The 72,089-nt window shown below is 40.7% G+C and overlaps 3 protein-coding genes and 2 long non-coding RNA genes across 7 annotated transcripts; 4 read left to right on the top strand and 1 right to left on the bottom strand.

Moving 5' to 3' along the window:
* The first annotated feature begins 18,251 nt into the window (after positions 1-18,251).
* Positions 18,252-19,509, top strand: LOC146260391 (uncharacterized). Its single transcript, XR_014729594.1, has 3 exons — positions 18,252-18,751; positions 18,840-19,141; positions 19,234-19,509. It is a non-coding gene; the product is annotated as an uncharacterized LOC146260391 (long non-coding RNA).
* A 6,537-nt stretch (positions 19,510-26,046) lies between these two features.
* On the top strand, positions 26,047-29,398 carry LOC146260390 (uncharacterized). Of its 2 annotated transcripts, XR_014729571.1 has the most exons (4): positions 26,047-28,468; positions 28,725-28,914; positions 29,008-29,110; positions 29,302-29,398. It is a non-coding gene; the product is annotated as an uncharacterized LOC146260390 (long non-coding RNA). The 2 variants fall into 2 exon arrangements; XR_014729570.1 differs by having other exon boundaries at positions 26,049-28,468; positions 29,008-29,398.
* Positions 29,399-30,794: 1,396 nt separating this feature from the next.
* LOC146260389 (leucine-rich repeat, immunoglobulin-like domain and transmembrane domain-containing protein 1) lies at positions 30,795-33,639 on the top strand. Its single transcript, XM_084670597.1, has 4 exons — positions 30,795-30,916; positions 31,295-31,752; positions 32,144-32,449; positions 32,579-33,639. The coding sequence occupies exons 1-4, from the start codon at positions 30,795-30,797 to the stop codon at positions 33,637-33,639; spliced, it is 1,947 nt and encodes a 648-aa protein (XP_084526723.1).
* Positions 33,640-35,540: 1,901 nt separating this feature from the next.
* On the top strand, positions 35,541-37,764 carry LOC146260388 (leucine-rich repeat, immunoglobulin-like domain and transmembrane domain-containing protein 2). Its single transcript, XM_084670534.1, has 3 exons — positions 35,541-35,650; positions 35,833-36,614; positions 36,974-37,764. The coding sequence occupies exons 1-3, from the start codon at positions 35,541-35,543 to the stop codon at positions 37,762-37,764; spliced, it is 1,683 nt and encodes a 560-aa protein (XP_084526660.1).
* Positions 37,765-38,738: 974 nt separating this feature from the next.
* LOC146260387 (cadherin-related family member 1a-like) lies at positions 38,739-61,011 on the bottom strand. 2 transcript variants are annotated; one of them, XM_084670262.1, is made up of 18 exons: positions 60,852-61,011; positions 60,599-60,616; positions 60,397-60,492; positions 58,646-58,791; positions 58,497-58,547; positions 58,319-58,408; positions 58,125-58,211; positions 57,313-57,429; positions 52,724-52,867; positions 52,528-52,606; positions 49,137-49,237; positions 48,528-48,731; positions 46,407-46,559; positions 43,683-43,847; positions 42,945-43,012; positions 42,037-42,265; positions 41,664-41,918; positions 38,739-40,398 (listed from the first exon to the last, which is right to left on the bottom strand). In XM_084670262.1, exons 1-18 carry the CDS (start codon positions 60,907-60,909, stop codon positions 39,862-39,864), a joined length of 2,598 nt encoding a protein of 865 aa, XP_084526388.1. In that variant the 5' UTR covers positions 60,910-61,011; the 3' UTR covers positions 38,739-39,861. The 2 variants fall into 2 exon arrangements, with proteins under 2 accessions (XP_084526388.1, XP_084526387.1); XM_084670261.1 differs by lacking the exon at positions 60,599-60,616.
* Positions 61,012-72,089: the final 11,078 nt, after the last annotated feature.

The following is a 72,089-nucleotide window of genomic DNA, read 5'->3' as shown; positions in this document are numbered from 1 at the left end:
TGAAGTCTCCACACGTGATCAGAGCTCTACTCAGGAATGGCACATGCTACGACAGCAAAGAATAACCTCATCAAGGTTTAGGGAGGTGTGTCATGTGCGTGGCCACAGTACCTCAGAATCTCTTGCCGAGAGAATGATTCGTGGCACCAGGCGGACTGCAGACATGAAGAGGGGATCGGACATGGAATTTGAGGCAGCTAAACAGTATGCAAACTGCACAAATGTCAATTACTCACCTTGTGGACTAGTCATCCATCCACAGGTTCCATGGCTAGGTACTTCACCAGATGTGCTTGTTTACGATCCCACTGGGACCCCATCATTTGTTTTAGTGGAATTTAAATGCCCAACTGTAAAAAGTTACGAGGAGTGTAAATATTTGTAAGTGTAAGTACTTTTGGCAAGTGCAAGGACAGCTTCTTTTAACAGGACTTGCATGTTGTGATTTTTTTGTTTGGGCTGAAGATGATATCTTTGTACAGCGATTACATGTAGACGAAGAAGTTCAAGAGGTAATCAGATGAGAATCAAAGTGTGATACTTTGGTGTTTATATGCAAAAGTACCTCTCAATGAGACGTAATGTGTAAGATAGATGTTTAATTTACAATATGAAATCAACAAGCCATCAATTAACGACTTAACACTTATATTTACAAAAGGCTCTGTGTGATCCCCTCCTTGAGTCACCACCTTACCGCGGTGGAGGGGTTTGGGTGTCCTAGTGATCCTGGAATCTATGTTTTCTGGGGCTTTATGCCCCTGGTAGGGTCACCCAAGGCACACAGGTTCCAGGTGAAAGACCAGACAAAGCGTGGCTCCAAAAAAAAAACAACCATGAAGAAAAACATTAGTGGTTCTCAGTTGCCCCTGCCCGGAAGCGGGTCACCGGGGCCCCCCCCCCTGGAGCCAGGCCCGGGGGTGGGGCTTGATGGCAAGCGCCTGGTGGCCGGGCCTTTTCCCATGGGGCCCAGTCGGGCACAGCCCAAAGAGACAACGTGGGACCCTCTTCCAGTGGTCTCACCATCCGCAGGAGGGGTCATGGGGGTCGGGTGCAGTGTAAGACGGGCGGCAGCCGAAGGCGGGGGCCTTGGCGGTCCGATCCTCGGCTGCAGAAGCTAGCTTTAGGGACGTGGAATGTCACCTCGCTGGCGGGAAAGGAGCCTGAGCTGGTGCACGAGGTAGAGAGTTTCCGGCTAGATATAGTCGGCCTCGCCTCGACGCACAGCATAGGCTCCGGAACCAGTCTCCTTGAGAGGGGCTGGACTCTCTTCCACTCTGGAGTTGCCCTTGGTGAGAGGCGTCGAGCTGGGGTGGGAATACTTGTTTCCCCTCGGTTCGGCGCCTGTACATTGGGGTTCACCCCGGTGGACGAGAGGGTAGCCTCCCTCCGCCTTCGGGTGGGGGGACGGGTCCTCACTGTCGTTTGTGCTTCTGCACCAAACGGCAACTCAGAGTACCCACCCTTTTTGGAGTCTCTGGGGAAAGCGCTCCTCCCGGGGATTCCCTCGTCCTCCTAGGGGACTTCAATGCTCATGTGGGCAATGACAGTGAGACCTGGAGGGGCGTGATTGGGAGGAACAGCCCCCCCGATCTGAACCCGAGTGGTGTTTTGTTGTTGGACTTCTGTGCTAGACACGGCTTGTCCATAACGAACACCATGTTCAAGCATAAGGGTGTTCATATGTGCACCTGGCACCAGGACACCCGAGGTCTCAGTTCGATGATCGACTTTGTAGTCGTGTCGTCGGACTTGGGGCCGCGTGTCTTGGACACTCGGGTGAAGAGAGGGGCGGAGATGTCAACTGAACACCACCTGGTGGTGAGTTGGCTTCGATGGTGGGGGAAGACGCCGGTCAGGCCTAGCAGGCCCAAACGTAATGTGAGGGTCTGCTGGGAACGGCTGGCGGAACCCTCTGTCAGAAGGAGCTTCAACTCCCACCTCCGGGAGAGCTTCGATCATGTCTCGGGGGGAGCCGGAGACATTGAGTCCGAATGGGCCATGTTCCGGGCCTCCATTGTTGAAGCGGCTGACCGGAGCTGCGGCCGCAAGGCGGTCGGTGCATGTCGCGGCGGTAACCCTCGGACCCGGTGGTGGACTCCGGAGGTGAGGGATGCCGTCAAGCTGAAGAAGGAGGCCTATCAGACTTTATTGGCTGGTAGGACTCCTGAGGCAGCTGATGTGTACCGGCAGGCCAAGCGGTATGCGGCTTTGGCGGTCGCGGAGGCAAAAACCCGAGTTTGGCGAGGCCATGGAGAATGACTTCCGAACGGCTTCAAAAAGGTTCTGGACCACCATCCGGCGGCTCAGGAGGGGGAAGCAGTGCTCTGTAAACACTGTATACGGTGGGGATGGTGCGCTGCTGACCTCGAGGGGGGACGTCCTGGATCGGTGGACGGAATACTTTGAAGACCTCCTTAATTCCACCAACACGCTTTCCGATGTGGAGGCAGAGTCTGGGGACATCGGGGGGGGGGGCCCTTCTATCTCTGGGTCTGAGGTCACCGAGGTGGTTAAAAAGCTCCGCGGTGGCAGGGCCCCTGGGGTGGATGAGGTCCGCCCGGAGTTCCTTAAAGCTCTGGAGGGCTGTCTTGGTTGACGCGACTCTGCAACATCGCGTGGACATCGGGGACAGTGCCTCTGGACTGGCAGACCGGGGTGGTGGTTCCCCTCTTTAAAAAGGGGGACCGGAGGGTGTGCTCCAACTTTAGGGGGATCACACTCCTCAGCCTCCCTGGGAAAGTCTATTCAGGGGTCCCGAACATTTATCACATTAGACACATGGCTCAATTGGGTATGAGTCACATTTTATCATCTGAACAGTTGCCTCTCAGCAACTACATGACCATACTGTTTCTCAGTCTTTGCACCTTTGCTGAAAGCTTTCCGGAGTTCACTTTCAAAAGCATCTTTTGAAATACCTCAAAAATGTATTTAAGAGTTTTGGGGTATTTCAGATCCAAAGCATAGGTCAGTCCTAGCAGGTAGCAACAGGCTCTGCTGAGATCCCCAAGATGGCTGAGTACAGTGGAACCTTCAATGACGATCCCAACATCATCGACCTGTCCACTTTCATTCCGGACCAGGTACACAGCATCACCTGTGCTGCCAGCTCTTCTTCCACATCGACAGCTGCATCAACATTCTGCAGACATTGTAAAAGAAAAATACACTGATGCATTAGTGGAAGCATCAATTTCGACATTACACATTTATTGTAGGGAGACTCCTGAAATCCATATATTGGACTCACCTCAAAAGTCTTGATTAAGGCACTCACATCTTCACCAAGGTGATCGATGAGACATCGGAGGACAACTTCTCCGATTTTCTGAATGGAAATTCCGCTCTGTTTAGGAGAAAATATATTCTTAAATGACAAGAAGATACACTATTCGCCCTGTGCACATTATGGCCTGCCAAAAAGAGACTAGTTTGCAGGTATGCTAGCTGCTAATATGGCACGCCCTCATAATCTGCTACTGACTGGTGTTTTTTTATAAACTCTTTAAGACATAATGCCAACTCCAAAGGAATTATTCCTTCAAATAGATCATGGAGCACGTCTGGAGGGTACCCTGTTACAAAATGGAAATGCTTCACATTTTCTGTTAAGGTACAAGCTTTCCTGACACCATAACAATGTACCAGAGCAGGGTTTTCCTTTACAGACTAAAGATGTCAAACATAGTCCTCCTTTGTCCTTGGTGGAAAAACCCCTGAATGCACCTCCTTTTGCTGATAGTCTGAATGGTCCCCAATACAAAATCTACATATGTAATGCCCATTAAAGTTCTCTACAAGGCCACTTAAAGAATGAGCACCAAGATTGTCCGCTGTAACACAAAAAACAGTTAATCTGATATTTGTACCAATGGTAGGAAAGAAAATGCCTTCTTCCTCTAGAGTGATGAGATCTTTTAACAGCAGCTCAAAAACGGTTTTGTAGCCATTTTTTTTTACATCATTAGCTTTACAATGGAGTGCCAAATTAATTGATGTTCATTGTGATCTCAATTCTGATGGCACATCTGCAAGTACCCAATACACATGTTTTTTACGCGAGGTTCCAAGCAGATTACAGACTTCAAAATCATCCACGTAAAGTATAAGTGAAATCCTTAGCTCTCCATCAGCAAGAAACTCATTTGACTTGAAATATTTGCCATCGTGAAAGGATGAAAACTTTGATGGAGTGCCTGAATGTCTTGTCAGTATCCTAATTGCTATGTCTTTGTTATTTATTAATAGCTGTAAGTTTTGTAGAATAGGTACATACTGAAAGGTCCAATCTATATTCAACCGGCTCATTAACTTGAAAGTTGTCTTTAAAAACTTCTGCCTCTTATATTTTGAAAAAAAAGGACCATCAGAACCAAGAGATGTACTTACAGGATTGCAGAGACACAATTTTTCAACTAAATCCTTGACAACCTTTTCATCAACAGTGTAGTTATTTTTTGTCAAAACGTCTCTCATTATATTTGGAATATACTGAGACGATGATGTGCAGATAAACTGAAGCTGTTCCACCAAGTCATCTATACATTTACCAGAGAAATCATAAATGCTTTCTAACTTAAGCAAGAGAGAACCGATAACTTTCACAAATGCGCTTTCAGTTTCACAATCCAAATCTACAGTAGGAACCAACTCCACATCATCAACGGATTCCAGTAATGCAAACTGTCTGTCATGCGGTTGAACTGACAGAAATCGGAAGTTTTACAATAATAACATCAGCTTTTAAGTCCTTACACAAGTAGGATGGGTGCTTTCGGCTTTTATGTGTAGCATAACTCCCATATATGTTAGGTTTGACCTCACAACCATCAAACACACACACTATTGTTTCTAGTCTTTTAGATGAGAGTTAATGTGTTGAAAATAATCCTTGGTATTCGGAAAACATGAGTCACAAATTTTACATTTAAAAGCTTTGACCTCTTGATGATTTTCAGTTTCCACTGATTTGTGACCTCTACACAAGTGTGTACGTAAGCTGCCCCAAATTTTAAAAGAACATGGACAGTTCAAATGAATACAAGGAAGAAAATGTCCATGACCTAAATGTCTGTGTTTCAGTCGGTAGTGTTTAATAAGTCCCCCCTTTGATGGTGCGACAAATGTACAGAGCTTACATTGCCACCCCATGAGCTGTTACCTTAAATATTAATACAAATCGGGGAGCCTCGGTGGCTAGTGGAGAGTGTCCTGTGAGGCTCAGACCTTTCCATTGTGACCTGAGTTGAATATGGCCTACTGTCCTTTGTTGGTGCCCTCCCCTCTTTCACACACATTCCTGTCCCGTCTCTTAAGTTAAGCATATGTTGAAACAAAAGAGATACAAACCTTTTATTGCTATAAAAGTTGATAGACTAAAGACAATTCCCCCCCCCCAAAAAAATATATAAAAATAAAATAAAAATAAATAGAGCTGCAAGCAGCGATGCGGGTTCCTCCTCAAAATGGCAAAATATATAAAAATGTACAATGTAGAAGCAAAACAATTTCATGTTTGGCCAACAACAATAGGCTGAATGGGGATTTGAACTCATGAGCGTAAGGTTACAAGTCAGTCTCTCTATCCTCTCTGCTTCATACCAACTGTTGGGAACCATGAGTGATGTCTGTGAAGTCTTGTGCAGTTGTCCCACGTTGGCAACAAATCAAACTAAACCTACTATATTCAACCGTGTTGGTTAAACAGAACTAACTAGTTCATTCACTGTGTTAATGAAATGCACTCCCAGCTACAAGCTAGCTAACGCTATACACGAGTCATTAACTTAATCATGCAAGCCCAGGTAACGAAACAATTGAGACCCATTCCCTTTTGACTACGATACCTCTGCTGTTAAGACCGTTTAAGAAATGTTGCAACAGGCTACAGTCTGAATCACGGATATAGCTCTATGACATAAGTTACAATCAGGGGGTAAATTGGGGTTTGATATATCGGGGGGCTCTGTGGTTTCTGGGTTTCGATGGCACATGTGTATGCAAAGCCTACTAAACAGGTATCCTACTCAGTTTAATGACTAACGCAGACTACCTAACTTACTACCCTTCGAATACATTTGTATAGTACTACTATGTGGCTCTTTCAATTATATCTTTAACATATGAAACGTTGAGATTGTATCATCTTGCGGAAAAAACATGAAAAACTGAACCTAACAACAGCTAGGCTAGGCTAGCTCATAACGTTCAGTTCTCGTTCTCGCCAAACAACAGTTAGGGTCTACTGAAATTATTACCAAACTTAACTTTACGCTAGTAGCCTAACAAACTCATTCACTGTTGACTATATATATATAATATATTTAAGTTGTATGCATAATTTGTGATGACTTACTTTGATCTAGTAGTTGCTTCTCTTAGAGGCTTGTTTGCCTTCATACCTCGTGGCAGAAAATAACCGGAAATGACCAGGCTTCACACCTGTTTTTAGGTCACTTAATGATTTAATCATAGACATTCATTATTATGTCTATGGATTTAATGGCCAGACATGGTAAAACAACAAACTTTATTAGTCATCAAATGCATATATTACATTTTTCTTTGGCATGTAAGAAAAAAGGCAGTAAACACATAACTGACAGCACACAAGCCTATAATACCAACAGAAGACTACATAGTAAATGGCAAACCAAAAGGGTAGACAAGCAACAAGTGAAACCAACGATCAATTGTGTTGACTTTCTATAGAGCAAGCAAATCATGACTTTTATAGTTGTTAATTACGAAAGGCAATTCACCTTTATATTAACTATAAAATAAACAATTAAACTAAACATTTAAGTAAATTGCATACCTTTGAAAAGACTGACTTATTGTCTGTTCTAAACAAGAAATGTTAATCTTTACATCAATCAAGCTGTTGTAGTGAATATATATAATTTAGTGACTTTCTAGAAAGTTTCTGAGAAAACTGTAGCCTTGTGTTTTGATACTTTGTGCTAATAATATGAACAAGACACTGATGTGTGCAGGTGTCTACAACTGTATCTCCATGTATAAAAAACCCTGTCTCTGGAGAATGTTTCATCAGATGCCGACAGACTACCCAATGTACACTGTGTGTGTCAGGTCCTTTCTGCAAAAAGCTATATTCAATAAATACTTACTACATTCTAGCAGCTTTGGGTGTATTCATTCTCAAATGTCCACCGCAATTGTCAATACCCCTGAGCCATAGCAACTACCATGTTAAGGAAAACTTGCCAGTTAAATGAAAAAAGAGCCAGATTTAGCTATTGTGTAGGAATCCCCTCAGAATGAAACATTACCGTTACTATTTTGACTATACAGCTAGTCATACTGTGGTGTACCTGGACACATGTTTAACTAAATAAATAATCAGTATCACAAAGATTTGAGGCAATGTGGACATTTACATAAATACACCCCTTTCAGCCATTTTGTATTGTACTGTCTGTCTCTGGAGGGCGGGCAGGCAGTGACAAGCAGAGCCGGCAGGCAGGCAGAGCAGGCTAGCTGGATGAAGCCATCCTGGGGTCAGGGCTGAAGGGAAGCTGTCCAGCTAGAGAGGGGTAGTCCAGCAAGGGGTCTGTGTTGCTCACAGCATCCTCCGTTGCATCCTGATAGATAGATGTTTTTGTCATTGTCACAGGTACAACCAAATTAAAGTGCTTCCAGTCAGTGCAACATTCATTGGCCTAAAAATCAATAAAAGGATCAAATTACTACAGTACTAAAGTTAATAAAATAAACAATAACTAATAAATCAGAATAAATATACCTGAGACAGTACCATAAACAACACACCCATGTCATACATCCACAGTCATCACATAAAACATAACATGAAATTGTGCACATTATTTTTTGGCAGCATTGACAGTGGTTATTGCAGTTGGATAAAAACTGTGTTTGAGTCTTTTTGTCGTTGCCTTGATTGATCTGTACCGTCTGCCTGACGGCAACATTTCAAACAGGGAGTGCCCAGGATGTGAAGTGTCTTTTATGATGTTCTGGGCTCTTTTGAGACAACGGGATCTGTGTAGGTCTCCCAGTGCGGGGAGAGGGCAGCCAACATCTTTTGAGCGGTGTTGATGACCCTCTGGAGCATGCTCCAATTCGACAGCCGCTCCACTTCTTCTCTGTAGGCGGGCTCATCCCCCCCAGAGATAAACCCCGCCACTGTGGTGTCATCTGCAAACTTTAGAATGGTGTTACTGTGATGGACAGGGGTGCAGTCGTGTGTGTAGAGGAAGTAGAGCAGGGGACTGAGCACACAGCCCCTGGGGGAGCCAGTGCTGAGGCTAAGGGCTGTGGATGTGTGATGGCCCACTCTGACTGTCGGCCAGAGAGGAAGCCGCTGATCCACCTGCATGTGGTATAAGGGAGCCCGAGGTCCCCCAGCTTAATCACTAGCTTGTGTGGGAGGATGGTGTTGAATGCAGAGCTGTAATCCACAAAGAACTTTCGCACATAGCTCTCCTGCTGCTCCAAGTGTGACAGAGCGGCACGGAGTGCTGCCGCCACTGCGTCTCCTGTGGATCTGTTCGCTCTGTAGGCAAACTGGTGGGGGTGAAGGCTGCGGGGCATCTCTCTTACCCTTCGTATTTTTTGTTGAGCAGGCCTCTGCATGACCCTCCAGACCTGTAAAAGTGAAGAACAGATCCATGTCAGTTGAGAAAAATTAAGCTTTTTACATCTACACTTGACATAAACTACAGTTTTGACTGTGAAATGCAATGGCATTACTTGAACTTAAATCCAAATGTGTTGAACTGATGGAGACCCGGTGTTACGTCCCAACTGGTTCCCAATTTAACTGGTTCCCCAGCTGTGCGTGCACCTATCAGTCTGCCTCTGTCACCAGATTCGTCACAAATTCACAAACATATTACTGGCGATTTTCAAGTCGGATCTCATATTTGCTGCGGCAAATATGAAAGTAGGCCTATAGGCTACGTGCGCACTACATTAGGCTACCATTCGCGACAAAATAAATGGAGACAAAATAAAACATTTGCAGACTCGCATGAAGTGGGATTCGATCGCACTAGAGTAAAAACTTAAACGCACCAAAGTCCGTTGACTAACACCATGAGCTATATCAGCTCACAAAATGTGAGAGAATCGTTAGGTATTTCTTAACTACATTGGCCTTCAGGTAACATTTTGAATTGGCGTCTTCTGATTCAACTGGTTCCCATAGACACTACCCGAATGTAGGCTTACTATGCACGTATTTGGGGTTGTTTCGAGGCAATAGCCGTATTTTCCACGACATCACAGCTCCCTCTGACACCACATATTACAAATTCATACTAAGAACGTCGCTGCTAACCCAGACAATACGATAAAAATACGCGTAACACAACATGGAAACATTCGTTTCCTATGCGATTTCGTGTAGCCTATTGCTGAGTGTTTCTTCGCTATATCTTTTGAAATCAATTCATTTCATAATTGTATATTCTGAACAAATGGTGGTTGTGGTTAATATGGCTATTGCCTTGAGACAACTCCAAATACGTGATGAGTAGCCTACATTCTGGTAGTGTCTACGGTAACTAGTTGATTCAGAAGAACCTAAACAACTTGTTGCCTGAAGGCCAACGTAGTTAATCAAGTTGTGACTGAGTTCCTGAATTACTCACGTGCTCCAGTAGCTTACGGTGTAATGCACAGGATTGTCACTTTGTATGTGTTTTTGCTCGTGGGATCGAAGACCACTCGAATCTTTTATTTTCTTAGTTTCCATTTATTATGGCGTGAATGGCTGTAATGTAGTGCTCAGTACATTTGTTCAGAATATACAATTATGAAATGAATTGATTTCAAAAGATATAGCGAAGAAACACTCAGCAATAGGCTACACGAAATCGCATAGGAAACGAATGTTTCCATGTTGTGTTACGCGTATTTTTATCGTATCGTCTGGGTTAGCAGCGACGTTCTTAGTATGAATTTGTAATATGTGGTGTCAGAAGCAGCTGGGATGTCGTGGAAAATACGGCTATTGCCTCGAAACAACCCCAAATACGTGCATACTAAGCCTACATTCGGGTAGTGTCTATGGGAACCAGTTGAATCAGAAGAAGCCAATTCAAAATGTTACCTGAAGGCCAATGTATTTAAGAAATACCTAACGATTCAATCATATTTAGTGAGCTGGTATAGCTCGTGGTGTTAGTCAACAGACTGTGGTACGTTTATGGTTTTACTCTAGTGCGATCGAATCCCACTTCATGCGAGTCTGCAAATGTTTTATTTTGTCTCCATTTATTTTGTCGCGAATGGTAGCCTAATGTAGTGCGCACGTAGCCTATAGGCCTACTTTCATATTTGCCGCAGCAAATATGAGATCCGACTTGAAAATCGCCAGTAATATGTTTGTGAATTTGTGACGAATCTGGTGACAGAGGCAGACTGATAGGTGCACGCACAGCTGGGGAACCAGTTAAATTGGGAACCAGTTGGGACGTAACACCGGCCATGCAAAGTCACTCCAAACATTTGGCTCGATTCCAGGCTCTGGCAAGAGTATTTAGCTCTAAACTGGTCAATATACACATCTGACCAAAGACCAACAACTCGCCCTTTGCCTGTTAACAGTGATTCTGATTGTCAGATACCTTTAAATACGCTGACCAAGTGAAACTAGCCTGGCTAACGTAGGTCGCTTTCTCAGGAAAATGACAAATGAAATAGGCTTGTTTTGAAAGATCCTATATACTGGCTATTTTCAGCATCTATTTTCAGCTTGTCTACAAAAAGCAGCCCTTCCTGACGTTTTAGGACTAGAATTTAGTGAATTACGATTTTGTTTACACTGCCAGTGAGTGAGTGAGCGAGCCGAGTCTGTCACTGAGGCTAAGTCAAAACAATGTACCCCCGGGACGCAGTCTCACTCCACTTGCAAGTTTTCCACAAATCACAAAAATAATCGGAGCATCTGGCTAAAAGCACAATTCCCACATCTCCTATAGGCTGCCCTCCTCGACATTTTTGATGTCGACCGAACTGTGAAATGGTGAACTTATGAACATGACACGACCAAAACATGGCTGCCGCCTAAGCCTATGCGGTCTCCCTGGCGCATAGGCTTAATACAAAGACTTTCACGAGCCAAATCAAAATTCTGAGCCGACAGGTCTGTGGGGAATCGCTGCCCTACTCTAGCTTTTTGATGAATTTGCTGAGATGCTAACCTACATGATTCAGTACTGTAATTACACAGAGGGAAAAAGCTAGCTACTTTTCGAGTTCGGTTTTCCGTCACTTCAAACTCACGATCTAAAGGTCTCAAAGTGCTCAAACCTTCACAATAATTTAAGAGTAGTGTACTTTCACGAACCCAATCATTGATTCTAGCTTAAAATGTGTAAAAATAGGACTTACCGAACGTGGCTGCCTCAGACACGGCTTTCAGGTGATTCCAGTTGAAAACAACAATGGCCACCAAAAATAATTTATATTCGTAACGGCGAGCTGCGATTGGAAGCAAAATGAGGGTGAGGGTGGGGCTTGGTCAGCACACCATTTCCATAAAGGATGTGTGTGCGTCTGGCCAAGCTTGCGCGTGTCAAGTAAGTTGACCACCTGTTCCTCTTTGCGCTGTATAGCACAGCATTTCAATATGCGACGTGCGGAACAAGGGGTGAAAATGCTGTGCGACACAATGCAAAGCGGGACGGGTGGTTTCCCTAGTGTCAAGGGGCAGGATGAGTCTGTGAGAATTTGGAGCGCACTACTGTGGAGCAATTCAATTGAATTCAATCATATATTGACATACCAAGGTGAAATTGTTTATGGTACTAGAGATTGATGTCGTCTTGAACCCTATTAGGTTTGAAAAGTCAAAATCAGTCAGAATCAGTCCAAATTATATTTGATTTATTAACAATATAAATATTGAGGCAATTTGGACATTTACATAAATACACTTCTGTCAGCCATTTTGTATTGTATTTCTCATTCCATGGCACCCTATGTAAAGACATGTATTGTACGCATCTGTAACAAATTTCAAGTCGATTGGATCTATGGTTCATTAGGAGAAGGGTTTTGAAGGTTCTACCAAATTTGGACAGTACAGCAAAATTTATCATGGCAGACCTTATGGGTTCTTGAGGCTTTTCTGTTCCCCATGAGAAATAAGGCATGTATACCAATTTTCAGGCATTTTGGAATAACGGGGCGCTGGGGAAATCACGTAGACTTTGGGCGTGTTTTATAGTGCCACCTATGGGCGTACATGGGCCATTAGCCATCTGGGAGTAATGAGTGACCTGTTGAATCATTGGGCCAAATTGGAAAAAATCGGGTCCAGGACTTTTTGAGCTATTGGGCCATTTAGCGGAGAAATATAATAATAATAATAATAAGAAGAAGAAGAATACTAACAAAAACAATAGGTTTCCTCCTACCGGAGGAACCCTAATAAGAATACTAACAAAAACAATAGGTTTCCTCCTACCGGAGAAACCCTAATAATTAAGAAAACAAATGGTATCTTACCTCACATTTTCTTGATCAGCCGTTTTCCATCTGAAATTTGTTTCAAATATTTAGCAAGGATTATAACAACTCTTGAACTTAGAATTAACTTTAAGAACAACCTTCCACACAAGTCATGAATTGCAATTAATGAATACTGCTCCTTTATGCCAGAGCAATGCATGATTTCCTCCTGAGTGAGATTTAAAGATCAACATGGCATGGTAATTAGGGCAGAGCCCAGCTTGAACTTCGGAAAGACCTTTGTGGTATTACCCGGTCTCTGATTTTGAAAAACAGGAAAAGAAAAATAAACATTAGCCTTGCATATACCTGAATATTTTTCGACAATTTGTTAAGGCCTAACATATTATAACGTTAACTGAATTGACTTCAGCAGTAAAACTTTTTTTTTTTTTCAGACCTGTCTCCAACTTAACGTAGGCCGACAAGGTGCAAAAGTGTTATACAAGTTAGAGTCTTATGTAACATAACTGGCTAATGTAAGCTTAGTTGTAGCCTTCTGAAGAAAACGCACAGCACGTGCAGACTCATCTAGCTAGCTAGCTAGCTAAAGTGTGCTAACAAGTCAAATTAGCTTTGCTAAGAATGACTTTGACGTTACAGTAATGTTGGTTGACTGATTTTTCATGCTCAGTTGTTGCTTCTGTAACTGAGATGTATGTAAAACGATTATTGTGTTAAATGTGTTAAACTTGTGGTCTTGTCACGGTGGAGTCCAGTCAGACCTTCAAGTAGCTGTGCCCGCCAAGCAAGGTCTCCGTGTCGTATGTCTGAGCCAGAACTGTTAGAAATGACGTCACTTCATACCCGTTTACTCATTCTTTTAAGTTGTTAAGTAGTTTCCAAATATATTGAGTTGAGTTGTCAAATAATTATAGTTTTTAAAAATAATTGCTATTCATAGTGTATTCCTAAATTTTTTTTTGAATCACAGTAATTATTTCAAATATCCAAACGTTGTAATCTGTCAGTCAAATCATCATTTCTTTTTATTAAATAAACTTACTTACTACATGTACATTTTACACAAAGATTGCTGTTTGAGATTCACTCATGAATTTTAATACAGTTAACCCAAATACTCATCATAATGAAGGTCAGTATTTTTTTTAAGCAAGAATACCTTTATTTAACATTTACAAGTCCCTTGAATTATTTGTTAGAGTGGTCGCTCTGGATAAGAGCGTCTGCTAAATGAATAGTTTGTAAATATAAAATGTATAATAATAATAATAATAATTGTAGTTTGTTAATCATATTAAACCAATTGTCATACGTGATTGAATATTCTTGAGAATGGCAGGATTCATGTTTAGTCATTTTAAATGTTTCCTAGGCTAATAATTGGTTTAATAAGGTTAACAAGCTATATTTCACTTTTATGTGGTGGACAGCTCCCAGACAACATTGCTTAATGTGATTGGCTAAAATTCGAAGAGACTTTGAGGCTGTAGGTCCCTCACAATCATCTCTCCTATGCTTCATGTAAGTTATGATGCTCACTGGGAGTCATCTAAAATATAATACATAAAGCTGTGTTACAGGTATAAAGAATATATGTTAGTAAATTTTCAATTCAATTAATCCAGTGGTTCTCAACCCTGTCCTCAGGTACCCCCTGTCCTGCTTGTTTTAGATGTTTCCCTGCTCCAACACAGCTGATTCAAATGCATTTTTGTTACCAGGCTTGTACCGAGCGAGATAACAACCCTTTTATTTGAATCAAGTGTGTTGGAGCAGGGATACATCTAAAACATGCAAGACAGGGGAGGGGGTCCCTGAGGACAGGGTTGAGAACCACTGAATTAATCTAATCATCACTTGGTACCTGTAAAATGTCTGCTTTTCTGTAACAATTCTGCTGAAGAACTCTGCCTCGAGTCAAACAATGGTTATTGTGTCTGTGTTACCACCTCTGCTCGCCTCAGCCAGGCCAAGGTTTATAAAGGTTGTGATTGCAAAAAACGGGGCTGAAAATGTGTGTACACCACTTCCCACGCAAAGGTTGTGATTTATAAAAAACTAATTTGACGGGAGAATGTGCAGCCCTCCACGCAAACTCTAACCCATCCGTTGGCCTACGCACATTTTGGAGACAGTGGGAATTGGCAACGCAGATGACCGTACTGTAGTCGGACTTCAGAAAGTAAATGTGGCAAGAACAATTACTCGTAATATTTATATATTTTGTTTTCCTCACACACATATTTCACTCAATTTCATCATTGTCATGTAGATTAAATCCAGCAGTGTTATTTGTGCTTGCCCTGAGTGATAATTGTTACATTAACACCTTGTACAATCCAACTCAAATTTTTAATCTAAATTCAGTGCTGTCTCACCATCAGATTGTCCACTCTGGGAGTGCAGGAGGGGAAGATGACCCAACTGCATGGAATACAGAATAACATCACATATCCTACCTTTAGATAACTGCAGAACACAGTGTATAACTAAATATATGTATTTAATACTGTGCATAGCGCAATTGCTACACTCTACGTCCTCGTTATCAGTCCAGACTTTAATAGGCTACTGTTCATGACAAAACACTTTTCAAATTGTATCTCGACTCGGGTATCACTCGCACAGTTTATTTTATTGGTGATCCACCGGCTACCAAATAATGTTGTTTTCGGGCCTCCACCAATAGGCTAACAGTGTCTGAGAAGTTGTACTTTTTTTTTTTTTCATCAACTTAAAATTGGCCAACGACCGGCCCATAAAGCAGGGGCAGTGGCCCATTGGTTCATTTTCCATACTGACACTGGGCTGGCCCAATCACATCTCTTAACAGGCTCCACCTCTCCTCTTCTGTTTCTTGTGCCTTTTGCAGTGGCTCAGAGCCAAAAATTTGTGGATTAGGATGGAGAAACAAAAGTGCAAGGGCAAGGGGGGTGCAGAGAAGTTGCAGGCTAAAAAAAGTTAAAGTTTAGAGGTTGATGACTCAACATGTGCAAAAATAACCGACATGTTTAGTGCTGTAGCTTCAGTTTTTAAGCCTACAGTACCTGCCATTTTGCAAAAACAGGTGAACATATGTAGCAAGTGGGAAAGTAGTAGTAGTTTGGTGCCTACTCCCTGCCCCTCTCCAGCTGCACAGTTACAGTGCGTTCACACTGCAGCGACGCGATGCGAGCGACATGTTTTCCATTCACTTTCTATGGAGCCAGGCGAATCGCTTGCGTGGTGCATTGTGGGTAGCGAGGCGACGCGACAGAGTTGAGATTTTCTCAACGCAATTTTTCTCAATGCAAATGAGGAGCGGATTTTGCTAGCGATGGCCAATCAGAGTGTTTTCTTGTTTCTCGTAACGTAGCAACCATGCAAACATTTCTAGCTTTCTATGTTTCAAGGTGAGAAACTACTCGTTTCTGTGGCTGCTTACCCAGTCCTGTAGATACATGGCTGCATTCATACAGAGTTGTTAATTAAAAAAAAAAACAAAGCATGGCGCAAGGTTGCTGAAGTTGTTGGTGCTTGAACTTTCTAATTCAGTTTAGTGACATTACGTAACTTTGTTCTGTAGTAACTAGCTAGCTAGCTAGCCCGGCTGGAACTCCCTATCGTATCGACAGATTAGCAGAGACTGAGTAATATAATAAAACTTTTTTACACGTCAACTTGTATGTCTATTAAACAGTTTGGTATTTTGATCGATGTTGCGAGTACGTAAACCCAAGTCTGCACACTTGGCCATGACAACTACAACAGTGACTTAAGAGAACTACATTCTACATGAATCTGTTTGAAATGCCCCCGAGCGTGGTGCACTGTGGGAAGGCGAGCGATGGCAGGCGATTTGCGTCGCTGTGAACGCACCGTTAGTTCTCTCTGTCTCTACAGCAGTGCATCACTAATTGGGAAAGGGGATGCGATTAATTAAGCTACCTGACGTATTACCCACAAGCTTATAAATAGACACCCGGGGTCCTAAAGCCGGTAGCTCATTGTCAACACCACTGGTTCTGGGGCTGTTTAGCCGTGTAGAGTCACGGGTGCTGCATGAAATCGACAGGTATGTCACTGATGAGCTTGCTAAGTGGCTACCTGTTACCTATTGTATAGGGGGGCGGAGCCGCCATATGTCAATGTGCGTGTGGGGGAGTGAAGCTGTGTTGTTGTTGTGCGTAACAAGGTTTGTTATTAAACGTAGCCGCGGTCTTGTACTATTCTGATTGTAGTATAATATGGGCAAATCATGATGTAGTGTTTATGTATCTTTTACCAGTGTTTGTATTATATGTTTGCAGTGTCAGACCCTCACAGCTACACAGGAGTGCTAGTTGCTGTTCTCTTTCTTTCTTTTTTTGTAAATGTGTGTTTGATGCATTGGTGCCTCTCATAGATTCTTTACTTTATTGTGTCGGTTTGAGTTCCTCTAGCCTATCGGCCTGTGTCGTATATGTATAGGTGTAAATGTGAGCCGCAGGTTAGAGTGGAATTATTTATGTATTTTTCTTTTTACTTTATTTCCAGTCCATGTGTGTCCCTTTCCCCCTTCATTGCTAATAGCTTCAGTCCTGATAAGACCACTAGTAACTTACCCATAGCCGGTCTCTGTAGTTTTTCTCACCCTAGTAGCCTACAGAGAGTGCAGTGTGTTTGTAGTGGAACTATTAATTGCTTGGTCACGTATCACGAGTGTCTTGAATATTGTAGTGCATTTTCCCTGAATTCAAACACGTTATTGAGTGTGCACAAGACTACGTGTGTTTTAGAGACCTGGTCTGACATCAGTTCTTCTAGTGGCCCATTGCCGAGGTTCCCCAGCCCCCATACTGTCCATGTATGTTATTATTATTTTCTTTATCTGGTGACCAACCAACTCCACTGTTGTGCAAAATTTATTAATACTGATTATTTTTATACTTTCTCAAAAATAAACTGTGCAATAGCATTATTGAATTCCCTTTGCTCAGATATAAATTAGCCCACTTCAAGGGGTGGCGTAGTCAACTGGCCTGAGAGGGCGCTACACATAGAACATGGAGGAGAGGTGACTGGCCATGGCACCCATGTCCGACTGATTATGGTGAGCCGGTCTGAGAAAAAAAGCCAGGGCCATTTTTTTGTCCGAGTCCAGCCCTTGCCTCAGCTGTACTTCGTTGTGCTTTTTAGAGTGTTTCTCTTTGGTCATGTTTGTTTTTTGACATGTCACATGAAGCTTCATGGTTGTTAACTGGAGAGAAATAACTCCAGATTATGCTTCTTTTTCTTTGTCATAACAGCAGCAATGCACTTCAATCTGCGCTGAGTGTGCTTTCATTGAGTGAGAGTGTTACCAGCGTAGTGAAGTTGGGTGTAAAGTGATAGGCTATAGCCAATGGCGGCTGGTCAATAGAGGCCCTTGGGGTGCCACTCTTCCTGGGGCCTGTACTACGAATCAAGATCAACATGCTCTGGATTACTTTCAGTTACCCGGCTACGCGAAGCCTAACAATTGCAGTCACGATAAGCGGTACTACGACGGCGGTTATCAATTCTCTAACTCAACCCAGATCTTTCCAATCTAGAGACGTGCGCGTTCACATAAAGGGGCGGTGTTTGAACCGTATGTCCAATCGCAAACATGGACTAAACAAGAGCCGCATATTTCACGGAGGAGGAGCAGACAATCTTACAAACTTTGTCTACTCCTCCTGCGTGAAATATTGTAATACAAGCATATCAGGAATACAGACATAATACCGGCAAATTTCAACAAAGTCGCTGCTGCTAAGCTGGAAAAAAATAGCATACGCTGTAAATGCGTAAGCTACATAACTTATTGAAGATGTGACCATAATTACATGGGTGCATTCCACAACGTTAAACTTTTGTTGCTGTATTATTTTAGTTGCAACCCTGCAGTGGCAAACGATCGTGGGAGCAAATGCTAAATAAATATAAAACCATAATTCAAAACGGTAAGTAGCAGTAGGCAATACTTGCACATATTTTAAGGCCAACAAGTACAAGGCTGAATTGCCTGAATTAGTCCCTTTTGTAGGATATTGTATAGCTACAAAAGGCCTATAGAACAATGAAATTGCCTGCAGCCAACAGGAAGAAAAATTACGCAACTGGTGGCAGCAGGTTGGAAGCCCAGGCATATGTATGTTTCAAGTAATCTATGTGACCATGTTCATTCAACAATTATTTATGAATATTGTAGGAGTGAAATGTATAACTGTTCTCTGCAGTGACAGGAAATACAGTGGTGTTGCTGCCACCACCCACTGTCGTCCCACTGTGCCATACAGAGGTAACAGTGAAACTAATAGTCATACGCCAGTATGTATGCCATATGTGGTTGCTGAATATGGATGAAATATACCATTTACTTTCTCAAGTGGAGGTCCTAGATGATCAGGAAACTGTGTCTGCCTGCTCATTTTGGGGGTACACCTTTGAGTTTTATTTACCACTTGCAACACAGATGGTGAGAGTGCGTGAACGTGTGACTGTGATTGAAGTGTCTGTAATGACTTACTAATTGTGGTGGTCTCAACATAAGACACAAGTCCTTAAAGTGCTCATTTCAAATATGACTCAATTGATTACATTTCTATGGTGTTGAACTCAGCAGGAAGAGGAACTTCTTCCTCCCCCTGAGCCTAGGGCCTCCACTTCAAGGCCAAGACAAAGACACAAGGTATAAGCAAAAAAACCACAGTAGTCAAATGGACACCTTCAACTTTCTCCAAGTGTGCCTTGCAAAGGGACAATGTTCTTCATTTGTTTCAGGTTGGAGCAGACAGTGTGAGGGCCCTGTATAAAATAACCCTGGAGCTCGATTATAAGGTTTTTAATTAAAAGAACAAGGCTGGAGACAGAAAAACTGGAATATGAGAAGAGATCGTACATGACTGAACGACACTAAACTTAGTTACACTGACATCTTTTTCCTGTTCCTAGGGGAGGGAGAACACATAAGGATGTATTTGTTAAACTTTTGTCTACGTTTTTATATTTTTATACCTTTTTGTGGCTTTTTTGTTGTGCCTTTTGAATGTTTTGTCCTATTTAATCCTATTTATTATTTTTGAAAAATACTATAAAAGTGAATGAAACATCAAAAATCAATGAAAGTAGTGAAATGATCATTTATGTATCACTTGTGAAGAGCTTTGTACAGATACCCATTGTTCTTTTTGGTTTGAAAGGTTTTGAAAGAAACCCCAATTTCTGATATGGAAATGATTAGAAAATGGGTCAAAGCAACCCAAGGACAAAGGGGTTAAGGGGAGACACAGTGAATAGGGATAACATATCAACATGAAACCTCCCAAGTTGATAACTAATAGTAGGTCAAATAATGTTTTCATTACTAGTTTCCTGTAAATGTAGGCCTATGTTTAAATGAGCAAATGATGACGTTGTAAAATATGATATTATTTGCATACATTTCCAGAACAGAAATCAGAACATTGAGTGAAAAACCTCCTTTCATTTGTCAACATATTAGGAGTCCAAAGTTTTTACAAAGGGCACTTTGGATATATATTTTTCATCATAAAATCTGTTCAAAATTGCGCGGCAGACCGTGTTCTTGCTCAGGTTCTCCGCATCACCCACACTATAAAACTAGCTACCCATAGCGAAATAACGAAACGCTATGCATTCAGTCTGTGGGACTGAGTGTACAGCTTCAATGCGTCGCATTGGCAACATACGGCTCAAGAAGCTGGCAATATACGTAATTCCCTCTGCTAAGAATCTATATCTTTCAGAAAGATACTCATGAGGGAATGCAAAAGGGTTTTGTCGGTCTCTAAATGTTCTGGCTCTTCTGAACGCACCTCACTACAGTATCAGCGCACCAAGCTGCACAGGATCTACTATGAACGGTGACGACATTATCGTCAAGAATTAGTTAATGGGCGGCGTTTTCATACAGGTTGATCTCTGATCTCCAACTTATCCTGCTCCCGACCAGGTTAGCCGTTCAGCATATGTTACCATGGCGATCTACCCCGGTAACAAGTAATCCACCTTCGTAGTACAGAAAACCCTGGGTTGAACCTGAAGTTACCTCGCTAACGCCAAATCTTGATTCGTAGTACAGGCCCCTGGTGAAAAGTGTTTTAGATTTGTTTTTCCATGTGATATATTTTCTAACCAATAACTACTCATTTTAAGCATGACTGTTAAAAATATACAATAATGTCGCGGGTCATAAGGTGTGAAGGTAATAATTGGTTAAGGGAGTGTTGGGTTGGATAATTGTCAATGGGTGCTGACTCCAGAGGGGGGCGTGGTCGCTCGTCGCACAAGCCCAAGAAAGAGGGACGCCGCATGAAGAGAGGAGGCCGGGAGACGAAGCACGCCACCACGCCTGTTGCAACAAGAACCGCCGGACGAAGGGACGTTTCCATCGCTTAAAGCTGGTATAAAGCATATTAGCTAAACGGCCTGAATTAACCAAACGATTATTTTATTTTACTAGTTCCTGAGAGAGACGCGCAGCAGACCGAACCTTGTCAGAGGTTCCAGCTTTGTCTTGGACTATAGTGGACTGATCTACAAACAGGTGTGGGAGTGCCGACCGGGTGCGGGACTACACAGACGCATTATTGGCGACCGACTGCCGGTGCTGGGACAAGGACGCTGGGTCTGAACTCTGAGGTTGGAGGTTGCAAATCGAACTATCAGCGCCATTGACTACCGAGTGGGGGGGGGGAGGGGGTGACTTTCATGGAAAGCGGACTTTAATTCCATTTATATTTAGATAAATATTAACTGTAATTTCTTGCTTGTGTGGGATTGGGAAGGTTGCCTACCCTGTGCGGAGAGTGTGAAGTGCAGACCTTGGTTTTAATGTGCCCGCATGACAGCGGTGCAGTGAAATATTCTAGTCTTCAATTGAGTGCAGTGAGCTCTGAAGTGGGCAGAATCTCTCTCTCTGTCCAAAGGCGTTAGATGATCTAAAAAGAAGTATTTCTTAGTCAAAGTCGGTTTTAACAAAGGTTTTCTTTATTTTGTGCCAGGATTTCGGTATACATTTGTTGGCTTCTCAGCTAGAGAACCCAACTCTAAAATGGTACAGAGGATATTTATACAAGTCATGCATGTCACACAAATACTTTTGTCCGTTTATTGGTATTTGGCCTAGAACTCTGATAAACAGATGGAAGCAATACCACAAGCCAAATCAAAGGGCATTTCCCCTCCCCCCTCAGCTGTTGACTTGTGTCAACCTGACCTTAGAGTAGTTTCGGAGAAAAGAGCAGAACATTCTACTGATTGCTTAATTGAGACCAGAGAAGAGGCCCATAGAAGGAAATGCCCTGTGGATGTTGTTCTCTTAGACAACACCCCGCTGACTCCTCCCTCAATTTGCTACGGCGGTGTCTTTAGTTCGTTCCTTCAAAGAAGGTCAGTCTCCTGACTGACCTATCCCAGAGTCATTCCCCAATACAGGGTTTTTGATTCCACAACAGTTCCTTAGTCTAGTCCTTGGTGGGTGTGGCAGTTTGCAGTGCGATATGAGAGTTTAAATGTGGATGCGCACTTTGTGGGTAGCAGGTGGCTACGGGGTGCTCGGGCTTCTTATGGGCTGGTTCCATCTCAAACCCCGGTTCTTATGCCACCCAGGGTGTGTCTTATGCCACATTTGTCTATCCCAGTGTTGGATGCCAGCCTGAAGTTTACTGTACCAATGCCGTGTATTCTGAATTTGTTGTACCCAATAAAGTGTATTAATTTTTGCTACTTCTGTCTGTTCATCTGAATTGTTGTCAGAAAAGGGTATTGTAATTTACATCTTAAAGCCTTACCTCTCTGCGCGACAATAACATGTTGTGTGTGTGTATATATAATTAGTATATATATATATATATATTAGTATATTTTTGAGTATATATATATATATACTCAAAATCTGTTTTGGGATAAATTTACTTCATGCTCGACATCTGGGGCGCTAGAAAAATCAGCGCCAACCAACCTGCTGGTGATGGGTGAATTGCTAACAAGATATACCAGAGCAACACATAGTCAGCCAATCAGCGTCCTCAAAAATGATGCCTATAGGGCGCTGAAATAATCGCCCCAAGTAGTCTACATTGATTTTGCAACTGTAAGGCCTACTTTACGTTAGTAAAATTGGATGACTCAATACACTGGACTTCAGACGTTATCAAATCCTGTCTCATATCTTCTCCAAAATCCTTTTTTTGGGGGGGGGGGGGGGCTGGTTGTGTATTGCATGCCGCACTATCTGATTAAAATGACAGTTCTCTCTACAGTCAGTGCTCGCGTAAAGGAGATACCCTTTCCAAAACTTGTAAGGGCGTAATAATTTGTGAAAGACCCAGAGAAACACAAATATCCGAGGCAAAATCCCGGACAGCCGGACGCATTTTTTAGGTCTCGAAAAGAGGACATGTCCGGGTAAAAGAGGACGTCTATGTCGATGCCTTATTTTGCTTCCTGTGCTTGCTTTTTAAAACATTCAGAACAGACACAGCATGGACGGTTACAGGAGTTAAGCAGCGCTTGAAGTGGAAAAAAAAACTTGCCGGTACTGTCTTGCATTGGCAAATCATCAACATTTGAGATTTCTACAGTGAAAAACAAAGCTTGGAGATATTGCTGGTACAACAACAATTAGTGTTAGCCTATTTATTAACAACATAAATGCATAGCCGCGGGAACATATTTTATCAGGGAGGTGCTGGGGGGTGGCTTAATGTTGCAGGGCGGCAGGACTGGGCATAAAAATAGGCCCTGGACTTTGATCCAGACCGGCCCACCAGAACCAACCCCAGTATACGCCGCCACAGCTGCCCTGCTAATGCATGCATAGTCTGTGTTTGATGGGATACAGGAGTTAGATACTTTTTTGGCCCTTATTTGAGCGCAAAATAGTTTTGAGCTTTGTGTAAAATAAACATTACCATTTTTTTACTGGTAAAACCTCGTCTGGTGAAGGTGATGTCTTTTTTTTCTACATTTTTCAGCCCCACCTTACGTTTCTTAGCCTGGTTTTCCATCGTTATTCTTCTCCCGGTGCTCCCAATGGCCAGTCCGCTACTGCGGGGCTGTTCCGCGGTGGTGGATTTTCAAATCATATCATTTTAAATTCTCGTGCTGACCCCGCAGCCATGCTTAAATGTATGTATTTATTTAGACAAGTTTGAAGCTCATGATTCATAGCCTACCCGATGTTTCTGGCTGGACTTGGACTTCTGTTGACGTGTTTGCCTCTGGCATATACGTTCTTTAAGTGCCTTTCTGAAGCCAGGCTAACATAATGACTTAGAAACGAAACTCTTTTAATTTCTAGGTTTGAAAGCAGCAGTGATAAATCGGTTTTACTCAGGCATCAGCTGATTCTGTCTAGATAACTTTTTCAAATCTAGCGTCCGTGGGTAAGCAAACTTCTGATAGGGTGGGCCGACTGCTTGCCTTTACGTAATTCGTAAAGATCTGAGGTAAGTCACGTGGTGCTAGTGCCCTCTGGGTACCAATCTCTGTGACCCTGACGAAAATCAACCGGAGACATCTGACTTACGTACCCCATGGCCAGACTTAGTACAGAAGCAAAATAAAAATTGAGCTGAAGTACGTAGGAGGGCAGAGCCAGGCTAACTCATGGGTGGACTGGGGGAAAAAAGTGGCCCAGGAGTTATACTGTTAGACCGGCCCAGTCAGTAAAGGATGCGCGGCCCACTCAATGCATCGCAAATATCGACCAGTCACTGGCCTACTTACATTTACACTTATGCATTTAGAAAATGCTTTTATCCAAAGCGACTTCCAAGAAAGAGCTTTACAAAAGGGTCACTGATCATAACAACGAGGTAGTCCCAAACATTGCAAACAGCCAAAACATGAAGCATACATTGTGAAAAACTAAACAAGTTCCAAAGGGAAGACCCATAAGAGCATGCAGTTATACAAGTTACAAATTAAAAAACATGAACCCCAAAAAGTGCGAAACTGTACCTGTAGAAGAACAATCAACAGTAAAATATTTCACAGCGAGTACAAGAGTTCAAGATTTTACTTTGTTATAACTAACCTACAAGAGCAACGTGTCTCTCAATAAGAGTCATTGTGATCCTGGAGGAAAATAACATCAGGTCCAATCAAGCATTCCCAAGTGCCGTTTTGCTCCGGGAACAAGTGCGTCTTGAGCCTTTTCTTGAAGGTGGGGAGACACTCAGTGTCCCTGATGGAGGTGGGGAGCTGGTTCCACCATTGGGGGGCCAGGCAGGAGAAGAGCTTGTGTTGGGACCGGGCAGTCTTGAGCGGTGGGACTACCAAGCGGTTGTCTGAAGAAGACCGTAGGTGGCGGGTGGGGGTGTAAGGCTGCAGGAGAGACTTGATAGTTGTGTAGTTGGGTGCAGTCCCGTTCACTTCTTGGAAGGTCAGTATCAGAGTCTTGAATCTGACATGGGCGTTGATGGGTAGCCAGTGGAGAGAGATGAGGAGCGGGGTAGCATGGGAGCGTCTGGGTAGATTGTAGACCAGGCGGGCAGCTGCATTCTGAATCCTCTGAAGAGGGCACGTTGCACATGCTGGGAGACCAGCGAGCAGCGAGTTGCAGTAGTCCAACTTGGAGAGGACCAGTGCTTGGACTAGCAGCTGGTTGGAGTGCTCAGACAGGTATCTCCTGATGTTCTGGATGTTGTAGAGGGTGAATCTACACGACCGGCAGACTGCAGCAATGTGGGTCGTGAGGGAGAGCTTGTCATCGATGGTAACCCCAAGGTTCCTGGCAGAGAATGAAGGGGTCACCGTCGGACATCCCATGGTGATTGACAGATCGTGGGAGATGGAGGGTTTAGCCCGGATGATAAGTTCTGTTTTTGCGAGGTTCAGCCGGAGGTGGTGCTCGGTCATGCAGGCGGAGATGTCTGTGAGGCAGGCCTCAATCCTAGCTGAGATCCCCGGATCCGTCGGGAGGGGGAACGACAGGTATAGCTTTTGTTGCCGCAATGTTGTACCTTGGTCGGCTGGTTACGTAAATTTTGGTCCCGTGGACAACGTTGCCGTGACGTTGTCCCTTGGTCGGCTGGGTACATTCATTTTGGTACCATGGGTGAAGTTGCCGTTAAGTCGCTCTTTGGTCGCAGGACAACGGATCTCTAGTGCAGTGGTTTATCCGTGGAGAGATCACACTGCTTTCAGTTCTGACACTTTTGTAATGTAGCCATAGTCTACATGAATTTCAATCACACAATATTAAATGTTGCACCCAGCACGTATAAATGTAGACAATGTATGTAATTCATGTGCAGCTCAGCCCCAGTATGGTCATCAATTTTCTCATATGCAGGAACATAGCTTTAATAAATAAAAGACTGAATTTGGAATATAATTCTTATATTCTTAGCCTTAGGCCTATATTAAAATACAAGTATTTCATCCTTTACATGTACAAAAGAAATCAATGTGTAACATGATTAAGCAAACCTTCTTTGTCCAGCACACCAAAGCTGTATGACACACAATACAAATTTGAGCTGCAATAATTTTGTAATACAAAATTGTTAAATGTGACCAAAAGGTAAGCGATTCTTAAGTTTCATTTCCAAAGACAAGTCATCACAGAATATTACAATTCTTCCTAGCTAACCTGCCCCTCAGTCTGCCCCTGAGCAACAACTTTACGCATGCCCATTTGAACGCTTCTCTGAAACTGGGATTTCAGAAAAGAGTTTGCAGGGATTCAGCCGTCTTGAACTCAACTTTCAATTGAGTTCAACTGGAAATTTGCGACTTCAAAGGTGAGTTTCTTTACAGAAATAGTTTTAAATATATAAACATATTTGCTGAAATTGGATGGAGCATATTATTACGTATAGGTTTGAAGTGTAGGCTATTTAGCCTGGTTATCTGTTTCAGATTCAAATTGTTTACGTTAAGATTTTGCTACTAGTAGTAGTGCCAGTATAATGTACTGTAGAGGTAAGGCTAAACCCTCCAGAAAGTTATGTTTAAATACTGAAAATATATACATCAAAGTTTAGAGTCTCACAAATCACCCACAAAAGAATCAGTGAAAATAAACGTTCAGAACTGTTAGAAAAAACCTTGTCCGAAAATAGTTTATTTAGCCCTGGGTTTTCAAAGACTGGAGCAGCGCGTGGCTGATCACGTTTTGATCAGTCGGTCATGGCATGCACAGCAATGGCGTCTATAAAAGTATCATGTCACTAAATCTTCCAATTTGTACATGACATCTGTTTTTGGATAAGTTTATTCGTTTTAACCTTAAGATGTGTGAGTTCTAAATATTTCCGACGCTTCCACAAGTGAGTTTTTTCCAAAACGGCAGCTAGGTAGCTTTAATTAGCTTCCGTTACCTAGCAACCTAACATAATACTTGTAGCAATGCTCCTACCTGCTAGTGTTACTTGTTTGCCTACTAATTGTCAATTTTGAAGCCATACTATAGCGTTTGTCACATAGTTTGTCTATCGGAAAATATTTGGATGGAATGTTCAGAATCACACATGTGCGACGCTACGCTGTGGAGCCTTGCTTTTGAACGATCACACGTGTGCGATACTACTCCTTTTATATCAATATCAAAATGCTAATACTATGTACATAAACTACATTCAACTTTCATTTCTGTACAGATTATCCTACCACCGTCACACGGCCTAGCACTGTGTCCCTGGGAAATTATGGTAAAGTAATGAATAATCATTTATAACAGTGATAATAATTGTATGAACCATGGCAAAGCCAGCTGTTGTGGCCCGGGCATCTGATTAGGATGCCTCCTGGACGCCTCCCTGGTGAGGTGTTCCGGGCACGTCCCACTGGGAAGAGGCCCCGGGGAAGACCCAGGACACGCTGGAGGGACTATGTCACTCGGCTGGCCTGGGAATGCCTCGGGGTCCCCGAGGAAGAGGTGGTGGAAGTGGCCGGGGAGAGGGAAGCCTGGGCCTCCCTGCTTAGGTCGTTGCCCCCGCGACCCGATCCCCGGACAAGCGGCAGATGACAACGACGACGACCATGGCAACCCTAAAGGCTAGCGTCACTGTGTCCAATCCCGACCGCTGTGAACTACTATTGTCCAAACCCGAAAAGGGTTTCCGGTCTTTTTGCCACCATTTTCTTTTGCAATCACTAGCAAAGTGTACGTAGGATTATTTTAGGCATACCAAACAATCTACGTGTCAAATTTCATAAACATATATGGACGTTTACATGTCTAAATAATTTAGGAAAGTTACATTGATGAGAGAAAGCCGAAAGACCACTCGGGCGACGATCTTTACTCTGAAAAGTGTTTTTGTATTGTCATTGTTCTGCTACTATGGGTTAGCATAAAGTTTAATTTTTTTAACGCTAGCTTAACATTACTTTGTATAGCCAATGCCAAAAAACATTATCATGTATGAGGTGATCTGTAGTCGAGGGGAGGAAGGGAGGGGGGCAAGGGACTGACATGAGAAGAGTTCAACAAACATCCAGCAGGTGGTGGTATACAGTCAAATTGAGATTTTATCGCATAGTTTGGAGATGTTGAAGCGTGATATCTTATTGTGGAGGACTTAACTATGTCCCCGGATATATTGACAGCATTGATTAAGTTGAAGTTAATATCCCCGGAAAAACAGCAGCGGCGAGTGTTTACTACGAGGATAAGTGCGGTCGGGTTTGGACAAGGGTAGCGCACGGCTAATTTACCGGCGCCAGCGTCTTTTTACCGGCTCTAGTAAAAGATAAGCTAACTTTTTTTTTTTTTTACAATATTTAGCTCGAAAGGTAAGAAGTTAAAGCTTAACGTGAAATCAGTAAATCAGCTGAAAACGTGATACAATCATTTTATCAATATTTGAAGTGGCATTTTATCAGAATGTTAGCTAAAAAACGGTCGGGATTGGACACAGTGACGTTATGTTTTGAAGCAAAAGAATGACTTAAAGCTTTTGCATCACCAGACCCCTAGGTGTCAACTCTGGTCTGGTGGAGGAGAACCCATAGGGGGTCCAGGAAAACAGCTGGCAGCCAGGCAAGTGCAATTATAAGACACTCAAGGCTTCTCAATAGCATTGCCAACCCATTGTAAGGCATACTTAAGTTGTTCTGATCGTGGCAGGGGGATACATATTTGTCAAAACAACAAATGTTGTCTTACTAATGTTTTGTATACAACCATTCAAGGTAACGTGTTATTTACATCAATGTTACAGGTAATCTAGAAGAACCACAGTGTATGCCAATCATGTTAACTCTTGTAAACTTGTTTTACTTGTCTTTACTGACAGACACATTACAGGTTATGCTTCAGAAGATGGAGACATTGGAGGAGAAGCAGCAAGAGGCCTCTCCTATTCAGGCGACTACAGTGCAGACACGCTGAAGAGGTGCCAGTGATGGACCTACAGGTGTCCCAAACACAGGCTGAACTCCAAGACCTTGAGGAGCGCCTTAAGGTGCTGGAGTTCCGAAAGAGTGGTAGGTGTTTTGAGATTCTGTGAACTATGGCTTACACGCAGCGTTCAACGTTCAAATTGGTGCTAACAATAAGTTCATGATTTCTAATTACAGATGCTATGATGAAGTGGAAGACGGGACTGGGAGAGAAGGCTGTGGAGCTCCTCACAGCGTAGACACTCAAACACGCCCCAGCAGCCCATTCAAAACAAGCCAAGTGAATGAATCCCGATTGCAGCTTCCAAATCCAACCTTTCACATGGCTATGTGACCAAAAACTAGAATCCCATAATATTTTTTTGATGATGTATATTATTCTAGATGTGATTTTTTAATGACATGTATAGCCCCTTTCATACGTGCAATTAAGTTGATAGGACACTAACTTATTTTGTGCTTCATTGTCAGGGCCAACAGACAGGACCTGTAGCGGGCACTGGCAAAAGATGTTCATTCACTGTTTGGCACTTTGTTTGAAATAAAATGACTGAATGTTACATGGAAATGCTGCCTTGTTTATGATTAGCTTGAGTTAGGCTACACACCACACAAACATAGTCCTCCTGAAGTTGGCTATGTAGCCTATTATACAAGAACAAGTACCATTTGGGGCAAATGAGGTCTGCATATGAACCGCCCAAATTTAAGCAATAGAATTGAGAAATATAGGTTAGTAATTAACGTCGCAGTTATGGACTGGCAACGTCGGAAAATAACGTTGCTAGGAGGTCGCGGTTACGGACTGGCAACGTCACAAGATTACATTGCGGCAACCTTCTGGCATCCCACAGATGTAAGGTCCCCTAATGTCGCCAAAGACGTTGCGGCAACGTATGTTTGGTCATCTCGTGACGTTGCGACAACGTAAGGGCAACGTAAATGTGTTAGCTGGGTTGCAGCTAATCGTGCTTCGCAGCCATTGTGTTCCAGGCGTTAATATTTTGTAATTGTAAATGAGCAGCAACAAATGTATGCTTTTAAATCTATGCAGTCTTTGTAAATAATAAGTATGTATTTTTATAGAACATACAGAAATAACAGTTGTAAAATGTCATTAAAAAACTGACCCATCTGCAACTGACGCAAGCACAACTCACAATTTCCCCAGAAATTGTACCCTCTCTAGTTGGTTAGTAGTCCTGTCTGCCACCTAGTGGTTTAGATTAATCAGTTAAAAACGATCAAGCATCCGCATCTTATATTTCTTACAGAATTAGTTGTGTGACATTATATGTCATTATATGTCATATAGGCCTATGACTTATCTGACTTATAGGTCTATACAAACGGGAAATAACTGTACAATAAAGCAGTAGGCTATATTCAAAATAATCACTGATAAGCATTGCTTTTGAAGATACGGCTACGATTGGGAAATATTTAAAATGTGTGATCATAAGGAAATTGTTTTATTACAAGCGTTGGCCGACTATTTTTCAAGACTGAGAAGATTTCACTTAAAATTACAATAGGCCCTATAATCATTGAATGGAGCATTTAATGCCTGTATTCGTTACCCCGACTAAATCAATGGATCAGGTGCACGTTGCTTTTATGGTCAAGATAATATTAAAACTCCGTAGTCTAACCATGCTATGACAAACGTCAATCTGTCGTTCGGAAGTATGCTCCTACTTGCCCTGTATACAAACAGATATAAACTATTCCGCGTATCAGCTTCCCAGAAGCAATAATCGTGTGAATGAAAATAACCAAAGTCCTTTCACTAATCCTTGTATATCCTTTTTATCTGTGGAATCAGAATAGGCAGACCAGTATGGGGCACTGAGCGAACGAGACACTAGGCTACGATGCTCTTACGTTTGGATGAGCGAAGTCGCAGCGCTTCCGTTTTAATTGTAGGATAGTTTAGTTGTATAGGATAGCTTTTAAAGGTTAACATGTTTCGATATTTTTGTCCGGGCATTTGGATGGCATTAGTTTGCCTGCCGCTGGTTTGCAGTGCGTGTCCAGCCCAATGTAACTGTTTCTTTCACAAATTAAGTGACGGATCAAAATCAAGGTAAGAATTACCAAGCGGTTTCAACTGCACGTTTCCATTAATTTATATAAGAGTTTTGATATGTGGACAAATCAGTTTCAGGACAGCTTTTCTCTTTCTTCACTGTATAAGGATTAACTTGCACATGCTCTTTAATCTCCTTTGGTTATTAGTGATGTATAACTTACTCTCCATTACGTAAATACACCAACATAAATCGCTTTATATAAGTTACTAACAACTGATGAAAAAGAAAGGAATTTGGACTCTTCTTTTTTGCAGCTATACATTGTCGCATTCCTTGTGTGTAACACTAAATTAGTATAAATATAACAAATATATGCTTTTTGAGGTTTGCATATTTCATCCGTTGATTATTTTACTATTTTTCCCATTTAGGAGTGTGCTTTGCAATGATCCAGAAATCACTGCAGTCCCCCCCAATTTTCCCGTTGACACCTCTAAATTGAGAATTGAGAAGACGGCAATCACAAGGATTTCCAGTGAAAACTTTCACTACCTCAAAAACCTGGAATTTATGTGGATGTCCTTTAACTCTTTGAGCTCTCTGAATGTTGACAGCTTCCGTGGTCTGTATAGTTTGGATGAACTGAGGCTAGATGGAAACTCCCTTACCTCTTTTCCCTGGGAGTCTTTGACTGACATGCCCAACTTAAGGCTTCTTGATCTGCACAACAACAAGATCACATCCATCCCCACCAAAGCCTCCATGTACATCAAAAATATAACCTATTTGGACTTATCAAGCAACAGCCTGACAACTGTCCCCCCTGAGGTTCTCACCACATGGCTGAGTGTGAAGCCATCCCAGGACGATTCCTCCAAACTGATTCTTGGTGAGGATCAAGATCAGACCATGACACCTAAGGATACTGTGTTTTTAGACTACAAGGCCTGTGTGCTTGCAGGCCTATTATAATACCAACGTAAACTTGGGCCACCTGGCTTCTATCTGAGGGCTGGTTTAAGGATTAGTCTAATAATAGTAATGTCTAACCTTAACAGACTACTTGTGGCAATCATTTACTTAATTTACCTATATCACCATGATCACTTTTCCTTCAATCATTATTATTATACATATTTGGCTGATGGGATAAAGCACAGTGATATACATGTATATGCATGTCTTGCTATATTAAATGGAGCAGAGAGGTGTTGGGGGTGATATTAAAATTTTTAATCATTTAGCAGACCATTTCATTGTGTTTTTTTCCATAATTACAGGTCTCCATGATAATCCCTGGCTGTGTGACTGCCGGTTGTATGACCTTGTCCAGTTCCAGAAGTCGCCCTTCTCGCCTGTAGCCCTCATAGATACCCGATTACGATGCGCTGACCCAGAGAGCCTGTCAGGTGTCCTGTTCAGTGAGGCAGAACTTCAGAGATGCCTAGGGCCTCGTGTTCACACAGCCGTGGCTCGTGTCCGCAGCTCCTTGGGGAATAATGTGCTGCTTCGCTGTGGGACCATTGGGGTCCCAATCCCCGAGCTGTCCTGGACCCGTGCCGACGGCAAGAAAATGAATGGCACTGGTGAGTTTGGCTGAAGTCATTTCAGACAAATCATCCTTGCTAAGATCAGTTCAAGTACATCTATTTCAGTCACCATGCATAATAACAAGATTAAGGATTCTTTGTATTCGTCTTAATCTTTTGTTACAGTACAGGAAGAAGCTTCCAAGGAAGGAATAATTTGGTCCATCCTAAGCGTGCCTGCTGTTTCATACCATGACTCTGGGAGATATGTCTGCAAAGCCACCAACTTCATGGGGACTGCAGATGCCATCATTTCCCTGGTCATCACAGATTCATTTAGATCAGAGGAAACGGGTGGAGGCTCCAGAAGGAACAGAGGGAAGAAAACCGGAGGTATTGGAAAAGCTGCCTACCAGGAGAAGCTCATTGCTAGATATGTCCCACCACCAACAACTATGGCTGCTCAGCCTATTATCGAGCCTCTCAATGGCTTCACTGGTAAGTATGAGATTGAGAGCTACAGTATTTCTGACAGTGTACCAGATGGACAGACCGGTGTCCCCAGCACAGTTGAGCCAATAGAAGTGGAGAAGGCAGTGTTTAGCAATCTGGCAGCCAACGCCTCCTCCCTACAGCAAGCCCCGGAAAGAAGGGTGGTGCGCTCAGTAAAGGTGATAGGGGACACCGACCACACAGTCTCCCTGAACTGGCGAGCCCCAACAGCCACCAACACCACCGAGTTCAGTGTCCTATATGCTGTTTTTGGAGAAAGGGATATGCGTCGGATTAATGTTGGAGCAGGCAAGAACCGAATCACTATCGACGGCCTAGTGCCAAAGACAAAGTACATTGCCTGTGTCTGCGTCAAAGGCCTGATTCCCAAAAAGGAGCAGTGTGTAATCTTCTCAACGGACGAAGCTGCTAGCGCCAGTGGCACCCAGAAGCTCATTAATGTAGTGGTGATAACCGTGGCTTGCGTTATCGCTGTCCCCCTGACATTGATTGTCTGCTGCGGAGCACTGAAGAAACGCTGCCAAAAACTGTTAGGGAAGAAGTCCAAGGAGATGCAAGACTCTTACGTCACCTTTGAGACGCTCTCCCCAGGGACCAAGACAAAGGGTACAGAGGCGGAGTACCTGACCAAGCTCAACCCAGATGAATCCAACAGACTCCTCTCTGCCAGGTCAAGTGTGGACTCTGAGGCCACAGCCAGGACTGAAGGGCCACCAAACGAATACTTCTGCTGATACTAAATGTTTGTCTCAAAATGTAGAAAGTACACTTTGAGTGATCTCTTCAGGCTGGCGATATTCACTGTAACTATCACACCAACAAATGAGAGAGACTGTAGGAAAATGAGAGGGAACCATAAATCTTTCTGCAAAAGGGCATGCAAGGCTATTTGAGTGTAGATGTATGTAAAGTAAATGTTTACTTAACTTTCATTTTACAGGCTTGGACTAAAATAGGCCAACTGGTGAACTTGTACAAAAGGGAAATTATTTCAGTATACACATACAAACGGTCTGATTTGTATTTATGCATTTTGTACTGGTCATGCACTTTCAGTCGGGTCATATGTACCCAAATGTTATTTAGTTTCTTTAACAATATATTGCTATAGAATACATAAAACCCATCTTTTAGTCAGCGTCAGGTTTTCTGAAGGCTGTATGGCCTCGTCATTCCGGCACGTTTTTAATCTGATACTGTCTGTAGATTTGGTGAAGCAGAAATTATGTATGTAGTTTTGTATGTCAGTGTACTGTACTTACCATAAATATTAATGTGCCAGATTTACTGTCTGAATCAAACCAAATATACAATGTATTTTGTATGTATTTATGATATGAGAAATAAATGTACATCTTAATGTATGACAAAATAAATTGTGTTTTATAAAAACAATGTTTTGAGTGTTAGTGTCTACATGACCAACAAATATTTCTGTGGAATCTAATAATTTAACTTAATTAAAATATCACGGACAATGGAGGTTATGTGGAGCTCCATTTGTTGCCTGGAATACGAACTACTTACTAACCGAGAGTGAAGTCATGCCGGGAAATACCAAACTGAGGCAGGAACGTATCGACCGAGCGATAGTGAGGTGGATACGGCAAAGCCGAGGTTTGATATTTCCTGGCATGACCGAACGGTCGAGGTTAGTTAGTAGTTTATTATATGGCATTTTTAGCTTATTTTCATTTTGTAAACGAAAATAAATGGTACCTCTAGGCTAATTGTAGCTAGCTCTCAAGTCTTCTCACGCTGTGTTTCATGTGTTGCCTAGCAACTCATTACTTTTGATAGAAAGCGGACAACATGGTTCTGCTAAAATGGCTTTAATTTCAACACAAAATAACGACACAAGTGATTAAAAGAGTCTCGTCTTCATCCTCACTTTCGATGACAAATCTTTTTAGCATCATCTGGATAGTAAAACTCAGCAGCTGACTCGTCGCTCATTTTGAAGATGACGTCAGAGGGCAATACGGAGCCGTATTGACCGCTGAGGAGGGCAATACGCGTCTGGCATGTCTACCCATTATCCATTCAGAAAGCTCGTACCGTCGTTGCCATATAATAAAATCAGTTAATGTTCTCTTAACTATAGTTAGATGCTCTGTGGAAATTTCGACAACAATCTTATCAAAATGCCATGCTGTGGCCAGATGTAGTCCACTATATAAATACATATTATACTGTCTCATTAATGTCTAAGCACCCTGATATTGGTCAAATCATTAAAAAAAAATGTTTTTGCATTGAAAGTCTTTACTTGATAATGGCTTGGCTAGTTTGTAGACAAAGTAGTATTTCACCCTCTCCGTTATGTATGTCTTTAAACAACTTTTGATTAGCCTTTAGCATTAGTGCTCAGTGTTCAGAATACGTTTTTTACATTTTACAGCTCATATTCATTTCCAAACATTATGAGCCACAAAACCTCAATCTAAGGGGTCTACTGACAGCAAAGTAAAAAAATAATATGGTTCATTGCTAAAAATAAACATTTCTGGCGTGTCTAAGATGTAATTTGGTGTCTTAAGAATTACGTCAAAGAAGATTAAGGTAATAGGCTTTCTTCCCTTTGAGAAAGACTTACCATGCAGAGAGACCTCACAGGCATTTCTTTTAAAGGAATATGGACATCTTGTACATACCATTAACCATAACTTTAGTTTTTAGTCTAGCAACGCCTTGTTTATTGTATTGTTTGCCCGGTTGCTCTTGTACAAATGACAATTTGGGAAGGTGAGTAGCCTAGTCTAGACTTTTCATTCCCTTTCCGGTCGACTTTATTAATCATTCCTGTAGACTTTAATAGTTTTTCCTTACCATGTTAACATGTTTGTGTGTGTAGTTCACCTTGAAAGCATGTAATCTTTCCCTTTTCTATCAAATTATGAATAAACCTTTTTCCCGTGAATTTTTAGGTCATTACTTTGTATGGAAACCGCCATGGGACAAATCCCAGAAGATATCGCTGATGATTTTATAAAGATTCGCATAGAGAATTCACACCTGACCGAATTGCCTCGAGGGGCATTCTCGGGTGTTAGTGCCTTGGAGTTTCTTTGGCTAAATTTCAACGATATCACCCTTATGAATATCAAGTGTCTAGAAGGGCTCAGAAATTTAACAGAGTTGAGGTTACAGGGCAACAAGCTGCGTTCAGTACCATGGACAGCGTTCCAAGCTACGCCAAACCTAAAGATTTTGGACCTTAAACATAATAGACTAGATGTGCTCCAAGAATACGCTTTGAGACATTTGCCAGGTCTGACTTACTTAGACTTATCCTTCAATCAACTTACGGTCATATCAAAAGACGTCTTTCTGAACTGGCCTTTACTCCAAACAACAGGAAAACAGTGGGTCAAAGATGGTGTGGCAGCAAATGTTGTTCTGGCGCTCCACGACAATCCATGGCTATGTGATTGTCGTCTTAAAGGGTTTGTCGAATTCATTAGAACTGTGAGCCCACCACTCATTCTGATGAACTCTTACCTGACCTGCGCAGGCCCTAGCACCCGTGCCGGAAAATTCTTCCATGAGCTCCAGTTGAAAACTTGTATGAAGCCTGTGGCCTCAGCCTTAGACACCAACATTACTTTGCAACTGGGAGCAAATTTAACTCTCACTTGTTTAGTCAAGGCTAGGCCTGACCCCAGCATTCAATGGATGTACAGTCTGAAGATTATAAGAGGATTTGCTGGTAAGGCTTTATTTACTTAAAAAAATATGTTTTTACTTATCACCGTTATTTATAAAAAGCAACAGTTTATTGTTAGACGCTAAGAACTATACCCCTAATACTGCTAAGTGAACACATAAACTACATTAACTGTATAATTTAACAAAACATGTGGGCAAGTTTTGGATAAATACGATTTCTGGTTTTGGCTCTTGCGTTCTTTAATTGCTTCATTGAATAGGGCATTGAAATAATATATACATACGCTTATTACCAGTACATTCAATGAAGTACGTACAGAATATTAATATATGTCCTGATTTTACAAATGTATATCCTGCCAATCAACATGAGTAACATAATTCTTGGTGCCCCGTCAGTCAAACAGATACGTGTGGAAGAAGACACCATCAGCTCGCAGCTAATAATTCCATCTCTTCACCTGGCAGACAGAGGATACTACATTTGCATTGCCAACAACTTCATAGGAAACTCTTCGATTAGCGTTACAGTCAATATCAGGTCCCTCAACTCTTCCGTCACCTTGTCCCCTGCTTTCCCATTAGCATCAGCAGAGGAGAATGTGTATATAGACATCCGCATCTCCAAGCAGACGGTCTATGGTATTACCTTGGAGTGGTATGCCGTCACAGAGAAGCCAGCAGAAACCTGGTTTACCATCCACTTTGGTAAATACGACTTTCCCAAAAAAGAGATGATCTACATTGGCCCTGGCATCAATAGCTACTCAGTTGGTGACCTGATGCCAGTCACAAAGTACGAGGTCTGCGTGACCCTAAAAAATCAAGCTCCTCGTGAAGGCCAGTGCATTGTGTTTGTTACAGGCAGTGACATCAGCGAACTGGAACAGAGGGAGAGACTCATTCACATTATAGTGATTGTATGTGCTATGGTACTGGCAGTGCCTGCTGGCATGTACGCCTGCACCACCGACACCAGGTTAAACTGCTTTGAGCGCTGTACAGAAATGTGCAAGAGACGGAGGCAGCAGGGGAAAGACCTGAAGAGAGCAGAGGAGAGACACGGCACCTTCGATAGCTTGCAGGCCGCCAGTGACGAAGCACTTTGTCGGGACTCTGAAGAGAGGATGATGAGGAGGAGGTCTGATGATAAGAGCGGGAAGGGCATCAGCGGAGCACAGCTGTATTAGCTATAGCTATATTAGCTAACAAGGTACCTATGGTAAGATATCATGTTAAGACATGGTCTTTTGAAAGTTAAGTTTCTGAATGGTTGACAGTTAAGCTTAAATTGTCTTAGTAGGATTTTAATGCCTTTCTTCCATGTTCCTAGGAAGAGTTTGTTGATGTCTTGTGCAAAGATGTTTTACTTTTTGTTTTACATACATTTTATAACATTTTATATAACACTTAGTAAAAGTTGTTGTCCATTTTCCATCTGATCAATTATCATAACCATGCTTTTCTATATATATTTTTTCCTCTATATTATTGGCAGGTTGTTACTTTCTTTTCTGTTTTGGAGGGATGGTTCTTGTGTTGAATGACAGGGTAGAGGTCATGGATGAGTTTAATATGGAGACTGAGGCATACTCTTTGATTTTAGCACAATTACACAGAGGATTTGTTATATAAACTGTGTTTTGCGTGTTTATTCATGCAACCCTAACCTGAACCGTAGTAAGGAGATTAAAGTGCTTTTCTATCTGAATCATGTGTGTCTTGATTACATCTAGAAAGAATAGCATTAAAGGATTGGTCACACTAAATAGTGTAGTATGCCTTTGGTGTTGAATGCTGTGCTTTAGTTAAATGCTCAAATTAGTATAAATAGTCTTTGATGACTATGGCCCAGGAAGGCGCCACATTCCAATGCTATAGTGTATGTTGGATTCTGATGTGTATGTGGTTTGTTCAATACATCACAGTTGTTGGTAGACATGACAATGGTCAGTCATTTTTAACAACAGTAAAATCTATATCACGGACAACATGATTGTGGCATCAATTGATTGACTGAATAGATCTAGCTTTGCCAGTCAGGCAAACAACAAAATACAAGATTTCAAATTGGTTTTTTTTCATCTTTTTACATTTATTTATTACAAATTACACATACAAATACAATACAAAGGTGTCACTCAAAGGGACAGGCAAGTGTTATTCGTAATATGTATAGTTAGACAACAAGAGTAAGACTTATAAATATTAAAAGAAAACTGGACATGTATTTACCTTCAGTAGAAAGTGCTGTGGAATCTGCAATTGATCTTACTCTGTGCCATCCAGTGTCGGTACAAGAACAAGCAAGCAAGTTTCCTTGTATTTTATCTATTGTTGTATTTTCCTGAAAATGTCATGGGAAAAATAATGCCTCTCACATGCAAAAGTAAAATTATTATAGATTTGAAATTCCTTGTCTAATGTGACTCATACTAAAAATGTATAAAGTTTGATCAGTATTGAAGAACCAAAGATATGCCTTTCAATCAACCCCCCCAAATAAATAATTGATCGAAGCAAGCAAAAAGCATTACATTTAAAAGTATTTCAATAGGTGATTTTACAAAGCAAATGGCTTCTATTGTTTTGAAAGCCTACAGTGGCACATGTGATCATAAAGGGAAAAAAAATCCATAGCTTTAAAAGCCAGTATTGATAGTACATTCAGGTGATAACTTCCCTTCCTAAACAGTGGTGTTTATCACCTAAACAATTGTATGTCATGTAGCTGCATTGTAAACATTTTACATAATTCACAGGTGACACTTTGAGCACTTTTCTTCAAAAAGATCTTGCAGGATCCCACTTTTCAGAAAATGTAACATACATTTGGATGGAAAGTAATTACCAGCAACCATATTTACAAACTCAGCTTTGTTACCAAGACATAATCCTCAAAATGGCAGTGTGATGACCTACAAGGTTCAAATTACCTGACTCAGTTAATCTTTTATGCCGGAGAAAAAGTGTAAAGACAAACAATGTAGGGTTACACAAACAAGTTTTGTCCAAACCAAATGTCACACCCTGTCATTCACTTCCTAACCAGCATGAAACCAATGTTGTTGAATCAAATCCTACATGTGACTGCTGCTTATTTTTGGATTACTTGGACTACATTTTGATCTCTTCTGGAGGCTTATTTATAAAACTTACCAACTTTGATCATAGTCTTCATCATGGTCTATTCAGGAATAGTCTTGGAAAGCAAACTAAGGAGCAGAGGTGACAGTGCCTTGTTTTGAAACAATATTGATAAATGGATAGTGTTTATAAGAATACATTTAATAATAGCCTTGGTTGCTTTCAATAATTTTCTGCTCCAGTCTCATCTTGAGCTCTGAGACCAGGGCTGAGCTGACATTGTTCTCCTTGCTGTGGCTTGATTTCTTGGAGCCCTTTGATGAAACAGTTCCAGAAACTGTGGGCACTGCCCTGGGCCTCTCGCTGGGCCTGGTATTGCTGATGGGGGGAGGGGGCAGGCAGGGGGCCCTGGGGGGTGGAGGTTGTGAACATGGATTGTTGATGTTCTGGTTGGAGTTTTTCTCCAGATCGTTGGTAAGGAATTTTTCAGATTGGTTACTGCTGCCAAGGAACGGCATTCTAAAAGTCCATGGCTGGTGGTTTTGTGGTCTCCTTCTGATGATACGCCGTTCAGGCATGATCCTGTTCGACTTTGTGTTGCGCATGAACATAGCCGTGGAGATGAAAACAGTCAGCCCTACCAATATGCTAATGATACCTGTGACCATGCCTAGGGCTTTCATTGGATTGTCCCTACTTTGCATTAAAAAGGCTGCCATAGGCCCCTTGAGTTGAGTCTGTAAAAGAGCACAAAGATAATACTTTAAATACGTCCAATGGACTGAAAGGAAAGATTTAGTCACCATTTGACCAAAGCACATGACAAGCAAAGCACTGACAGATGAGGCCCAGACAACTGCTCAGTAATACTACTTTACAAGCATACATAAAACAACCACACACACTCTTCACAATCTATTGTCTCCAGCCAAATCGATGACAGTTGATTAGAGAAGCTAAGCACTATGCACACTGCTGGTTGTTGGGAATACTTCTGGCAATGCACTGCATTTGGACAGTTCTCCATAATAAAATGGGACTGCGATGACTGTGTCTCAAACAACCCTGAGTTCAAGTCACTTTGTCGTAAGACAGTTAATGTTTTTGTTCTTTCAATATGGACAAACTTATCTATGATTTGAATGAACTCTCATTAAAAATGTAGCTCTGTCTGGTAATACAATTATCAGGAATGCATCCAAACCAACGTGTTTTTAAAAAGATAACATAACAAAAAGGATTTTGATGTATTGAATTGGGTATGATAGATAGTTGACACTTAAAAAATATGTAAAATTAAAAATGTATTAAACTGATTTTCTGCTCTTTCTACAGTGCATAATGTGCTCCAGTACCTTTTTACAGACAAAGTAGTGGAAAAATAGATATCATATTATTGTTAATATGAATACAAATAATTATTTTTTAATGTTTTTTTCTCAAATATTTCAAATGTCTCAGACATTTACAGTATAATAAATAAACTAAATAACTAAAGAGACATACTGCACGGTATCATTGACGGAGTCTCTCATGGTTTGTGCCTGCGAACTACTTTTATGTAACTGCCCTCAGGGTTAATACGAGACTTTTTCACTGCTTTGCAGTACAAGGTAGTAGATACACAGATCGTTAGTAAGATGATGATGCCGACAATGCATGAAAAAATCCCAAAAACTGTTGCAGGACGCTTGCTGAGGCCCAAGAAGTATGCAATAACTCTCTCTTTGATCTGAAAGCACAATACAACACACAGACAACTCACATAGTATCCCAAGTATAACAACAGAATGTAGGATGAATTAATACAATGTCAACATAAAAATGTGGTGGATGGATGTGAAATAGCTATGCAAATATGATGTTTCAGTCAGGCCTTTCAGTGAACATTCTGCATTATCTTCGATGATTGTGTGCGCATTCTTAGAATGTAGAACAACATAGGTGTGTTCCTTACAGGCATGGCAGGTCTAGAGCTGCTAGCAAGACAATGGGTACTTACGGCCTCAGTGATGTCAATGTTCACCACAGTTGTTGTGCTGAAAGACGGAGATCCTCCATCTCTGGCCTGGACCAAGAGAGACCATTTGCAATCCTTCTGTTTGGTGATGTTCTGGACAATCGCCATGGACTTGATATATGGCTTGAGCTTGATCTCGCCTGTTTCTGAGTTTATGTCAAATATATTGTCTGGGTCTGCTTTCATAATGGAGTACTCTATGACATTGTTAGGTGACTCTGCATCATCATCCACAGCCTGTTTGAGACAAAACAAAATATGAAGATGGAAAAAAAAGACATGCATGCAATGGGATTGTAATTGGGGTGTAATTTGGCAAAACAAATATATAATACAAGTGAAACCTCTATTTTACCTCTATTTTGACAGGTGCACCAATGATCATGGTCTTTTCCAGGAAGTTATCATCAAACTCTGGGTAATGGTCATTGAGGTCTAGGACAGTGACAAAGACTTCGGCCAAGCTATATTTCCCCTCAATATCCTCTGCCTTTACATAAAAGTTGTATTTTGACTTGACCTCTGCATCCAAAGCAGCCCAAGCCTGTGTGTATATGATTCCTGATGATGGGTGAATCAGGAACCTATGATTCATATTAGAGAGAAAGTATGAATAAAAACCATTCAAATACAAAAATTAAAAAAAACAATATAAACAAATCTATTTCAAGCATTGATAACATCATTAAACTAGCACTGACAAAATATTCCATAGCAAATGTCTAGACCAAAGACAAGTAACCACATGTGATCCACAACATCACATTTTCAATCAGTTTCCACCCTTTATACCACTTCTTCTTTGTGAAAATTATCAACTTTCTGGAGTCTGTTAATTTTCACACGTTCGTGATCTCACTTCCTGGCTGTGCCGAGGCAAGAATAAATTTTCACCCCCCCCCCCCCCCCCGACTGTCTCCAAGGTACCTCCAGCTGTCACATAATTGGCAAGCCAGATATGGCAGTCTATTTTTTCCCTTCAAATCCAATTAGGAGATTAGCCAGAATCTTCCTACCATTTTACAGTAAGCAGCGACGACATTACTGAATCTTGCCTCTCTTCTTCCCAACAACAAAGACTGAGGTTCTATAATGCTTTTATGTGCCTCTGAGACAACATTGGATATGTGAATCTTGAATTGTGCTGTCTCACGTCTTCAGAAGTATTGTTTATATCTCATGGAATTAATCAGAGGACATTTTAGCATGTTCATTGATTAAGGATCTCACTATAGAATCTGCATTCAGGCATTGTATACTCACAAATCAGATCCTGATCCATGAATTGAGTATTTGACTTCCCCCCAAAGGCCTGAGTCTGGATCTGATGCCTGAAAAGCAAAGCAGATGAGTTAAGAGTCAACACTCTGCTTAAACCCTAACCCACATGCTAACCATGTTCAGCTATTAGTTTTTTATGTATCTTAAACATTGACAAATTATATAACAAATGATTACGTTCATTAGAGAGTATGTGATCGTTGTGGCACAATTGCGGTATTTTTAAAACAACTGTTCTGAGCAAAGGTCATTCAGGGACCATCCATTAAGTTGATTGTTACTTCCTAAGGATAACCTAGAAATATTGCAAGTTCATCCAGTTTACAATGTGAGAAGGATTTTACACCAGCAGGGACTTTCTACTATAAGACTGGCCCTTGGAGCTCTCCCAAATGGGCCAATGGTCAATGTGATTATCTTAGAGGAACGTTTACCTTTACCCACACAGGGTCTAATTACTTAGATAGCTACTACAAAAAAAAGTATTGGACAAATTGAGTGACACCCTACAGTACAATACGTTGAGTACCAGGAGTGCTAAAAAAAAATCGAACAAACAGAAACATGACTAAAACGCTCTGTCTGTCTACTCAGTCTCTTCTTCACTCTGTTTCTAATGAAACCTGCCCATAAACATGCCTTTATTGGAAGATTTTGGGTAATATGTATCAAATACGTATTTGACCAATTTGAAGCTGATTTTAAAGCAGATTCACCCACCGTCACAGACACAACATTGGAGCCCCCAGGGGAGTTTTCAGGGATCCTGGCAATGTAATACTCGGATATGAATTTAGGGATGTTGTCATTTGTGTCTAGAAGGTTGATCACAATGTCAGCTGTTGCACTGAACCTCTCTGGTGTGTCGATCTCAACCGCTAGCAGCTGCAGGGACAGAATGGAACATTCAGGTCAGCTTCTAAGAGCACTCTTTAGGCCTATCTGTCCAACAATGCAAGGAATGTCTGTGTATGGTTTTATAGTTAATGTCAATTTGCAGGTGTCCATTTCAGAACCCAAAGAGTGCAGTTTGACGTTGTTTGGATAAACGCTTCAACATCTCAACAACAAAAAAATATGATAGTTTTGAGATGGACCTCTTTCAGCCATACTGAGTTGGCTGACCGACTGAGCTGCACTAAGCACTGTAGCCACTGATCTCGCAAGCCAAAAGGACATGGCGAGCCAAAAACAGGCATACAACAGGAACAATATTATTTATGTCTATGCAATTTGACTGCAATGCTGTAACGAGAACAGACTCTAAGAGGGAGCACAGAGGTGTTGTTTAATCACGGGCAGTCAAGGTAGGACAAGCAGAGATTGATAACAGGATCTGTAACAGACAAGTGCGACTACACAAAAGATTGCATTGATGAAATACTGGCTGGCTAACTAAGAGAAAGACAATATTTAAAGTGGATACTTTATTTCAGTCTGTTTAGCTGGAAGGTTATTAGCTACAATTGTTGCTATGTAGGGTTTAACAGTCTAGCCTGTACAGTAGTTAGACAACAGGGATTAGATTTTCATTGCGTTAGGCATCATCAAACAAGGACTTACTTGCTGGACAACCTTTCAATTGACAATTCAAAACTAAGTTTTTTGGGTATATTGTGATTTAGAAGCTAATTCACTTTTACAGCGTTGACAGGCCAGGTGAGCAATGCTGGTATAGCGTGGAATCAGCTTCTTTCCAAAAGGGTTTTCTTTTTGGATGAACTGCTGGCCAGCTAACAGAAAGACAATATAAAATGGATATTTGATTCAATATAGATCAGTGAATATTGTTACATGAATTAATGTGTTTACTGATGCAAAAACTTGGGCATGGGCACTGCACTGCATCTGTAATTCCAGGAATCTGTGTGTATGTGTGTGTGTATGTGTGTCACCGAATTAACTTAACAACACGGTTGCATCACGGGCACTGCACAGTAATTATGACAACTCGGTCAACCATTGTGCATGTAATGACTTATGTATTCCACGAATTGTCTAGATCAGGGGTCGGCAACCCAAAATGTTGAAAGAACCATACTGGACCAAAAAAAAACAAAAAATAATTCTGTCTGGAGCCGCAAAAAATTTAAAGCCTTATATAAGCCTTATAATGAAGGCAACACATTCTCAAAGTGTCTATGTTAGCTATATTAGCTGACTATCAAAATAATAAATAGGCTACAAATACATAATGAGCATTCATAAAAAAAGCTAGCTAGCTTCCGTTACCTAGCAACCTAGCATAACACTCGTAGCAATGCGACTTGCAATGCGATTTGAAGCCATATGATAAAGTTTCTATAGTCAATAAGATAGATAGGTACTTTACTAACCCCCAAAGGGAAATTATTGTGTCCAGAGAGATAGCTAGAAAGCTCACGCAGTCCAGAAAATCTTTAATCGATATGTTGGATATTGTAGCTACAGCAGTAGCTAGCGATCTCAGTCACTACGAGTTTGATACACCTTTACAATATTACCGTTATTCGCTAACAATATCAACAGCAACGACATTGGGTCGGGAACATCTCGTTTTTCAGTTCACAAGATCATAATCATGAAACGTGTTATAATCATAATAATCATAAAACGTGTTTGTGGTTAAATGACATGGAAAATCCTGTTGGCTTCAATGGCTTGTTTAGGTTTACTATCACCAGCCAATATCGACGTTATCCACACCGAAGTAAGATATTTGTTGTTTGGACGTCAGGCTGAAATGTCATATAGTTTTTGTCTATTTTTGTCGGAAAATAGCAGGTTGGAATGTTAAGAATTACATGTGTGACGGTACTCTGTGGGGCCCGCTTTCGGATGATCACATATCTGTGACGCTACCCCTTAAGAGGTTAAAACAAAAATATGTTAACATCTTTTTCCATTTTCATATTTTTTTTAAAAGCTCGGGAGCCACTAGGGCGGCGCTAAAGAACCGCATGCGGCTCTAGAGCTGCAGGTTGCCGACCTCTGGTCTAGATGTTTTTGGGGGTAAGACAATTTAAAAGAAAACCAATATAATACATTTGATCAACATGACATAAGCAATATATAATGTATGAGGCTGTAGGCTATATTATTGGTTGCATGAATGTACCAAAGCATTGTCAATTTGTAAAAGAAATGAGATATTGCTTTTATGCTTTTATTTGTGACTAGATGATGTGGAGGTTGACCAGGTACTTTTGCAAATTTTAATTGGGATCTGAGAAATGTAGCATCACAGGCACTGCACTATCGATCTATGATTCCAGAAATCTGTGTCACTGACATCTTACTCACCTACTTCCTACTTCATCTATCTATAGATCTAGGAATCTGTGCGTGTGTGTGTCTTACCAACATCTTAATCACAGACTGCATCACGCGCACTGTGCACTAGTCAAGAGAACCAGGAGGACTCTGCATGAAACAATTTCTCAGAGACCTTGGTAGATAAATTACCTTGAAAGTTAGGATTGAGCCTTTTTCATAGTCGATGGCAGCAGAGTCTTCCACTATGATGGTGACTTGCGCTTCATTTAGCACTGTCTGAGGAACCACTCTCAGTACTCTGCCTGGGCCCACCAGCCTCAGTTTGAACTTCGCATTAGCTCCCTGGGACAGATATTACAACATTCTGTTATTTGATTTTAGGGAAGTTAGGGAATATTATTGTCTAAATGCAATACCGTATTTCACTTCTTTCAGGAATAACATTTGTAAAATGGCAGACATTATGGGGATGTTTTCATTCAATAAATGTAGTTGCCTAAAATGTATATAACAATATAATTCTGGAGCACGGACTGTAATAGTATGTATCACAATATAGGCCTATTCGCTTTTCTTTAAATATCATGATAATGCAATCCGCACCACTGCGGCTCATCTACCACAATCGTATGGATTTGGATGGGGTATTAGTGATTGGAAGTTCGAATCATTTTATGGACTCGGTTTTTTGAATCTTGTTCATAAAAAAAATATATATATTTTTCGAGTCATTTGTTCATTTCAAAGGGGGGGGGGGGGGGGGCGTTTAAATACAAAGCATCATGACACTTGGTATGATTTGAAATGATTAATATCACACTAGCATTCTATTATCACGCCACACAATTTCACTGCCCTAAACTGTAAGTAAAGTTACGAAAATTCCCTAAATAACAAAACCTGTAATCAATCAAATCAAAGATTGATGTAACCTGTAATCAAAGAACAAATATCATTCACATCTTACTGCTACACCTAGCAGTCACGCGAAAGTGAATGACAAAAACAAATCCTTTGTTTTCTTTTCGGAGCGTAGGTATTCAGATCAAGTGAAAAATTATCCAAAGACTCGGATCCAAAGACACAGTTGTGGTTTATCTTGGTTTTGGTTTCCTCTACCAGTACTGAGCCTATGCAGGTCATGTGGAAAATTATCCAAAGACTCGTACCCAAACAAAGATTCCCTTTCGCGTGACTGCTGTGTTTAAAATAGTAAGACGTGAATGGTATTCGTTCAAAAGTCATACTGACTTGTTTTGTTATTTTCACTTTACAACTTACAGTTTAGTCCACTTACTGCAGCCCCCCTCCTATGGACAATGTCATTGAAAGTTCACAGACTTAAATCAAGTGTGTCTTACACAGAATGTTCCATATAATTTTCTAATCTAAGACCATTTTACTTGAATTGCACATTTGTGTAGCAGATCATATTTTTTAAGAAAACTGTACAGTACAACATGACAGTTTGTTTTGTTTTAAATTGGAATTTATTATCACACTGGCATTTAATTATCACTGCAAACAATTACACTGCACTAAACTGTAAGTGTAAATGTAAAGTGAAAATAACAAAACCAGTCAGTATGACTTTTGGACGAATATCATTCACGTCTTACTATACTAAAAACTCAGTTAGTCACACGAAAGGGAATGAGGTATGTTTCCTCTACTAAACCTATGCAGGTCACGTGAAAAAGGATCCGAACATTCGTACCCGAAGACACAGAACAAATTATATCTGTTTCCTCGACTGAGCCGATGCTACAGTCCCGATGCACGGCCATGAGAAAATGAACGAATCACTCTGAGCGGACTCGTTACTCCGGAGTCATTGAATCGTTCATGAACGACACATCACTATGGGGTACGGCAGGTGTGTCGCATGAGTTGCAAAGCTAATATGTAGCTTTCAACAGTAGCCTTCGTTTATGAGATCACAAGAAAACTTTGTTCAATATTTGTAGTGAGCTAGGTTTAACAAAGTATTACAGGGCTGAATACTAGATTCTGTTGGCCTACAGTAACCATTTCGCAATTCTAACCAACCTGGTATCATTCTTCCATGCTGCATTTTTGACGTCATATAAAACCAAACGCTAAAGCCCGAAAACTACTCCGTCCAATACTGATGAGTATGTGGAAGGCTGCTTGCGATGTTTGCGTAAATTGATTGCAATATTTGGGTTAAAGTTCTGGTGGTAAACCTTGCCCGGGGCACCAAATGTGCTAGGACCACTTTTCAGTATTGTGTTTTAGAGATTGTGAGTACACAGACTCATAGGGAATGGTGGCATAGTCCTACTCTACCTGATCCGAGTCATTGACTGTGATCTTCAAGCCCCTTAGGATCTCTCCAGATGGGGGATGTTCATACATGGTGACCTCAAACTTGTTCTGTGCCCCATTCTCCCCGTAGAAGGTCGGAGGGTGGTTGTTAAGGTCCACCACTCGAACTGTCACCACAGTGATGGTGTGGTCCAACAGCTCATTATTTGGTCCCAGCTCCGAGGCCTTTGTTTACAAGAGACACATCCAACAGACAAGACAGACACACACACAAACAGCTACAATTGGTAACAACAACAAAATATCAATATATTAAATTACAAATAGTGCCCCTAATTCGCGTCTGAACATTCTTCCAGCTCAAATTTGATTGACAGTGGTTTCACAAAATAAGACAAGGAAGAGGGCCCGCTTCGCCGAAGGTGAAACAGAAACAGTATTACTGCTACCAAATTGGTTGGAAATATCAGGCCGCTCCTAAAGTTTTAAATTCATATTCCAGTGGCACGTAGCTGTCTGTGGTACATAACTCTAAGAGGGCCTCATTAGCTTACACAACATGTTTATATGTGACAAAACATTGTGATTGTTTAAAAAAAAAATCGTACCTCTTGTACCTTTAAGACATACCTTGATTTTGATTTCATACAGTTCATTTGTCAACTGGACTGGATGAGCAAGAAGAGTTATGCAGCCACTAGTGTCATTCACAGCAAACACACCATCAGTACCTAAAAAAGTAATGTTCATACTGCAGTCACAATAGTTACAAACTGCAAATTAACAAATATCTTCATTCATTTTGTTAACCTGTCAGTTTTGAAAGTTACAATGTAGGTAACCCATCATCTGAGGTTTTAGTAGTCCAAGCCAATCAGATAACATCTAGCTGTAAAGTTCTACACTTTGTAATGACAGGTGAAATTTACCAATGGGACTGTAAATTTGTAACCTGTTGCCAGATGATTTGTTACACATATCTATCTGGGAAGTTGTCATTGGAAACTTGAAAATGGCAGGCCCTTAAAAAAAAAAGAATTGGCTGGTGATAGGATGAACCAACTGTCTATGACCGTCTACCACAGGACTTTAACCACACCTGTTGCTGCCAATAATTCCTCATAGGATGCTGATTGGTACAAACCAGATAAATTGGGAGCTTGGCAAAATTGATTTTTGCATGGTTGTGATCTCAAAAATCCAGCTGTCTCGCTAAGTTAGTGATTTTTGCTACTAACTTGCAAAGTTTTGTTCAGTGCACTGAAAAGCTTCTTGATGAGTCTGACTTATTATACATGTATATAGCCAGGGTCGGACTGGCCATCGGGAGACTCGGGAGATTTCCCGAATGGCCGGTCAAACAAACGGCTACTGCAGCCACGGCACTATTCAAGAAAAAAAAATCCTAATAGTTTACGTTCACTTTGAGGATGGCATTAATACCATTCAGTGGCGGTGCACAGGGGGGGCAGGGGGGGGCGGTCGCCCCTCTGAAAAATATGTTGGGGGGGCGTCGCCCCCTCAATAAAATCCACCGCAAATGTTGAGAGAAATTCACGGCTTAATTCTGCCCCCTAAACTGCAGGAAATAGCGTTTCAGAGGGTCTAGATTTCATTTTCAAAAAAATCTCGCCCCTCCATCACAAAAACCATGCCGCCGCCTTTGCCATCCAACTGTTTAACTGGAGCGATCCAAAATCCAAAGGGTGGGGGTGGGCATTTCCCCCATGTAAACTTGAACGGTGCACTTGTCCGTCCATTTTACAGATTACGATTGGTCAAAAATCTGTCGTATTCCGGGTACAGCCAATTCGTTGGAGCTATTTTAGCTTACATTGTTGTTTCTTTAGCAAAGAAATGGAAAGGAAAAGAAAAGGAGGAAAACAACAGGCACAGCAAGCAAATGCTGCACAATGTAGAAGTATACAATACATGTTTACGCCGTCAAAAGACGAGAAAGTTTGCAGCCCAAAGATGCGGCTGTACCAAAGGCGCCAGGTGCAAGTAGCTGTGAGCTGCTGTAATTTTGACATTTAGAAAATTCAAATATCATTCCAAACCATATTGTTATATTTTTCAACATTATACATTTGGTATTACTGTTAGCCAATATATAGGCTATACATTTTAAATTAAGTAATAGAAATGGCCAAGAGAAAAAGGCACTCATCTAAAAATGCCGGTTAGTGTTTCAAAGACCCAGACCCCCAGTCCAACCCTGTGTATAGCATTAAGATAATATTGCATGGAAGCTTTATGGCAAAGATAAGAAAATAAATGCTAGGCTAGTGATTCAAGATTGAGAGAGAAATTGATGCTACATTAGTAGGGCACATCACTATTTAGCCTTTTTGTAAATATATGCACTTGGGCGGCATTTAGGGCAGTTTTACCAATGTTGGCTTTAATTTGTCATCATGGTATTAGTGTACATACTTTACCCTTCGTTTTGCAAAGTTTAAGGGACAATGTACTAGTATATTTCTGTTTAAGGAGGAGTTTGTTAAAGACTATTTCATGTTTTGTGAAGTGGTAATATATATATATATATGATTTTAATGTTATTTAAAAGCTGGTCAGTTTTTTTTCTTCTTTTTCATCTACGATTTATTGACACAAAGATATTGAGGTAATGTGGACATTACCTACATACATAAATACACCCCTTTCAGCCATTTTGTATTGCATTTTTTATTCCATTTCACCCTATATAAAGACACATATGCCTGCACAATATCCCTATCCATGCTGTTTCCCCCCTCTCCCAGCGCAGGTCACGCGCTGAGGTTTAGAAATAGCCCAAAAACATGCCTCCCAAAATCGACACATTTTAAGCTTACTCAAATCGAACATTCCAAGCATTCCATTCTGTTAATAATGCAATTAATCTAGCTTATTGTTACGTTCACACACTCTTTGTACAAAATATGGGCATAGTCCTATGTTGTAGCCAGATGTAAGAGGTTTAAAAATGCTAATTTTCACATTTTTACTCAATATTTCAGAAATGATATTGTAAGACATTTCACTGAATGGGCGACTATAATTTTAGGTAGAAATTAGAAAAGGGAGAATTGCTGCTTTGAGGGAGGAAGTCATGTACGAGTGGAGACAATAAAGGTTGCCTGGCCGAATCAAGGAGTCACGGAGCCCTGTAGTCTGTCCGTGTCTCTATTATAATAAATTATAAGCCTTCAAGAATGATCGGTTACACTATGTGAATCCAATGATCATAACATCCCCGCCAATGCCGTCATCTCCTTTTATTATTCCCATCTTATTTTATTCATAAATGGATTAGCCTACCATTTCCAGTTATTAATCAATAGTCACTGAATGATTAAGTCATTAATTTGTTTTGCTCATGTGTGATAGCTCTTAATGGTTTACAAACTGCCTAGTTGAGAGCTTTTGTGAACATAGTTTGGTGTGTGCTGCCACTTGCCATTCAGACACACAGTCTCCTGTCACATGCTGCAGCATTTATGAAACCCTAACTTTTTATACGATTATTTAAAAATGTTCTACCTTGACCATTCCCTGTGAAATTTGGCACATCTATTTGAATGGTCCCAATACCAAGAAAATAAGGACCCCATAATGAATTATTGCCTCACTTAAATGTAAATATTTAACATTTTCATTTGATTGCACTGTAAAACGTTTCTGATGCTAATGTTAAACTTGTTTTGTTCAACTAGCTGCGACCACATACATTTTTGTGACCATGTGAAGTCTGGTGATGTGCGTGAGTATAAAATAGCATTTATATATTCAGTTACACTTATATTCAGACTAATATTTGTTTTCTGACTTACATTTATAATCAGAAGTAGTATAGTATACTGTATAGTTCCAGCTATATACCCAGGAACAATATTTCTATATTTAGACTTAAATTTCTATATTCAGGAATTCTATTTATGTATTTCTAGTTTAGCCCCTCAATATGTACACAGTATATATTTAATGTGTTCTGCATTTGCACAAACAGCTCCATAGAAATTATGACATTGCTTACCATTAACAATGGAATAATGAATAGGTCTAGGATTGCCTTGATCTCCATCTTTGGCATTCACAATGAATATCTCAGTGCCCTGCAAGCACACAGCAGACATTTATGAGAACCAAGTATTTAAATTGACATACCACATGGAATTTCATATGATTGTCATGATATATAGCGTAGAAGGATCGAGTTGTCCAGCACTTACAGGAACAGAGACTTCATAGACATATCCAAAGTAAGGTGTGCCAATAAAGGTTGGCGATGTATCTTGGGCATCAATCACGTTGATGGTGATGGTGGCTGTTGAAGTCATCACCTGGTGCTTGTCTTTTAACTTCCCACCCCCATCCTGAGGCAAAAACAAAAGAAGAACATATTTTTATTGGTTGCCATTATGAACTGAAGATCTGTCGGGTAGGTTGTTGACTGATGCTCTGAGGCCCTCATGTACGTATATTTGCAAACGTAGCGTTATCAGCGCCATGGCCAACCTGCAGATACCGCACGCTGTGATACTTAAGTTTACGTCGTATTTACCAAACCTTCAATTCATCGGGTAAGCAGCACCTTTCTCCGCCCAGTATACCGTAAATTGCGAGCATTTAAATGCGCAATTGAATGGGCCTCCTTCTCTCTTTCTACCATGGATCAGCCACCAAAGTCAAAACAGCAAAAACAAAGATTTGCTTGTAAATGAAAATGATTTTCTTGTTCATGAGGTAACACCAAATTTAAATACTATAGGCCGGAATTCTATATTGTCGCGGCGGTAACCCTCGGACCCGGTGGTGGACTCCGGAGGTGAGGGATGCCGTCAAGCTGAAGAAGGAGGCCTATCGGGCTTTATTGGCTGGTAGGACTCCTGAGGCAGCTGATGTGTACCGGCAGGCCAAGCGGAACGCGGCTCTGGCGGTCGCGGAGGCAAAAACCCGGGCATGGGAGGAGTTCGGCGAGGCCATGGAGAATGACTTCCGAACGGCTTCAAAAAGGTTCTGGACCACCATCCGGCGACTCAGGAGGGGGAAGCAGTGCTCTGTCAACACTGTATACGGTGGGGACGGTGCGCTGCTGACTTCGACGGGGGACGTCCTGGATCGGTGGAAGGAATACTTTGAAGACCTCCTTAATTCCACCAACACGCTTTCCGACGTGGAGGCAGAGTCTGGGGACATTGGGGGGGGCCCTTCTATCTCTGGGGCCGAGGTCGCCGAGGTGGTTGAAAAGCTCCGCGGTGGCAGGGCCCCTGGGGTGGACGAGGTCCGCCCGGAGTTCCTTAAGGCTCTGGATGTTGTAGGGCTGTCTTGGTTGACACAGCTCTGCAACATCGCGTGGACATCGGGGACAGTGCCTCTGGACTGGCAGACCGGGGTGGTGGTTCCCCTCTTTAAAAAGGGGGACCGGAGGGTGTGCTCCAACTTTAGGGGGATCACACTCCTCAGCCTCCCTGGGAAAGTCTATTCAGGGGTCCTGGAGAGGAGGGTCCGCCGGATTGTCGAACCTCGGATTCAGGAGGAGCAATGTGGTTTTCGTCCTGGCCGTGGAACAGTGGACCAGCTCTATACCCTCCGCGGAGTCCTGGAGGGTACATGGGAGTTCGCCCAACCAGTCTACACATGTTTTGTGGATTTGGAAAAGGCGTTCGACCGTGTCCCTCGGGGGCTCATGTGGAGGGTGCTCTGAGAGTACGGGGTACCGGATTCCCTGATCGGGGCTGTCCGGTCCCTGTACGACCGGTGCCAGAGTTTGGTCCGCATTGCCAGTAGTAAGTCGAACTTGTTTCCGGTGAGGGTTGGACTCCGCCAGGGCTGCCCTATGTCACCGATTCTGTTCATTACCTATATGGACAGGATTTCTAGGCGCAGCCAGGGTGTTGAGGGGGTCCGGTTTGGTGACCTCAGGATCGGGTCGCTGCTTTTTGCAGATGATGTGGTCCTGTTGGCTTCATCGGGCCGTGACCTTCAGCTCTCACTGGAGCGGTTCGCAACCGAATGTGAAGCGGCTGGGATGCGAATCAGCACCTCCAAATCTGAGGCCATGGTTATCGACCGGAAAAGGGTGGAGTGCCATCTCCGGGTCGGGGAGGAGATCCTGAACCAAGTGGAGGAGTTTAAGTATCTCGGGGTCTTGTTCACGAGTGAGGGAAGAATGGAGCGCGAGGTCGACAGGCGGATCGGTGCGGCGTCCGCAGTGATGCGGGCTCTGCATCGGTCCGTCGTGGTGAAGAAGGAGCTGAGTCGAAAGGCGAAGCTCTCTATTTACCAGTCGATCTACGTTCCTACCCTCACCTATGGTCACGAACTATGGGTAGTGACCGAAAGAACGAGATCGCGAATACAAGCGGCCGAAATGAGCTTTCTCCGCAGGGTGTCCGGGCTCTCCCTTAGAGATAGGGTGAGAAGCTCGGTCATCCGGGAGGGGCTCAGAGTAGAACCGCTGCTCCTCCGCGTCGAGAGGAGCCAGCTGAGGTGGCTCGGGCATCTGATTAGGATGCCTCCTGGACGCCTCCCTGGTGAGGTGTTCCGGGCACGTCCCACTGGAGGCCCCGGGGAAGACCCAGGACACGCTGGAGGGACTATGTCACTCGGCTGGCCTGGGAACGCCTCGGGGTCCCCCAGGAAGAGGTGGTGGAAGTGGCCGGGGAGAGGGAAGCCTGGGCCTCCCTGCTTAGGTCGTTGCCCCCGCGACCCGATCCCCGGACAAGCGGTAGATGACGACGATTCCATATTGACACAAAAAAGGCCGGAATTCCACATCGACACAAAAAAATGCCATCTAGACCGAAATTACAAATTGCAGTCACTGTAATATTGCATGGCTGCTTAATTACAGAATTTTCACCGTAAAATAGAGGTACACTTTAATGGGTGGTTTTAATGGGTGGTTTTTGTACATACCGCGGAATACATAATGTACTATAGAAACTATCAAAAAACTATTCTATGAAATGAATAAGTTATTACTTTCTTTGGTATTTTTGTGATGATTGCTGGGTAAAATGTATGTTGTCCAATGTCATGTCTCTATTTGATCATGTGAAGATACAGTACGCTATCGTTACACCAATTCGAAGGTCACGACAACGTACTTCATTGAGCATAGCACAACTGAACGTGTTGCAATGCCTTTTAAGCATAGGAGTGGAAGCAGGAAAAGGCAAGATAAAAAAGATTAAGATGAGAAGGTGGCAAAGCCGCCAAAATTAGACTATTTTTTACCAGACCATCAACTAGTCGCCAGACCACGAAGTCCGCCATGGACGACCCCCCCACGGACCACCCCGACACGGGCGTCACCCCTGCTAGCAGCAGTTAAGCTGGGATCAGTATCGCTGCCCTCAGACAGGTAACCTACGGCTATTGTGATAAATATACATTTCAAGCAAAGTTATACCGTACATACATTATGGTCGGGCAGGATAACTAGGATTCAAGTTGGGTAAATAGTGGTCACTACTAGGTGGATAGCAAATTATTCTGTTAAGCTACCAATAGTCTAGCAGGGTGCTAGGGAGGCTATTCCTAGGAGGGGGAGGGGAGCCAAATGTAAAAGTGTTTCCCCATCTATTCCAATGTAAAAAAAAATGTTTTGCGTTCGGTGGGGGAGGGGGCGTCATAATATCTTGCACCTGGGCCCGTCGTTACTACGTTACGCCACTGGTACCTCCCCATATTTTAGCGCGCACGTTGCGAAACAAATACGTTTGCAGTGGGAGCAAAGGCGTTGGTACATGAGGCCCTGAGGCTACTGAAAATTACTGTACGCATAATATTTATGTGTGTATTATCTTTGACAGAAGCTGGTAAAATGGTCCACAATATAGGTGCATGTCAGCAGTTTTTTTAACTACTGTGCCTATTTCATAAAACTAAAGTTAGGCCGGTTAGTTCTAAACAAATGCAAAATGGGGAAACTAGCTGCCCATTTTTGACGTTCATGTATTTTATCATAATCCTGAGATATTCTCTTGTCAGTCTGAGATATGTATCTCATAATTCTGAGATATGTATCTATATTTTTTAGACGATTGGAGAATTCTGTTCTGATGAGGCACATACCATCTTCTACCAAAGTTCACAGCACCTCCGAACAAGTCTTATTTCAAATTAACTTAATTTACAGGGCACAACATTGCCCCTGCTGTTTTATTCTCTTTGAAAAGCACTTCTGTTCAGGGTGTATTTCTTTGATAATTTAAGAAGAATTTATACATTGTGTCTGTCAAGAATCACATCACAATTGTGCAAAAATGTTTGCTGACTGTTGGCTTGAAAACACATATTACACTTAAAATACACATTTTCCCTTAGCATATTAGGCTTTAAAGCCAAAGCTACAATGACCACATTTTATGGAGCTTACGTTTGAGATGAAAGTAAATTACAAACATTTAGCAATTTTAACAAGTCAGCTGTTCAAGTTTGTTTCTTGAGGGTTAGCTGACAACCCCACAAACTGATAATGATAGGTAGTCTAGTGGGGGAGTAGTTGTAGGTGGAGTTAACTTACTAGTGTTTCCACCCATTAAAAAGTGTGAAAAGTTTGTTAGTTCAACGTAGCATGTCTTTTTAATCTATTTTCAACAATAAATTACACATAATTTGAAAGTTTACAATAAGGACTTTCATGATTACAAAAAAATGTTAAAATTACCATGACCAACTTGAGGATCAAAATACCAGTACCTGTCACTATTATTTTCAGATTTAGAAGGACCACAACCATAAGAGTTACTTCTGCATGCAGATTACAAATCTTTTTTCAAAACCAGGGAGAGGAATGATATCCCTGACTCACCTTGGCGACCACAGTCATAAAGTGTGTTGGCATGGTCTCATAGTCCAGGGTCTCTCCGGGTTTGATTCGAACGACCCCACTGTGGCCGTCAATGGTGAACTTGGTGGTGGGCGAACTCTGAAAGGATTTTGATTTATTGATTTTGATTTATTGATTTTGATTTGGTTTGACAGGATTCAAACCAAAATATCCCACCCCCTCTCTTAAAAGCCACTCCTCCAAAACATATGAACACGCTGCCTGACTACTGCTGGGAAGTAAGTATACAGACAGACAAGTAGCCTGTCCAATCATTGTCCTCAGTCCGAATGCCATCCAATCATTAGTGCCAGTCCGACCTTAATGATTGGTTGTGTTTAGTACAGTCCTGCAACGCCTACAGATATTGGATTGTATTGGTTGCTATCAGCATGTGAATCTTATCTCTGAAAATATGTCAGTGCTTCTCAACATTACCTACCCTGCCTTAAAGCAATTGCAATAACTTGAAGTAATTGCAATAACAACGGCACATTTATTTAGCAAAACTGTCCTTTATATTGCTGGTGTTTGCTTGTTTGTGAGGTTTTAGGTGTCTATTTCGAAATGGATTCCCAGTTGTCACGTGCACAGTTGCCAACTTAAGCTCTGACTAAGCCTTCATTACCTTGCTGATGTGTAAATTAAATATGCACAGCTAAATGCATTGTCAATTAATCATTTTCTTCACAGGTTTTTTATGCTTAATAAACACACACTGTTCACATACCTAAATTCCAACCGAAAGTTAGAGCAAGCCTGTGAACAGTGTGACTAATAGCCATGATTGTCACCTGTAAGTAGTAGAACACACTGCCTCCTGAACCCATGTCCTTATCCACTGCCTGCACTTTGTATATGCTACTTCCAGGGAGAGTGTCCTGTACATGACATTAACATTCAAGGTCATTCCAAGGTTAATTCAATAATATATTCATAAATATACTGTGGTGTAGCAAAGCTGTCACTGTAAAGATTTAACACAAACCTCTGGGATGGCAATTACAAAAGGCAGATTTTGGAACTCTGGTCGCTCATCATTGGAGTCAGTGACAAACACCCTTATTGTCTCAATAACCTGTAGAAGAGAAGATGACAAATTAACGAATCTCAGACAATATTTAGCCTTTTGTGGACAATATATTCTGTTTGTCAATAAAGCTTACCTTATTCCGACCATCAGTTATGCAGACAAACACTGAAAGTTCATCTTGTTCCTGAAACCATCCCCCCCAAAAGGTGTTTAGGCAAACCATAGGACACATGATTACATTGCTGTTACACACATCCTCAGTCTGCACTGTTTTGTACTCACCTCTCTATCTAGTTCCTCGATTAGGGTCACATATCCTGACTTCGGGTCCACTTTGAAGTATTCTGTAGAGCCCTTTTCAAAAGCCAGCCCATATTGTACTTCATCCCCTTCTGGGTCTGTACCATTCAGAACATAAACATGCGTTCCTATAGCACATGAGAAAGTGTTGAGTATATTGTTTTGATAATTGACATGCATACACTATACAGTCTGGCAGTATTTCACAAAGTAGGGTTAACATACTCTGAGTTCAAACCACAACTCTGTATTGACTGACTCTGAGCAGCCAAATTCAGAGTTGACAGTTTCAGAACAGGTGGTAATAATTAGTTCAGTTGATTCTGAGTCTAATTAATCCTCAGTAAAGGTCGCACATAAGGATATAAAAAGCCCTCGTTAATGGAACACAGATAACATTATTAATCATGGCAACCGCCTATTTCTCCAAATTGGAATTAGAAATATTAATGACTTCTGAATGGCGAATATGAACTAATATTCATTAAAAAAGCAATACCACCACAGCAACAAAATAATTTGAGTGCTGACCGAGTGAAAAAAAATTGACATCTTGAGTGGTCCACTTATTCAACATTTAATTGTGTGTATGCATTTTATTTGTTTTTACATTTATTTAGGTGCAAACCAGCAGGCACCAAACACAATTAGCAGTAATTGAAGATCAAACACAAAAATAGAGTTCAAACCGTTATGGTATAATTGCAATACTAACAATTGTGATGTTGAGCTTAATTAAACAGCATTCAGTGGCTACATTTAATAAATGTTCTCCAATTAAAAACCTTTTTTAACCGTCAGCCATCTCCACACTACCAGTATAAAATTGTGTCCATTTGAAACTAAGTGCTTTTATACATACAAGTCTCAAAATGTGTGCTTACTCGACAAATCTGACATCCATTATAGCCAATGGGAAAAAGTCACTGTCACTTTTCACAACTTGACAGACAATTGCCTTGGAAATATTCTCAGCGTCACCGATGTTATATAAAAAACTTTACACAAAGTGTAAAAAAGTGCAACACAAATAATGTGTTCTACACTGAGAGAATGTCCATGTTGTATCATATGAATGATATGACATGGCTGAGAATATTGTTCAGATAAATGATAGAGCTAGATTTATTGTTGCAAAAAAAAATGGTAATGCTCAATTATATTCATCAGGAAATGATAAACATCTAATCAGGGTCTTATCACCATCTCTTGACAGGGATTTCAGTATTTGTGTTTCGAAATTAACTGGCTCTTCGAGAAAAGGACACGCCATATCTGAAACATTCAGATAGCAGGTTTCAGTTAAAGATTAGGACAAACTCAGGGTTAGTTGAGTAAAACCTCCTGGCGAATAGTTTAACTTCATGGACTATGTTGCCGTAGCACCTGACTCAGAGAAATGCTGAATTGGCTCTTTGAAACTGTAAACCAAGGTTTCCATCAATTCTGAGTCAATTTAGAGTTTTCACTAAACCCACTATGTCTACTGTAGTCAAGAATAACCTTGCATACATGTGTATTGACAATTTATTTGGTGACAAAATATTTAACAGTATTTGAAGGAGTCTATGGCTGTTTCATCTCTCTCCTTTGTTTTCTTACTCTACGTCCCAATCTGGAAGGCATTACAATAATAATATGCTCAGTGCTGCTACTACTTTTCATATGTAAACTTGGTGTACAAGCATTTAATAATCTTTGAATTATAGATCTCTTAATAAAAATATACTTACCAATTGGTGTATCCTCCGAGATGCTGAACAAAGCCATGTTGCCATTCGAACTGCTTGGTCCATTATCGAAAAAATAAGGTGCAAAGTCTAATTGCCCTGATCATAAACAAAATTGGTCATATTTTGAATATATATTGTAACAATGTCTTAATAGTATAACTATATTTTACTACAATATTGATTCAGTAATTATTGAACTCACTTGCCAAGAGGACAGATACTGTAAAGAGTAGAGTGTGTACAGTCATTAGAAGCCATATATAAGGTCTATACAGTATCAATACCACACAAGCAAATACAATAAGTACCGTCCTACTTACTTACACTCAAATAACGAGATGGGGTAAGACATGGGGTGATAGGATTAATGTTATAGTGACAAGATAATACTGTGAGGCTTTAACTCCTAACCATCACATAAAGACAATAGGACACCAAAATTAAAAAATACCTACCCATGAAGAAATGGACCAAGAAGAACAGAACAACAGAGGCTCTTATTTCGCTCTTCATGCCGGTAGAGAAACAAGGTTTAGCTGTATCATGCGGAGGGCTTTGGGAAGGTAGGTTAACCAAATACCCTTTTGGAGACGTCTAGTATGTGGCTCAGTGGAAGACAGGCTGGAACAGATTTCAGGCACTAATCCAGTGACGCATTCTTTACCCCGCAGACATCTTTTACTGTACCTGTCTGCTTCCCCCACTTGTTCCCCGCTCTTTCCTATACAGAGCTAGACAAAGATCACACTTGTCACTACTCAATAGTGTGATCACACCTTATTGTTGACGACATAATTGTACAATTAATTAATCGATTAATTATCGAAACGGTTAAACATAACATATTTGGGTCCTTTCTTTTTTTCTAAGATTCTTGGGTCCTTTTTTTGTATGAACCACTTGTTTAACTCTCTCTAAACAAATGCATTGTGAAACCACCAATTTAACCATTTAGAAATGAACTTTCAGTAGTGCAATAGCTTCTCAATCTATATATAAGCGACTAACTATTAAATGTGTAAAAAAATTATTAAATGAAATACCAGTCAAAAGTTTAATAGCAAATATATAGGTATGAATCAAGTAGGTATGACCTGCCTGTTTGTCCCTGGGCTCTGGAACGTGACATTATTCAGTGTTGATTCACTCAGAGGTGCAGTTGTGTGCACATCCTCTATTTACATGTTTTAAAATAGTGTGTGAAGGTTGATGACAGACTTAGCACCAGTGGCCAGTCACAAACGTGCACAGTTCCCCTAATATATGCAGTAACCATGAGGGGTTTTACTGTCTTACAGTCCAAAAGGCCCAAATGAGAGCTTACTCATTTGACATTTTTCTGCTGCTTAACCCCTGCCCCCACACATATGCTTTAAGTACCACAACAAGGCACGTGTAGGGCATTAGCCTTTTCCAGTGTCTGAAATGTTATTGACACAAAGGCTTAAAATGGCAATTGTTAAGAAAAAATAGATCGCAAAAATTATCGGCAGCCAATTGCCAAGGTTTTCTCCTCCATCTCATCCGCCATCTTGTCTTTCAACACACCATTTACATTTATCATACATGTCATGTACAGTATATAATTGAACAGATTTGAACACACCAAAGCAAAGAGCCTGCACATGTATTCGTTTTTTTTAAGCACCTGTATATTTACAGATGTTAGCATCTGTTACAAGTGGACTAGTTCGGAGGTTTAATTTAGTAAAGTGGGCAGATGGTGGACAAGAGGATTAGCATGCTAATCTTTTGTCATCTGGTGCTGAGCAACACCAGTCTATGGGGAAGTAGAAGGTGCATCCTGTTTGTTCGTTACTATCTAGTTAGGGCCAGTGACTAGACTTCAGAATAATACTGTACATGCACATGTAACAGTTGTTAGTACTCTTCGTGCGGTGTCTGATGTCACCATGTAGTTCAAGTCTTTTATTGTCAGGTACACAGAACAACACAAGGTCAGACTGGGCACTGAAATTCTTAAGACAACGCAAGCACCTGGCATAACATAACATATAAGTACACAGAACATAATTTACATCTATACTAAGCGAAAAGTGAAACTTCCTAAATATACAGATAGCAATAAATAATCCACTATACCAGTGGTTCTCAAACTTCTTTAGACCCCGTACCACCTCAGAAAATATTTGACTCTCCAAGTACCACCATTATGACCACCGTTAATATACAGTAGCGTATATCTTATTGGGCTCCCGACAAACTTTTTTTACAATAGGATTACAGTAGCCCCTGACAAAATAAATTTGGAGCGCAAGCAGAACATTTTGGGGTACACCTTATATCGATCTGCAATGCAATTATTAATGTAGAGAGGGTACAATTTCTGTTGAAAATGAAACTAAACATTCCACAGCGCAGTAGGCTATTCACAATTCTCCGACCGCTACACAGACTATTTATAAACTTTACAGAATTAAATAAGGTTAAACAATCCGAGGACTAAGAACAACCAACTAACTGTTATCATGAACGCACCGCATTTCACTAAATTAAAGATTGCTCAATGTGAGCATAAAAGAAAACTTAGTGTATTTCAATATATTTCAATGTAAAATAAAATTCAGGTTGCTCAAATACGAGCCAAAAAATTAGATCTTAAAAAATTCAACCCTATCAAATTCAATCCAAAAATGTTTTGAGCCTATAAAACTCGACCCCAAACAATTCAAGCCTATCAGATTCGACCCAAAAAATTAAAAATTCTGATTTTTAACATCCGGGATATCAAAGACAGGTACAGCAATCGAGCCTTAATGCAATATTTGATCAAATCGGACTCACCGAAGAATGGTTGTTTTCCCTGGTAGTCATCATGCGTTTTCTCTTCTCTAAAGCTCCATTGCTCAACCTATCCTTGGTATCTGATTTCTGAATTATTAAAGGTCAACATTTTCAGCTCGAATTTGATAGGCTCTTATTTTTTTGGCTCAATTTTTTTCTGCTCTTTATTTTTCGGCTCAAATTTGATAGGCTCTAATTTTTTGGGCTTAAATGTATTAAGATTTTAAAAAAATTGCTAGAATTTGAGCAACCTGAATTTTATTTTACATTGAAATATATTCAGCTGAGAATTTGGTCTTGTTTCAATTTCATTACAATAAGTATTCAATGTTTTTTAAAATTCAAAACATTATGGCACTGATTTGCTTCCATAAACCATCATTTAATAACTAACTGAAAAAAGTCTGACAAGCGTATTCGGTCTCCTATTGGCTGATCCCACCAGCCTTTCTTACAGGTAATTATGCATTTTGAAAGTTATTGGACACTCACTGAAATGTGTGATTTGTGATAAGAACATAACAATGATACTTTTTTCTTTCGAGTAATAATAAATGAGCTGTCCATGATTCTGTTCATCAAAAAAAAAAAAAGCCTCACTTTCCCCAAAAATGCATGGCCTAGTTCAAAGGTGGCAATTGTGTGTAGGTCATTTGACAAAATAGTGTGTTGCAAGGCCAGATTAACCATTAGGGTAACTGGGCACTTGCCCAGGAGCACATGACATCTAAGGGGTCCTGGACAATGTCAACTAAAATGTTATATAACGTTATGAACGCAGTCCTAAATCTCATTAATGTGAGTACTTTATTGCAACTCGTTCGATCAAAATATTATGTTAAATCACGTCAAAAACAGTGTTTGTGTAGTGTAGTAGCCAGTGCCGCTGCTCCCATAACGTGCACTACGCGCTGTGCGTAGTGCAACAAAAATTGCCTCAATTTACAATTTTTTAAGAGTTTAACAAGCTAACTTGTACTTGAAACAATGACTTCAACATTTATTTTAACCTATTTGAAAAATGTTACTTTTCTGAATGTAGTGTGTCAGTGTCACGTAACTGCCCATCTCAAATCCCATTTGCTATTCACCTCCCTAGTCAATCTACTGCAGACAGGCTGCGGCCAACAAGACAGTAGCAGCAACTCTACACATGGATGATTATTTTCTTTTAAAAAATCTTGATTTTATTTGCGGACAATGACATGGCTCGATAGCTGGCTAGTCTTGCTGTTAAACATACTGTCAAATTGTAATTACTGTTTGGAGAAAATGTCAACTTTGATGCGGTCATCTCACATCCATTTGCTATACAACTCGCTCCACAGGCTGCGGCCGTACTGTAGCCTAGTAGTATATGGCCGATATTGTTTGTGAAAATCTTGATATTGATTTTTGGGACAGTGACATGGCTGGTTAGCTAGCAAATCTTATTGTCAAACATACTGTAAAATTATATTTACTGTTTGTCAACCGTACACAATGTTATTGCCTCTGAATCCTGCTAGCCTAACGTCAGCTTTCGGGCTAATAGCTCAGCCAAGGGAAAGCCGGTGTTGGTTCTATGAGCTGAGCGGACTATAAAATATCTGAGTTGGCTAACGTTAAAAACCGATTTGTTTAGCAAAACGCCTGAAAACATAAATTAATGTTTGTAAAAAAAAGAATTGTTGGCAAGTGACCATGGTATAAGCGGGATACTGCCCTTCGAGGTGTCCAATATCACCTGATAATGGACTCCGCGGAAACGTGCTGTGCGTCGGACGGTTCATGCCTCCGCATCGTCCATTATCAGGTGGGCATTATCCCTTAACTGAAAAATCATTATAGTTATAATACTTATAATGCTGATATTATTTTAGTATAGAAATATCAGGCACGTATATTACAAACAGGCAAAACAAGAGATATAGCCTACTTAAATGCAAAAAAAAAGTTATGATGGAGCCCCCCCCCCCAAGAAACAAATACACACTCAACTTACCAAGCTCGCTGTGGGTGCCCTTCCCTATCTCAGTGGCCTGACGAACTTTGACAGTAGGCTAGGTCAACTTTTCTAAAATGGGCTTAAAAAGATAACAGGAGTCAGGGAAATAAAAAATGAAAGAAAGAGACCGCGAGATGGTGCCCGTGCATCACTTAAGGTAAGTCCATGTTGAATCATTGTTAAATACGTGAAATGTATTGCTAATTTAATGGTTAGTCTGCATACACCTTAAACTAGCTGACATTATTGCTAATGTTAGCACACTCAAATATGTTTTAACTGTTTAACATTATCTATGCATTTTACAAGTAACTGACGCCAGCTAGCTGTTACTTTACATTCTATGATGTTTTTATATAATCGAATAGTTTTTTTAGATGAGTAATAAGGTGGCGAGGTCCTTGGCTAAACCAAGCCTTGTTGAGCCTTGTTGCCCGGGGCACAGAAAATTGTTGATTTGGCCCTGGTGTGTTGCTGATTCTTCCTGTTACGGGCCTGGGTTGCGTTTCCAGATAATGATGGATCGTAGCTGTTACGAGGGTTCTCTACGATCAAAATAACGATCCATCGGTATTTCTTACGTGCGTTTCCCGAACATGCTCGTATGGAGAACCATCGTACGTGTCTCTTAAGTTGCACTTAACAAGAAACTGTCCAATGTACTGAAATGTGATTCTTCTGACGCAACTTTAAGACTTTGAAATTAAAATGTTAACCAATATATTTGACGAATTACGGTACACAAAAAATATTTTCTGTCGCTACAGAAAACTTAACGTTTATTATAGGCCACTTATTAGAGTACTTTTCAATGTGAACGTGCACGTTCAAGGTGATGCAAACTATGCTGCATCTGAGTTTTAACCGGTGTTAGGACCCTGCAATCAGCGACAAAGTATACTAAATACCAATAGGAGGCCTTGGAAATTAAGTGGGCTTGTCTCCAAATTGAGACGAGGAAGCTCTTGTTTGAAGAAATGAAGTTCACAAGGCCCTCCATTTCTGTGCCTATTCTTCTGCCCTATCAAAAAGGTAGTGTCAAATTTAGGTGACCTTATAGCCTAAGCATACAATGTTTATTTAAATTAAGTAAATGCTGAATTGTGTATGTATCATATATTCAGTGTTCCTGACCAATCCTTACATGCTTTTTCACCTTATAGATCCATGTGAGGAGCAGCAGCAGGGAGAACAAACTCCCATAAAACAACTATTTCTCAAATTACTTGTGCCTTGGTTTTTAACTCTTCTTGGTACTCCACTTTCAATAGGCAAATATATATATATATATATATATATATATATATATATATATATATGAGTCCTATATTTACTACTTGATTGAACTACAAGGTTAAAAATCATGCATATAAATGGTATGACACATGGCATGTCCCAGCTAGCAGCCTAAATAATTCAATATAAAAATACAAGCATCTCAATCCAACATATTTACTGTTTTATTTTCTAGTGCTTACTATATCTACATTCTTGCATAGGCCAACAGCTTTCCAAGACCATGTTTGCAATCTCATAATTCACAAATGACATTGTGACAAATGAGAAACACATAAGTAATGAATACCCCATGTCTTCAACATGGAATCATTGTTTCTGACATGAATAATCAACTCAACTTTAATTGATGGTTGATCAATTATACTCATTATGAGTGTAAGATTTGTCAGAGGACATCATGATATAAAGATGCTCCTGAACCACATAGGTGCAGGACTTAGGCTATCTTCAACGGCTTTTATGATTTTTGTACGGGTTTTCACTCCCTACCGGCCCCTTCACCCTGTGTGACTTCCCAGTCAACACTGTGGAGTCTTTCCATTTCCTGGGCGCTACTATCTCCTAACATCAGGCTCGGCTCTACCACCAGCCTGTTCATCCACCGGGCTTGGCGTGCTACCAGCCCTATAACTCTAATAAACATCATCAATGTTCAATTGTTGTTGTGTTATTGCACTCGTAAAAGCGTTACGTTAATACATTTCTCGTTACTACTGCACATTACAACAGCTATATTTAAATGTTATAGTATTTTGAATTAGACTGATATTTGTTTTTTAAATACCTTCATTGCATGTGCCAGACCCATCAAATTAAATTATTTTGTGTACATTTATTTGAGAATAAACCGGATTCAGATATGTTTTTGGCACTTAAACTTGTATGGTTCACTAACAAATATCCCAGTTCTAGAGGGTACAAAGTCTTAGCCCGGTCTGCCCTCCCAGGTAGCCTACTTCTGCTCAATTTATTACATGTATTGACGAAGATAGCATGGATTTAAAAGCATAACTGTTGCTCATCAACGATGAAACAGTTGACTTCACATGTCCGGAATAGCGTTTTCAGTGCATTTACAAAGTTTGGCATGTAACTTCTGTCTGAATGGTTTTCTTGATGTTTTAAGTGTTATAACATGTTTCTATGGCTGCTTCTATATGGTAAAGGGGTTTTGTGAAGATGTTTAGCCATTAGATTCACTTTTTGAGACTCCTTTTTTTATTGCTCTAAAGTGCTTTTCAGCTCCTGAATAGCGTTTTTAATGCATTTACAAAGTTTGGCATGTAACTTCTGTCTGAATGGTTTTCTTGATGTTTTAAGTGTTATAACATGTTTCTGTGGCTACTTATATATGGTAAAGGGGTTTTGTGAAGATGTTTAGCCATTAGATTCACTTTTTGAGACTTTCATATTTTCAATGCTCTGAAGTGCCTTTCAGCTCCTGAATAGCGTTTTCAATGCAGTTACAAAGTTTGGCATGTAACTTCTGTCTGAATGGTTTTCTTGATGTTTTAAGTGTTATAACATGTTTCTGTGGCTACTTATACATGGTAAAGGGGTTTTGTGAAGATGTTTAGCCATTAGATTCCGTTTTTGAGACATTCCTTTTTTTATTGCTCTAAAGTGCTTTTCAGCTCCTGAATAGCGTTTTCAATGCATTTACAAAGTTTGGCACGTAACTTCGGTCTGAATGGTTTTCTTGATGTTTTAAGTGTTATAACATGTTTCTGTGGCTGCTTCTATATGGTAAAGGGGTTTTGTGAAGATGTTTAGCCATTAGATTCACTTTTTGAGACTCCTTTTTTTATTTCTCTAAAGTGCTTTTCAGCTCCTGAATAGCGTTTTAAATGCATTTACAAAGTTTGGCATGTAACTTCTGTCTGAATGGTTTTCTTGATGTTTTAAGTGTTATAACATGTTTCTGTGGCTACTTATATATGGTAGAGGGTTTTGTGAAGATGTTTAGCCATTAGATTCACTTTTTAAGACTTTCATATTTTCAATGCTCTAAAGTCCTTTTCAGCTCCTGAATAGCGTTTTCAATGCAGTTACAAAGTTTGGCATGTAACTTCTGTCTGAATGGTTTTCTTGATGTTTGAAGTGTTATAACATGTTTCTGTGGCTGTTTATACATGGTAAAGGGGCTTTGTGAAGATGTTTAGACATTAGATTCACTTTTTGAGACACTCCTTTTTTTATTGCTCTAAAGTGCTTTTCAGCTCCTGAATAGCGTTTTCAATGCATTTACAAAGTTTGGCATTCAACTTCTGTCTGAATGGTTTTCTTGATGTTTTAAGTGTTATAAGATGTTTCTATGGCTGCTTCTATATGGTAAAGGGGTTTTGTGAAAATGTTTAGCCATTAGATTCACTTTTTGAGACTCCTTTTTTTATTGCTCTAAAGTGCTTTTCAGGTCCTGAATAGCGTTTTAAATGCATTTACAAAGTTTGGCATGTAACTTCTGTCTGAATGGTTTTCTTGATGTTTTAAGTGTTATAACATGTTTCTGTGGCTACTTATACATGGTAAAGGTGTTTTGTGAAGATGTTTAGCCATTAGATTCCATTTTTGAGACATTCTTTTTTTTATGGCTCTAAAGTGCTTTTCATATCCTGAATAGCGTTTTTAATGCATTTACAAAGTTTGGCATGTAACTTCTGTCTGAATGGTTTTCTTGATGTTTTAAGTGTTATAACATGTTTCTGTGGCTACTTATATATGGTAAAGGGGTTTTGTGAAGATGTTTAGCCATTAGATTCACTTTTTGAGACATTCATATTTTCAATGCTCTGAAGTGCTTTTCAGCTCCTGAATAGCGTTTTCAATGCAGTTACAAAGTTTGGCATGTAACTTCTGTCTGAATGGTTTTCTTGATGTTTTAAGTGTTATAACATTTCTCTGTGGCTACTTATACATGGTAAAGGGGTTTTGTGAAGATGTTTAGCCATTAGATTCACTTTTTGAGACTCCTTTTTTTATTGCTCTAAAGTGCTTTTCAGCTCCTGAATAGCGTTTTTAATGCATTTACAAAGTTTGGCATGTAACTTCTGTCTGAATGGTTTTCTTGATGTTTTAAGTGTTATAACATGTTTCTGTGGCTACTTATATATGGTAAAGGGTTTTTGTGAAGATGTTTAGCCATTAGATTCACTTTTTGAGACTTTCATATTTTCAATGCTCTGAAGTGCCTTTCAGCTCCTGAATAGCGTTTTCAATGCAGTTACAAAGTTTGGCATGTAACTTCTGTCTGAATGGTTTTTTTGATGTTTTAAGTGTTATAACATGTTTCTGTGGCTACTTATACATGGTAAAGGGGTTTTGTGAAGATGTTTAGCCATTAGATTCCGTTTTTGAGACATTCCTTTTTTTATTGCTCTAAAGTGCTTTTCAGCTCCTGAATAGCGTTTTCAATGCATTTACAAAGTTTGGCATGTAACTTCGGTCTGAATGGTTTTCTTGATGTTTTAAGTGTTATAACATGTTTCTGTGGCTGCTTCTATATGGTAAAGGGGTTTTGTGAAGATGTTTAGCCATTAGATTCACTTTTTGAGACTCCTTTTTTTATTTCTCTAAAGTGCTTTTCAGCTCCTGAATAGCGTTTTAAATGCATTTACAAAGTTTGGCATGTAACTTCTGTCTGAATGGTTTTCTTGATGTTTTAAGTGTTATAACATGTTTCTGTGGCTACTTATATATGGTAGAGGGTTTTGTGAAGATGTTTAGCCATTAGATTCACTTTTTAAGACTTTCATATTTTCAATGCTCTAAAGTCCTTTTCAGCTCCTGAATAGCGTTTTCAATGCAGTTACAAAGTTTGGCATGTAACTTCTGTCTGAATGGTTTTCTTGATGTTTGAAGTGTTATAACATGTTTCTGTGGCTGCTTCTATATGGTAAAGGGGTTTTGTGAAGATGTTTAGCCATTAGATTCCGTTTTTGAGACTTTCCTTTTTTTATTGCTCTAAAGTGCTTTTCAGCTCCTGAATAGCGTTTTCAATGCATTTACAAAGTTTGGCATGTAACTTCTGTCTGAATTGTTTCCTTGATGTTGTAAGTGTTATAACATGTTTCTGTGGCTGTTTATACATGGTAAAGGGATTTTGTGAAGATGTTTAGCCATTAGATTCTCTTTTTGAGACACTCCTTTTTTTATTGCTCTAAAGTGCTTTTCAGCTCCTGAATAGCGTTTTCAATGCATTTACAAAGTTTGGCATTCAACTTCTGTCTGAATGGTTTTCTTGATGTTTTAAGTGTTATAACATGTTTCTATGGCTGCTTCTATATGGTAAAGGGGTTTTGTGAAAATGTTTAGCCATTAGATTCACTTTTTGAGACTCCTTTTTTTATTGCTCTAAAGTGCTTTTCAGCTCCTGAATAGCGTTTTAAATGCATTTACAAAGTTTGGCATGTAACTTCTGTCTGAATGGTTTTCTTGATGTTTTAAGTGTTATAACATGTTTCCGTGGCTGCTTCTACATGGTAAATGGGTTTTGTGAAGATGTTTAGCCATTAGATTCCGTTTTTGAGACATTCCTTTTTGTATTGCTCTAAAGTGCTTTTCAGCTCCTGAATAGCGTTTTCAATGCATTTACAAAGTTTGGCATGTAACTTCTGTCTGAATGGTTTTCTTGATGTTTTAAGTGTTATAACATGTTTCTGTGGCTACTTATACATGGTAAAGGTGTTTTGTGAAGATGTTTAGCCATTAGATTCCATTTTTGAGACATTCTTTTTTTTATGGCTCTAAAGTGCTTTTCAAATCCTGAATAGCGTTTTTAATGCATTTACAAAGTTTGGCATGTAACTTCTGTCTGAATGGTTTTCTTGATGTTTTAAGTGTTATAACATGTTTCTGTGGCTACTTATATATGGTAAAGGGGTTTTGTGAAGATGTTTAGCCATTAGATTCACTTTTTGAGACATTCATATTTTCAATGCTCTGAAGTGCTTTTCAGCTCCTGAATAGCGTTTTCAATGCATTTTTCAAAGTTTGGCATGTAACTTCTGTCTGAATGGTTTTCTTGATGTTTTAAGTGTTATAACATGTTTCCGTGGCTGCTTCTACATGGTAAAGGGGTTTTGTGAAGATGTTTAGCCATTAGATTCCGTTTTTGAGACATTCCTTTTTTTATTGCTCTAAGGTGCTTTTCAGCTCCTGAATAGCGTTTTAAATGCATTTACAAAGTTTGGCATGTAACTTCTGTCTGAATGGTTTTCTTGATGTTTTAAGTGTTATAACATGTTTCTGTGGCTACTTATACATGGTAAAGGTGTTTTGTGAAGATGTTTAGCCATTAGATTCCATTTTTGAGACATTCTTTTTTTTATGGCTCTAAAGTGCTTTTCAAATCCTGAATAGCGTTTTTAATGCATTTACAAAGTTTGGCATGTAACTTCTGTCTGAATGGTTTTCTTGATGTTTTAAGTGTTATAACATGTTTCCGTGGCTGCTTCTACATGGTAAAGGGGTTTTGTGAAGATGTTTATCCATTAGATTCCATTTTTGAGACATTCCTTTTTTTATTGCTCTAAAGTGCTTTTCAGCTCCTGAATAGCGTTTTCAATAAATTTACAAAGTTTGGCATGTAACTTCTGTCTGAATG

This window comes from Hypomesus nipponensis, chromosome 13 (genome assembly GCF_054491055.1).
Source record: "Hypomesus nipponensis isolate SF chromosome 13, ASM5449105v1, whole genome shotgun sequence".
In the NCBI taxonomy this organism is placed as follows: domain Eukaryota; kingdom Metazoa; phylum Chordata; class Actinopteri; order Osmeriformes; family Osmeridae; genus Hypomesus; species Hypomesus nipponensis.
Note: the sequence above shows the minus strand (reverse complement) of the source record. Positions and strands in the feature narration are given on the sequence as shown.

Coding starts and splice junctions, on each gene's coding strand:
- LOC146260389 (XM_084670597.1), top strand. CDS start 30,795: ATGTTTCGATATTTTTGTCCGGGCATTTGGATGGCATTAGTTTGCCTG. Junction 30,917..31,294: donor AGTGACGGATCAAAATCAAG/GTAAGAATTACC, acceptor TTTCCCATTTAG/GAGTGTGCTTTGCAATGATC. Junction 32,450..32,578: donor CAAGAAAATGAATGGCACTG/GTGAGTTTGGCT, acceptor CTTTTGTTACAG/TACAGGAAGAAGCTTCCAAG.
- LOC146260388 (XM_084670534.1), top strand. CDS start 35,541: ATGGACATCTTGTACATACCATTAACCATAACTTTAGTTTTTAGTCTA. Junction 35,651..35,832: donor ACAAATGACAATTTGGGAAG/GTGAGTAGCCTA, acceptor GTGAATTTTTAG/GTCATTACTTTGTATGGAAA. Junction 36,615..36,973: donor GATTATAAGAGGATTTGCTG/GTAAGGCTTTAT, acceptor GTGCCCCGTCAG/TCAAACAGATACGTGTGGAA.
- LOC146260387 (XM_084670262.1), bottom strand. CDS start 60,909: ATGAAGAGCGAAATAAGAGCCTCTGTTGTTCTGTTCTTCTTGGTCCAT. Junction 58,792..60,396: donor CTCGGAGGATACACCAATTG/GTAAGTATATTT, acceptor CATGTGCTATAG/GAACGCATGTTTATGTTCTG. Junction 52,868..57,312: donor TTATGACTGTGGTCGCCAAG/GTGAGTCAGGGA, acceptor TTTTTGCCTCAG/GATGGGGGTGGGAAGTTAAA.